General features: G+C 30.8%; 1 protein-coding gene across 1 annotated transcript; it reads right to left on the bottom strand.

Moving 5' to 3' along the window:
• Positions 1 to 15,913: 15,913 nt before the first annotated feature.
• Positions 15,914 to 16,834, bottom strand: LOC142328290 (uncharacterized). Its single transcript, XM_075371995.1, has one exon. It carries the CDS (start codon positions 16,832 to 16,834, stop codon positions 15,914 to 15,916), a length of 921 nt encoding a protein of 306 aa, XP_075228110.1.
• Positions 16,835 to 72,089: the final 55,255 nt, after the last annotated feature.

The following is a 72,089-nucleotide window of genomic DNA, read 5'->3' on the forward strand; positions in this document are numbered from 1 at the left end:
TTAATAGACATAACTGCACTTACTGGCATATTGAAAACCAATACCTTTTGTTAGAGCAACAACTCAGGCAACCATGTATGAGTATTTGGTGTGCAATATCATCTTTTGGAGTACTGGGACCGTACTTTTTTGAAGGAACAGTGATAAGAGATAAATTCTTGGACGTGCTTAAAAATTACGTGGTACTAAAACTCATGACGTGTGTTGAAAACATTCAAGAAATTGAATGATGGCACTCCATCACATTACGTCACTACAGTCCGCGATTTTATTTGAATGAAATGATTTTATTTGAACAAGATATTACGCCAATGAATATTTTCGTATGGGGTGTCGTCAAAGAGTCTGTTTATCCTAGAAACCCTCAGTCTATTGACGAACTGAAAGATTACATTTACGAAGAATTCACTGATTTGGACAGCAATAGAGAATTTTGCTGTAGAGTGTGTAACAGTGGTCCCGAAAGACTGTAAAAATGTATTAATGAAGACAGAAAACATTTTGAACATAAAATATATAACATTAGTTAATATGATTGAAATATGTAGCAACTGAAATTGAAAAAATTGAAAAATAAAACTTCTGGACTTTGCTGTGCAGGTGGCAAAGAATGTTTTGAACAACTTCAATATTTTTCTTTTTTCATTAAAAATTGATTTTTAGAACACGACGTTTATCTAAAAGTTTTATTTTATCCGGTAAGTCTTGAATAGCGATAATGCTGAGAGCAACAGTCACATACAATGATTACTAAATAAATATTTCCGATTTTTGAACTACTATACGCTTATAATTTGGAATAAGCCGCAACAGGGAATGTTTATTATAAATAAAGGTAAAAAGGTCAAGTAATATTATTATTTTTATTAAAAAAAGTTCGTGTAAGAATATTACTTTAGCGCTATTTATAACAATACCACTTTACATTTCATAAAAATCTAAGCCGTAATAATACAGTTACGTTAACGTTATAATGCAAGTATATTTGTATCAGTGATAATTGCCAATTAAGCGGTAAGAATTGTATTTTGATTACTTTTTAATATATAATATAACTAATATATGACTGTATAAGGGATATAGAAGGCATAAAGATTAAAAAAAGAGAGAGAGAGAGAGAGAGAGAGAGACAAAAAAGGATTAGATGTAAAGAATGAAGGCTGTGTAGTCAAGGGAACAACGAACTAAGCGATAGAGACGGCGGAAAATGCACGATCACAGGTGATTAGCGTCACTATGCGGTCATAACGTGTCAATAAAATAACGAATATATTATCCTTATACAGAAATGCAATCAAGATTTAGAAAAAAAGAAACTATCAGTCACGAAAAGAAAAAGCAGAAGGGGGAGATGATATGAGTAGGTATCATATTGTATAGTACAGTACCTGTGTGAATGTTTGAGTTACATGTGTTTATACGTGTGCATATATATATATAAACGATGAAGTACAGACTTCTAACACGCAACGTAAACTAGATATCTAAAGACAAGGTTCTTTGTTACCTTGTAATTACCCTTGTAACACGTGTAACATTATGTTAAATACACTAAACTATTTGTCTAATTACTATACTATGAGTTATTTGTATAATGAATATATACCCTATTTTTGTCTTATTAATATTTATGTTTAGGATTGTTTCTTGTTTTAATTTATTTTTGAAGCGAGCTTTTTTGTGGGAAAAATTAAACAAAAAATACTATTTGTACTTCCTAATGAATAACATCTATTCTTCTTTCCCGGTAGTTTTTAGCTGGCCTGTAATGTATGTGATGTATTGCGATGTGTCAAAAAATGACCCTTATCGTATGTATATTGCCTTACTATCGATATATTTGGTTCCTCATTCTAAATATACGAAAATTTTGGTTACATTTTTCTTTATGAATACAAAATAACAAGCTTGAAATAAATAATTTTGTATAAAAGTGTTTAATATTAAAGTTAGATTTTCATCTTTTTAACTTACTTCTCAAACCTAATATTGCTAAAACCAAACCACAAATTCTCAGTAGCATAAAAATGTCTTCGATAAATTCCTTTAAGTCTAGTTTAGTTACAACTGGTTTTAACTTCTTTTTGACTGTTATTCTTTTCGATTTTAAATTATTTAAATTTTTTAATGGATGAGAATTACTCGGTCTTCCATTGGTCTATATGATTGGCGACGAAAATTTGATTATTTTTTTCAGCAATCATTGCTGTAAATGTGGGCAGTGGTAGTGTAATGTAAAAACATAATATTTTTTTACTACTGGTCCCGTCACCGATTTTGGATAACTACCAGAGCAATTTCATTACTTTTGCAATAATTTTTGTGCACAAAAATCAACCATTACCCTGATCCCCTTCTGTTTCTCCACTCTTTTAAGATTCTGGCTTTACCCTACCATAAAATCAATACTTTATAAATAAAAGACACCAAGCCGAAGTTTAAATACTAATTGGTATAGCTAATTATAAATTGTTAATCAAAAATCAGCTTCAAATAGGTAACAGGCAGAAGTAGGTTTCGAAAAGAAGAGGGAGATACGGAAGAGAGTGGAGTAATTCAAAGTGCATAGCGATAGAATCATTGCAATATGGATAAAATCAGAACCTTAGCCGAAAACGATTGTTAACGTCTTTATGCCTACAAGTACCCTTGATGATGATGATGAGGTAGAGTGTGTATACGAAGAAATTGACGAAGCAATTAAACACATAAAGAGGAAGGGAAAAAGAAAATGAAGGAAAGGGAACAGGGAGGAAAACGGGAAATGAGAGAAAGAAAAGGAAATATGGTAAAAATGACTATGAGAAAAAGGAAAATAGGGAAAAGGAAAAGGTTAAATTCTGTAAAGTTCCGTAATGTTCATTTTGTTAATGTTTTATCAAACTTTCAATTGTGTTCATTTAATCTATATATACGAGTATACTCAAATCTAGCAGCAGCGAAGCATTGCCGGACCTGCTAGTGACTAATACATTTTCTCTTCGTATTGAATTTAACGTATAATAAATTTCCTTACTATTGAATCATACTCACTTCCAAAGTTTCTATTTTTACTTTTTTAATGGTTTTAAATAATACTAATTATTAGTACGTATGTTTACAATATTAAATATTAAAAAGTAAACAGAGCCAATTACCCCTACATCACTATGTAATATAACAAATTAAATTTAAATTATTTAAGTAATTTATACAAAATTACTTTTTTTGCACATCTCAATTACGTGTAAAACGGGTATGTCCTCGTTGTACATCCGGTAAAAAAGAAGTAATGAAGTTAATGGAGTATACCGTATTTTACACATTGTAAGAAATTCTATAATTATACGATTCATTCAGTATAAACATACACTGTACATTAAGCAAGTTGTGTTTAATGCAGTGTTTACATTACGTATAACTATGTAAAACTCTTAATATGATAATGCAAGTGTAAGTAAATAGTGTTGTATTATAAATTACATTTAGAAGATAATGCACTGTACCTGTTTTTGCACCTACGCCCCTTTATTTCAACCCTCATTTCTTACTTAGCCCTTCTAAATAATATACCCATTTATTCTTACCCATTTTATTAATATGTGATTTAATATGATATAAAATAAACCTTATTCAGTTTTATAAATTTTCTTATTAAAAGTATAAATTATCCTTAAATGCAAAAAATGGCTTTTTTTAATCCTTAAGTAAATGCGAGTTTTTTCTTTTATTCTTTCCAAGAAACTTTTTATTACGTCTCTAACAAAATTAATATCGGTCTCAGTGCAACACTTTTATAGATACTTTAACACAAGATTTACGAAAATCATTTCTCTCATTTAAGCCCTAAAGGGGTAAAAACGTTTGGATACACTTGAAGACTTATTAAAAATTCATATCAAAAAAATTAAATATGAAACTTAAGTGAAATTGTAGCATATAAATTAATTAAAAATTTTAAAGGGATGGTATTTTATTCTGATCTTCTACACAGAAAAGTTAATGAAATCTGAAAATTTGATATTGCAGTTTTTAATATCAATAGAATTTATTCAATTTATACAATTTTGTAATGCAAATGTATGTATAAATATTATTACAAGTAGAAAAATAATAATTTTAAGATTTAATCAACGAAAGTGAAATATATTTTTCTAACATTTTCCTAAAGAAATTAAACAAATTTCGGCATTGGTTTCTTGGAAAATTATGGAAGATGTAATCCTCTCCTGATCACCTTCTGTTTCTCACTCTTTAAGAGTCTGACGTCAACATATAATAAAATCAATACTTCATAAATAGAAATCCCCAAGCTGAATTTAAAGACCTTTTGGTGTAGCTAATCATAAGTTATTAACCAAAACAAACGACAAAGTATACGCGCGCATGTAAAAACAGAATTAATCCCTTTTTTGGGATTTCAAAGTTACTTTGTTTTGGAATCAGACCGAACAGTAGAAAGGCGATTTTTACTGCCTTGTACAAAGTAAAGGAAGTATTGTAATCGCGAAAAATTTCGGTTTTCATATTTCAACGGAAACATTCATTTTCACTATACCTGAATCCATTTTGATTTGTTTCGTCGTGACGTATGTATGTTCGTACGTATATATCTCGCGTAACTCAAAAACGATTATCAGTAGATGTTGAAATTTTGGATCTAGGGCTGTTATAACATCTAATTGCACACCTTCCTTTCGATTGCAATCGACTGAACCAAAAGTGACCAAAAATCCCCAAAATCCCCGAAAAAATGGATTTTGGACTTTTTGTTAAGTGCAGTAAAAAGCTCTCATTGAGAGATTTTCAACGATATAACTGGTCTTATTTTCATTGGTTCCAGAGTTATAGCCAAATAAAATTTCAATGAAATATTAGGACCTTACAAGGGGAAAGCACATCGGTTCGAATCAGGCTTTCTCCTTTTTTTAACTTTTTTTTTAAAATTAAATTTATTGATTTTTAATAATTATTAACCTCTTTAAAATCTCTCTCTTTTAATAATTCAAAATTTTAAAGATCTTAATAATTTTTTTAAATTTTGAAAGAATTAGTATAGAAAGAATAGTTTCGACTATTAGTAAGAAGAAGGAATTTAAAGTTATCAAAAAATATTTGACACTCTGCCTTTTGAATAGAAATGTTTAAATTCGGTGGTCGTGAATAATTTTTGTTCTAAATATTAACAGAATCAAAATTATATTAGTTAATTAATCAATATTAAAACTATTAGAAACCATACATTCACAAATCTTCTCATTTCCTCTGCATTTAGAAAATTGAAACTTGATAATTATTCATGGTGTGTTAAAAATTAAGCAATAATTACTTTAGCTAATTCCCCCTAAACGGTAAAATTGCATGCATTTGAAAGGAATTTCCGAGATTAGAGCAACTGGAAATTTGGAAATGTTTTGATACTTGTTTCTCTAAGGTCGAAGGTAATAAGCATTAGCTATGATCTGTTCACTGACCTGAGCATAAAAATAGATGCAATCTACGTTTATAAATGGAAAATATTCACTGAATTATTTATCATTAAACAAGGAAATTGTGCAGTTGTTCCGGAAAGTCACATGATCTCTCTGGAACAAAATATTCTAAAACTAATCTAGAATAAGAAAAATTAATTTAATTTAACAGGGTTGAAATTAAATAATAGATGAGAAATGCAGAGTGAAGAAACTGGAAACTAGAAAGCTGTGACAACTATAAATCAAAAGCTGGTTGAAGGAAGGATGCTGAAAGCGGAAGAACTAGGAACGATAACATTTAAATAGAATTTCCTTAAACTAAGCAATCACTACAAAGGCCTTTATTCTATTTATCCAAAAAAATCCCTTAAAAAAATTCCAACCCATCGGGTTGGTCTAGTGGTGAACTCGTCATCGCAAATCAGCTGATTTCGAAGTCGAATGTTCTAAGGTTCAAATCCTAGTAAAGGCAGTTACTTTTATACGGATTTGAATACTAGATCGTGGATGCCGATGTTCATTGGTTGTTGGGTTTCAATTAATCACATATCTCAGGAAAGGTCGACCTGAGACTGTAAAAGTCTATCTTCATTTACACTCACACATATCATCATCTTTCATCCTCTGAAGTAATACCTTATGGTAGTTTCAGAGGCTAAACAGAAAAAAAAAAGAATTCCTTAAACTAAGCAATCACTACGACTAGTTTTCTCCCATTTCTCCAAAACATGGGGACTGAAAAGCGATGAAAACAGATTTATTCTTGTAAATTCCACCTTAAGAAGAGGGAATCTCAACGAACTCTTGCCGTTAATTGTGAAGGAATCGCACTAAAACATAACTCACACTCAACCTACCTCAGTGTCACGCTTGGCAGAACACTTACCTTTAAACAACTTCAAAAATTATCGGCTAAAATTAACTCTAGAGCCAGTCTGATTCAGAAGCTGGTCAATTCGTCTTGAGGAGCTACCGCAGAAACTCTAAGAATCAGTGCACTAGCTCTCCTACATTCAACCGTAGAATATTGTGCTCCTGTCTGGACTAATAGCTGCCACATCAAGCTCGTCGACACACACCTGAACAAGGTTATGCGAACCATAATTGGAACCGCTGGAACAACTCCGCTCCAGCGGCTACCATTGATGATTAATATCGCACCCCCCAAAACCAGATGACTGGCAGCCCTCAAATCACAGATGGAAAAATATAATGCTATCCCATTTCTGCCTATTCATGCCGATATAGAGTTTCTCAAACAGTACCCGAGATTGAAGTCTAGACATCCCACCTTTAGCAGCCACCGATCTGGTCTACGACTTCAATAAAAAGGATTACTATAAATTCATATGGCAAGGTCAGAATGTCACTAAATCCAACCTTGTGACAGATCCAACTCTGAAGGTACCAGGATTTACTCTTCCCAGAAGACAGTGGTGCAACATCAACAGGATTCGCACAAATCATGGTATCTGCAATAAGAACCTGACAAATGGGGAGATGCGGTAAGCCCACGATGCAACCGAATGGCGCTGAAGACCAAACGATCACCCACCCGGCCCTAGTTTGTTCAAATGTATCTTTTAGAGGCTCGTTACGAGACATCCATATCTAATCCCCGAAGCGTCGGATAGGCTAACCCACTGTGACCTGTGTTTGTGATAAAAAGATGCAAAAAACTTAATATCGTTAATAATATTTTTGATCTAATATTGTTAAATTATTGTAAAAATTGCGATGTATGTAATTTCATTCGAATATGTATAAGTTACGCTACCAGTGATTACTAAATAAATTCATCGTTTAGTAAAAAGCTTAAGACAAAGATCTCTAGGAAGACTCTCAATACGATGAATATACCAATAAGAGTCGAAAGAATAATGGATCAAATAATCTGAAAAGCAGATCACTCACTGGATACAACATTATGGAAACCATTTCATTTCTTTTTTATCCATAGTTTGAGGTGTAAATATATTACTAAATTTTTTTTTGTTGTATGTAAATTGATATATCTGTTTCTTTGCGAGTGGTTTGTGAAATCGAATTATATTGAACGATAAAATTTTTCTTACAATTTAATTTCTCTACATCGTATTGTCCTCTATTAATAACCACCTTTATCGTTATGCTTGGTCCCCTTTAACTTGTGGTTTTATTCACATATTTTTTATTTCCTGTTCGGTGGTTGCACAATAAATCCAATTGGTGGTAAAGATACGTAAAGGTATAAAAATTATACTTCCTTTATTCAATGATCTCTCTCATTCATACATAAAATTGTACAGGTTTGGTCAATTACAAATCAGTAGTAACGTTAAGTAACAATGAAGGTTATTGAACGATAAATTATACAATTATTGGATAATAATTTAAGTACCAACAGCCAATTTCTATTCTATTAATTTACCAGAACCTTATTATTGTTAAAAAAATCATTTAAAATAAAAATTTAAGATCTTTTACGGAGGAATCAAAGCTTTAAATCATACCACTATGTGTGTAATTCAGTTTATAGTGATTAATATCCTCTTACTTTATTTGAAAGAAGACGATTTAGGTAGAGGTGTAATTTTTTATTTCCAAGCTATTGGCGAGCACTAGCTTGGAAATAGCTTCAATGACAGTAATAACAGACCAAGTAATCGATCAATTTCCTCATTTTTAAAGTTCTTCTTTAAAAATAAAAAGAGATTAATTTACTTTAAAGATGGATAATTTACTAGAGTTCCTTTTCTATTATGTTTCATTGAGATGTCAGTAGAGAGAGAGCAATTACTTAAGAACTTGGATGAATTTCGTTTTTGTTTATATTGCTAAATTTTCACGTCAATCGATGGAAGGATTTATTGAATGATCAGTAATTACTTTTAAGATCAATTTCGAGCCAAGTTTAAGGTTAAATATAGTAAATTACCTGAATTACGTACTTAATACTGAACAAGAGATGATTCATCTTCTTTTTACATTTTGTGTCCGGTTGTTAATATCGGTTATTTCTTTTATGGTATTCTTAAGAAGTATAATCTGTATTGGATTAAAAGGTTAAGTAACTTGATTTTTATGTTTTAGCTTCCGTGTTCTAAAAAGAAGAATAAAGTAAAATGAAAAGCCGTTATTTTGAAAAAAAAAAATATAATGTTTAGAAATGCATCATTTGAAGTTATACGGTCTGAACATTTATGATTCTTCATACCATTATAATAACCAATGTATAAGCATAAATTTTAATTATCCAATTTCAAGTTAATTTATTCTAAAACAGAAACGAACGCGTTAACTAAAACCAATATCGAAAATACACCGTTACTATTAACGGTGTACGAAATAGTATTTGTCTTTAAAATCGCATTTGAATTTGACTCGGTACGAAAATTTTTTTATTGTAATAAAAAAATTCCGTTATAAATTAATAGCGGAATTTTATATCGATCAGTTTATTCTGATCGATATATACATTATAGTAATACATTGTATAATACATTACATAAATCACGAAAGAAATGGTTTTGTATAATATTGTACTGATATGAATAATGAAAAAGAAAAAATTAAGAAAGACTTTAATCAACATTTGCAGTTGCCCTAACAATTCGAAAGTAATAAAGGTAAAATACTTATGAGAGTAGAGTCACAAAGTTCATAATTGTATATTAAAGAAGCAAATAAACTATTAAAGTAGTTTGTCAGCCTCCGTGGTGCGAGTGGTAGCGTCTCGGCCTTTTATCCGGAGGTCCTGAGTTCGAATCCTGGTCAGACATGGCATTTTTTATACGCTACATTTCCATATCCCACGCATAAGCTTCAAGTTTATGTCGCGAAACAATTTTAAAAGGAAAATTAAGCAAAACAAGCTTATCAAGTAAACAGCTTATCAAGCAAAACAATTTTAAAAAAATTAGATTTTCTTGAAGTCCACATTAATATTTAAAAATATTAAATTAATGAAAAGTTGTTTAATAAATTTGCGAAGGTATTAAAACAAAATTAAAAATAAATAACTATTTAAGGAGTAAATAAAAATTTTCAGGCTTTTTTTAAAATTAGTATTACTTGAAAAGCGCATGAAAATTGTTCCTATAAAAGAAAATCTTGTATTTTAAATAACTTGTGGACAATTTTTTTTTTAAATTAGGTTAATTTATTAAAATGGGAAATAGAAGCCTTATAAAGCCGTTTTTTATATGCTAAAGTACGAGTGTTATGATGTTGCACAAAAACAAATATATTTGATTTGTTAGGTGGAAGTCATTACTTTTTAGGTTAAGCGAATTTTTTTTATCAAATGTAGACTAACGATAATATTTTGTATGAAATGGTAGAATATAAAATATACTAAGAAAAATTGAAAACAAAAGATTGCAAAAATAGAAAAAAAAAGATATTTTAATGCTTTTACCTAAGTATTGTTATTTTTAAACGTTTCATTTTCTTTTAGTTTTAATCTAAAGCAATGAAAAAACTTCTTGTTGAGCTTGGTTCACCTATTTATTTGTAAACTTGGTCATTTTATATTTTCAGGAAAATTTCTGCTCTTGTAAGTTATTCCACAAAATAAGTAGCGGTATAGTAACATTAATATTTTTTAATTAAAATTTTTATTATTTAGAATATATATCAAAAAGATTTTGACACTAAAGTAGTATATTCAACATTTATAAAAACCTAATCTCCGTGGAGGAGTGGTAGCGTCTCAGCCTTTCATCCGGAAAATCCGGGTTCGAATCCCGCGTAGAATAGGATTTTTCAAACGCTACAAGATTCTGTTTGGATTAGTGACCATAGCAATCCATGCCAGTAATTAAAAAAAAAAATCTTAAAATATCTATCGTGAAATTACCTCGCAAAATATAACAAGATTTATCGAAAACGGTCGTTTTAAGTTCGATGCAGGTACCCAGTAGTAATATAGCAGGCATCCCACAAGAAATAGATTTCTTGCCAAAATCGATTTAATATATTCGACGTTAATTCTACAATTACTGGGATGATTCCCAATTTAGAAGATTAAAAGTAAGTATGGAATAAACACTTGAATTTTAACGACACTGTATAAAAAAAAAATTCCTTTCGGCACGCCGAAAGACGGAGGTAGATTCACCGGTGTTAAGTAGGGGATAAAAAAATGTCCACCTTGAAGTTAAGAAAAACTTCAAATTTATTCTATACGACAATGGTTGCATGTGAAAAAAGTTTCATGTGTTTACCATACGACAAGCCCCATCTTCTTATAGTTCTGTTACCGTAAGTGTTGGTCAGAAGAAACATTGTTTCAGACAAAAGTTTGAAGTAATGTTTAGAGGATTAATGACCACTTTAAACCGATTCGGTACTGTGCCATTAAGAGAGATATGATGTTTTTTGTCTTCAAAACCCCGTTTTTACACCTCATGAGCTAATGGTTGGTGATATCAAAACACTTTACTTAGATAAGTTTTATGCCCTTATTCAAAGAATAAAAGGAACTTCAAACGAATTCGATATTTTACTTAATAAGAAAGTTATAGCGATATTTTGTTTTTTCGAAAAAGCCCCTCCCCGTTTCCACCCCCATGGTCCGATTTGGTTATTAACGAAATAGACCGAGATTTTGGGTCGTAATATTTTATTTATCAATTTTAATGTGATTAGCGAAAAATTAATGCAGTTATCGCGTCCACAAGAAAGTGAAATATATATAAAAATATGAAATGCGAAGATTTGTCCAAATTTTCCGGAAGTCGAATCATGGTACCCATTACAATAGGTACCATGATTTAGGTAGATTTCTTATGAAATCTACCTAAAACTGATGACAAAATCCGGGGAAGGAGTGTTCATGCAATTGGGTCAGCTTGATCAATCCATCAGAAAAATTATTATCGCAGAATTTTTGCGTTTTTATTCCTTTTTTTTATTATTTTTTTTTTATTTAAGATGAATTTTTTAATAAAAAGCTAGGGACTGCGCCCCTGGCCGTTTTTGCGGCCAGTTTTGCAGCATTTTTTCATACATGTTTTAATGTAGGAAGAACCAATATCTGTTCTTATCTCGACTCAAAATTGAGAAAACGTTTCGGATGAGATCTTATTAAATGTGGCTTGATTCTCCGAATGTTTTAAGACATTGCCGGTTCCAGTAGATCAATTAGATGTCGAGTTATTGCAATTTTTTTTATTTAGCATTTTTTTAAACATTTCATAATATAGGGAAGATCTATTTAAAAGTTCCTTTTCCCCCTTAACTTCCAGTCTTGATTAATTGAAAGATCTAATAACCGTCTCAGAATGGATGCCAGATATGATAAATCGAGTTTGACGACAGATCAGTTCCAAGTGGGATGTACGATATAGCGATCCAATAGCCATCGCATCAAACAAAATTGACAGTTTTATTAAAAAGTTTATAAGTTTTCTATAAAATGACACCTCAACCGATATGTAAGGTTTTTAAGCTTCTTTACGCGTTCAAACTTGTAAAATTCCTTTTTAATCATCTTTATAAAAAAAACGTACCTGATTTAAGAAAAGAATTAGAAATTTTATTTACAAGCCTTTGAGGTTTTATTTATTTTGCTATTTATAATTTAGTTTAGTCTTTTTCTTATTTTAAAACTTATCTGTAATTTTTTTCTGTTTTCAGTTTACAATTCTTGGTAATGTAAATCATATTACTTTTTTTTTTTTTAGGTAACGGTCAGTGTGTTGTGGAAAGTGGATTACATTTATGAATATTAAACAGGTAATTGTCGTTGAATAAGTTTTTATTTTGTATTGTTTTTCTGTCATCATAAATTTACTCTTATACGTTTTCTCAATAATAACACAATTTTAGTTTTTTTTTATAGAAAACACATACTGTAAAACTAAAAAAAATCAGGACGATATTATGATCAAATCCGCAATCTACAAATTCTAGAAGAAAATGAAACCCCTTACGTGTCTAATTCACCGTGAATAGGGTTTTTAAAATGCTATCCAAAATATATTTTATATGAACAGAAATTTTTAATAGAACATTTCGCGATTACTGTTTAGGTAGTAGTTCAGAATTTTATTTTAACGTGTTCTATTGCATTTAATTTAATGCATTAGAAAGTTAAACAAAATTTTACATGAGTGGTCATACAACATTAAAGGAACACGGTTTTCATTCTTATTTACTGGTAAATTCTTATTCTTTGTAAATTATTTTCAAACCATTATTAAACCTTCATATATATTTTAAATGGAATAGGTTTGTAGTATTTTATCAATCCGGATTCGTACCTGCAAAATACGGAAATATTTATTATTGCAACATAAATTAATATGGTTATTTCTAATAAATTATTTATCAAATGGGTAATCGCTTTTACGAGGTTAAATTAATGACAATTTAAACAAAACTGGTTGTGACGTGGCAGAGAAAAATATCTTCCTAACGTGAAAAGAAAAAAAAAACAATTCTCAGAAATTTAAAAATAAGAGATATACATACTTAAGAATATACATTCTAGGTGTACTTGTATATTTTCTTTTCTTTAAGACTTTTTCAAAGCATGGAGTACCAGTCCACGCTACACCTGTTTGTAAAATCGGGTTTTTTTATACTCAGAATGGAAACCGCGCCTTAATTATCAACGATTTCATGTTAAACAGGTTAAATATCAGTCAGTCCAAAAGCCATTTAATCTAAAAAAAAATACATATATCTATAACAATCTTTTTCTTGTTCGACAACTAGTATACTTAAAATCGGTTCCTTAAGTGGAACCATAAATAAATCGTTTAATTATAAGCACATGATAAGGGGTTCTTAAGGAATTCCCATAATAAGTTATCAGTAAGCAATTATCTTCATTAATAAAGAATATATCAACCAAAATTTCGTAGTCCATAAAAACAAACATTAACAAATAAAAACCAATAAACAAATAAATAAGTTGATACCTTCTAACGTTCCCTTTCTTATCAAGCAGATTGATCTCTAAGTGGTTGATAAGATTATCTAAACGTTTTTGGTATTTAATACTGTGCTGTCTCACAACCTTACGAACAGTCGGAAGATCCTGATACTCGTGAATCTCATCAATCCGTGTAAACCATGGCGCCTTTAGAATTATTCTCGTTACCGTGTATGATATCGACATTACTATTACTTACTTTCCTCCACAACTCCACGCCGTAAGTCCAGATTGGTCGTAGACAACTTTGTAAATGAGAACTTTATGTAAAATGTGAGGTGTGAGTTTCTCAGCAGCAGCCAATGAAGTTCCCTATAATTTACTTTCGGTTGTTTTTCTTTTACATGTAATACCCACCGGGTTGGTCTAGTGGTGAACGCGTCTTTGCAAATCAGCTTATTTAGAAGTCGAGCGTTCCAACGTTCAAATCCAAGTTAAGGCAGTTACTTTTATACGGATTTGATTACTAGATTGTGGATTCCAGTGTTATTTGGTGGTTGGATTTCAATTAGACACACATCTCAGAAATGGTCGACCTGAGACTATACAAGATTGCACTTCACTTTTTTCTTTTTTTTCTCAGCTCCCCTGGACCGGACCAACTTGTTGGTATTACGCCACCCAGGGGAGTGTCTTTATACTCAAATAGGCCTTCCCGTCTACCAGCTATATACTGGCATGGCAGGTCGGCCTACCGGTAGCTCTTTTTGAGAGTAATCTTTTATTTTATATGCCCCCCTTTCAGACACCACGCCATACCTGGGGTGTCGTGACGTGGTGTCGAGGTCTTTTCTCTATATGTTGTGTTTTATTATTCTATTATTCCCTAAACTATATCCCCAGGAGTCCCCAGCGGCTCATTGGAACCGACACACCTCGGCATGCCGGCCCTCCCCTCTGAGGCTGTCCTCCCTTCACTAACCTAAATCAAAAACCCAGTCTCCTTTCGTCTATGTTTTTCTGCGATAAGATCTGTCTCTGGTGTAACACGCTATTTTCTTCCAGTTGAATTCCCGAGTAGTCATAAAAGGTACTATAGCTTCGGGAGTCATCCCGTCGATCGCCATGTCAAATCTGAGGCCGTCCCATCTTTCTCAAATGTGAAGAAAGTATGGTCTGGATCGTCTATCTCTTCGCAATACATGCAGATTGCCTCTGTTCTCCTTCCTACTTTATTTAAGTAATTATTAAATGAGCCATGCCCGGTGAAAAGTTGCGTTAAAAAGTGATCCAACTCGCCAAAACCTCTTCTTATCCGTGGTTCGATCTCCGGGATGAGTTGTCTTGTCCAGCAACCCACACCGCTATTAGTCCACCTCTTCTGCCAAGTAGTATTGACTTCATCTTTGGCCTCTTGATCTGCTCTGCCCTACGATCTTTCGTCTCTATATCTCGCGATGAGGTCTTTCGACAGTACTCCGGCGAGAACACAAAGGGCTTCATAGGACACTGTCCTATACGCGGCCACCACACCTAGTAGCCCTCTCCTATGCACCCTCGCTAACTTCTCCTTGTTATGCCTGATATCTATAGCGTGACTCCATGCGGGAACAGCATACATAAACGAGGATACTATCGTTGACACCAACAATCTGCGTTTTGATGCTCTAGGGCCATTCTGCGTTGCCATTATAATGTTAAGACTCTTTACCATTGATTCAGTCTTCCTACATATGTTACTTATATAGTCAGTGTATCTACAATTCCTCTGGAAGGTAACTCCTAAGTATTTAAAACTATGCACCTCTTCTATAACTTTACCATTGATGAAAATAGTAATAGAATCCAGTACTCTTCTTCCAGTGAAGGCGATACACCTACATTTTTCCAATGACAACTGCAGACCCCTAGAAATCATCCACTCATTAATGATCTGAGTGGCCGCGTTCTCCTTCTCTTGGACCTCAATTACCGTCCTGCCCTCAACTAGTACAGCGAGATCATCTGCATATGCCAAAACCTCAACTCCAGCAGGGAACATTCTGTGCAGGAGATCATCTATAACTAGCATCCATAACAGCGGCCCCAGGACCGATCCCTGTGGCACCCCACCTTGCATCTCAAAATGAATTCTTCCTTCCTGGGCTTCAATCAAACATCTTCTATCGGAAAGATAGTCCTCGATTTGCCTACATATATAAGGGCTCAATCCCTTTGTGGCCATTGCCCTGTTTATGTGACTCCAACTGATTGAGTCAAAGGCATTCTTTATATCAAGTGAAATCATTAATGGAATGCGTCTTGTGCGCCATGTGCCTCTTCTGACTTCATTGGCCCAGTCCGAAATCCTACAGATGGCTTTCACAGTGGACAACCCCCGCCAGAAACCATACTGGTTTGGGCTAATCCCGACTCCCTGTTCTAGTTCCCGAATAATACGGCCCGCCAGCATTTGTTCCACGAGTTTCCCCATGGTATTCAATAGGCTCAGGGGTCTGTAAGTGGCGTCCTCCTCCATGGGTGCAGCTTTAGGAAGGAGCACCACCCTGGCCTCTTTCCAACACGCGGGGAAAATTCTTCTCTCCAAACCGTAACTCTAATAATACGCAACCTCTAATACTTCCCAGGGAGTCTTCTGGACTAAACCTTTGATCACCGCTGCAGGGATTATGTTCGGTCCAGGGCTCTTCTGTAAAGCCAGACTTTTGGCCGCTAGTTGCAGTTCATCTATAGTAAATCTCCTGCTCTCACATGGTGTGGGTCTACTATCATCGGCTATCATGCTAGGGAACAATCTCACCACATGCATTTCAGCATTAGCCTTATCCAAAATAGGTAATCGTCTGCCGAACTTCTTAGTTACTATACGATAAGCTTGGCCCCATGGGTCAGTATCGAGCTCACTGCAAAGATTATTCCAGCACTCTCTTTTCCTTTTCTTAATTGCTCTGTTAAGGGCCCTTCTAGTTTCAGTATACCTTCTTGCTATATCCTGGTAATCTTCCCTACCATTTCCGAGAAGACTCTGTTTTCTTCTCCTAAGGGACTGGAGCTCTTGTCTCATATTCCCGATCTCAGTCGTCCACCAATATACATTACGTCTCCTTGCAGCATTACTTGCCACTCTATCTATCTCTTGTTTAATTATATTTGATAAAGCTTCAGGGGTTTGCTGCTGCCTATCTTTTAGTCTATCAGCTGTTCTATTGACTATTAGTTCAATTTGTTTCGCTAAAAAACTTGGTAGGGGAGGATACTCCATTCGCTCAAAATTCGCATCTCTCAGGTCTAGTATCGTTGCGCAGTGATCACTAGCTATATCGTCAAGGAGGACCATCCAGTCATATTGTTCACTTTTCCATCTATTATCCACGATGGTCAAATCCAGCACCGACTGGTGGCCTCTTGCTACATAAGTGGGTGTGCCGTCGTTTATACAATGACAGCCAGTAGTCTCAAGCAGGTCCGTCAGGATCTGTCCTCTCCTGTTCGTGTAACTACTACCAGCCATCACCATTTTACTATTAAAGTCACCCAACATAACTAATCTCTTCGGTGAATTAGTAATTAATCCCTGTAGGATATCTACGAAGCGAGTAAATTCCGCAAGCTCTTATGTTGGGTGATACATACACACCCACTATCATGACGGTCTCATTCTCCAATGCTACGCCCCTACCCCTAAACCTGAGTCTCCAGTGAATATTATGATTTATGACCATAATAGCAACATCCCCCTGAGTATCAGCGATCCAGCATGACTTGGCTGGCTCGTATCTATTCGGCTCGGCAACTGCAAGGAAATCAACTCCTCTCTCGACGACGACTCGTGCAATTAGATCATGAGCGAGGATACTCATGTTCACAATAGAAAATAATGTTCTATACATGTTGGTCTTTCTTGCATTGCCAAGCTCCAGTCCTATGTGCTCTGCTTCTGCAGTCGAGGCACTGCTTCGGTTCTCGACAGTCAGCAATCTATGACCTCGACCGCCGCAATTGAGTTCCAACCTATCTGGGCCCTTACAGTCCTGACGTCTATGTCCTGTCCCCCAGCAACGATAGCACCTGTCTTCGTCCTCGCGTATATAGGCTCGGCAACTTATCCAGCCTATCCTGAGCCTTTGCTCTACTAGTTTACACGCTGCTCTATAGGAGGTGATAACAGTGACGTTCCTGGTCTCGTCAAAGCCTCTTCTTATTGATGATATCTTAAACTCTTCGTTTGGACCAACCCTGTTTGCTATTGTTCTGATGTTTCAAACTCTACATCTCTGATGTGAACAACAGCTCTTCTGGTGGCTCTACTCTTAAGATCAACATGCAAATCCGCCGCCTTATCCCTAAGTAATGTGGTAAAGTCCTCTGCATTTTTTGCCCCCTCGATCCTTACATATAACTCTTCGTTACGGCCCTTGCGCAGTGCTATTACGTTGTTTGCCTCCTCACTTGTCACCGCACCCTTCATCGATCTAAGGAGCTCCGCATACCTCAGCCTTGCCGATTACTGTACGACTTTGATCCGCTGGTGGTGTAGCTTTCTTTATGGCTATATGATTCACTCCCACATACCTTACACTTAAATCTCCTTGAAGCGTCAATATGTATACTGGCGTTTCCTTATTCCTTAACAAATAGGACAGGATCTTCTTCATGTAATTTCCAATATTCCCTGCCGGCAAAATATACGCAGCATCTGGTACTTGAGATATAACCCTCCTGACCACTCTTAACAATGTAGCAAGGGTTTCCCTCTCAGGTACGCCAGAGCTGTAGCATATCTTATATTTACTTCTCTTTTTTTCTGTAGTGCTCTCTCCAATGACTGAAACTTCATCTTTTATAATGTCTCCTGCGACTAATTTGGGGCCTTGCTCTTGTTCTCCCATCTTCTTTAAGTCTTTTAGACTGCATGTATTTCCCTGTCAGGAGGGAGTTCTGTCACCAAATTTAGCTTACTCCTCAAGGAATCGGGCCACCTTCTGTGTAGGAGTTCAAACAGCTCCCCATCTTCTAAATCCTTTGAAAGAATATGTTTCATGCTATCTTCAGTTATCGGCAGATCCGTTTGTGTGGCTTGCGTCACCATGTTTGCCGTGGATGGCGTTTCAGCCAGCGCGTTCAGGCCTTCATAAATTGCTCTGAGCTCCTGCTCATGCGTACCTATGTATTTGCTAAGTCCAGCCCCCATATGTTGTTTTAGGGAAGCCAGCGTGTGTCCCAGTTGATAAATTAGGCTACTCAAAGTATCTGATAGTTCCTTCTCTTCTTCTGATGACCCTTTGCGTGGTCTCCTTGCATTTGGCCTCTAATTTCTTGATAGGCACCACCCTCTGTTGACTACTACTTTGAGCGGCTTTTGTCTCTAAAGGGAGCGAACCTCTGCGCCTCATACTTGCACTATCAGACTACGGGGACAATTCCGCGTCCAAAAAAAAAAAAAAAAAATATATATATATATATATATATATATATATATATATATATATATAAATGATAGCTTGATAAACTAAGCTACAGCAGTCTATCTTATCAAGAGATAACAACAACCGAAATTAATTAAATTAATTCCAATATCAAAAGTTTATCATTTGAAGAATAATAAACAATATTATCCACAGTCGATGCCAGTTACAATTGTCTATGCCATCCACTACAGATAAGCTACACCCGAATTGAAAAAAACTCAAGGTACACCACTACTAACTCACACTAACCACTGTGAATAGCAGTCAACTATGAACCTTATTGCCAATTGCAATAAGGCTACTCAGATAAAAAATGCAATAAAAAGGTCAGTCCGCAACCAAAAATCACCAAATTATATTAAAACACTTCCGAAAATTTTCCACCTTCGATTCCCAATTCCAAAAATCAGATATAAAAACCGTTGTTCCAAAAAAAAAAACAGTATAAGACAGAGCGCACAACAATACGTCCGACCCCAACACTTCACTTAGCACTTCACTTACACTCATACATGTCATCCTCTCTGAAGTAATACTTTCCTCTGAAGGAAAAAGGAAATATAATATAATTAATTTAACAGAATTTAATTTTGTTCAGGTGACTCCAAAATGTAAAGAAAAGTTGGTCCCTCCTTCCTCTTAGAAAATCTGACCAAACGTAGTAGTAATTTCTGCAGATTCTTTGGAAATATGCTAATAAAACCTCGTGTTCTAGTAAAAAAAATAATTTATCTATATAAACCCTTCAAAACACAAGTATAGCTAATTGTCTAAAACTAAAAAAATGCGTGTTTAAGGAAAATAATAGTATTATCAACAATATAGCTCTAATTTCTACACAAAACCAAGAAGGACATTTTTATTTTTGAGTAATATGATTTTTGGACCATTTGTAACAAGTTATAGCAGAAATTTATTTCTGTCTAAAATATAACAGAGATTGTAGCTTTAACATGATGCAAGAAAAAAATAATCCAGATGCCCAAAAAAAAAAAAAAAAAATGAAATCAAATAGAAAATAGTGCTTAGATTGTGGAGAGAAAACTGTTAGCCGTAATTGTGGACTTGCTATTACGCTATTCAAAATCCAACAAATTAAAGTTTTTGTTATTTTTTTTAATAAGATCTCATCGGGGGTAAGGTTTTTTTGGTACTCCAGTTTTTTTTAGATAATAACAGGATAAAAAATCAAATTATAAAGTTACAACGATTACAGATATTTTAGATAATTAATTTTAATAAATCAGTTTAGCTTAGTAGCAGAGCATATAAGTTCTAGGTTGCTTGTTCGAGTCCAGTTAAAATTTGTTAAAACTTTGAATTCAACGATTGACTTCTTCACCAATCTTCCTTGTGTAACGTTAACTTCCTTGTGTTTATGAATAATGTGAGTTGTGAGTTTCTCCGCAGCAGCCAATAAAGTTCCCTATAATTCACGTTCAGTTTTTTTTTTTAATATAATATAATTAATTTAATAGAATTTAATTTTGTTCAGGTGACTTCAAAATATAAAGAAAAGTTTAAATGTGAGCTTCCCGTCCCTTATATATCAGTGATTATCGTAAAGTAGTAATTTTATAAATAAATTCTTATTGAATTAAATTTATAAAATTATTAATTTATTATTAAAAGAAATAAACTACTTATAAACCAATAATAATTTCATAGGTTGAAATGTTTTTTCTTGTGTTAAAAATTCAAAATTTTAATTAGTATTTCTTGTCATTATTTAAGTATAAAAATAACACTGGATCTAGACTAATTTGATTTTTAAAAACATTTATTTTGAATCAAAAATTATAATTTTTAATTTTATAAACGTTATTTTAAGTATGTAAAGAAATGGTTATTAACTTTGTAGTTAATGTTATTTACTCTAAACAAAAAATAAATCAGAAAAATAAATATAATAATAATCAGATTTAAACGTTACTCTTTCAGAAAGAAGGAATTATTATTTCTCAACAACAGAAACGTTAGGTTATTATAAATAATAATAATAGCAAAAAAGAATAGGTCCATACTTTTTAATAAAATAATTGATAGTTGTCAATTAAAAAAGACAGGAAATTCCGAAATGAAATCTGTAATTATTATCGTTATAACCGTGAAAGTTTTAGTCCTGCAGAGCAAAATTTTGTAAACAATTATTAGTTATATATATTTTTTTTCGTGAATTTATGTTATTTTACAATGATTTATATTTAAAAAGCGATTGTTAACTTTAAAAATCGGGAAAATTATAATCACAATTAAATTACATTTAAAAAATTACCTCTGTAGTTAATAATTAAAGATACCTGATGCTATTGTCGATATGAAAGTAGCGAATTCCTTACATATAGCTGTCATATAGTATTAAACTTTTTTTTTATCCTCTAGGCTAAATGGGTATGTTGGGAAGAAACCTTTCTATTACCTTTCCACTCCTTCTTAATTATCACACTATACTACTTCTTTTTTTTCTTCTTTTACTTCTTCTTTGTCCAAACTTCAGTAAAAACCAATTAGTAATAGTCTCGCTAATTAACAGAGAATTGTGCGATAAACTATTGTATAATAAGTACAAAAAAGGTATTGTATGCCAATTTAGTTGTTAAGTTTGGCTCATTATATTTTTCTCTTTTTTTTTTTGTTTTCGAAACTAAAATTTTATTAGGTGTCAGTGTATTGCGTAAATAAATAATAATAACAATCAAAATACAACAGTATGAAAATAATAATTACAGATAACTTTTTTTTTAATCATTTGACAATGAACTGTGATTTAAATTTTAAATGATTAAGAAATTTAATCGTTTAAAAATTTAACTGTTATGGAATCACTTAAAATAAATTCATGTTGAACGTAAGAAATGTTTCCAATAATCCAAAAAATGTTACAATTAATAACATTGCAAGAAATTTAATGTAAAAATTTCTAAAAGAATATCAATTAAACATCCACGGTTATGAATATTAAAAATACCCATTTTTTCACACTTTTAATAGAAGTATGCATTTACATTGATCATGATTTATGTAGAATTATTATTTAGAGTAGAACTTGTTATATAATTTGTCCATCTGCTTAAGGTAACCAATCTATCTGCTTGTTACTAAGTAAATTATTGTTACTAAACGGAACGGAGAAGTTCGAGAAGCAACCAGAATACGAGAAACGAATTTAATCTTTGATAACATTCAGAAAATTTTCGGCTACTACTCGGTAGAAAAAACGTTACGAGCTCATACGACACGTGAACGTTTCTCCCGCTTTCCCCATCGCTCAATCGGATGGACGATGATCTCCGCGTCTGATCATAATCTCCATAAAACGATGATCTCCACGTCTAAGTAGGCGAAATTTTAAAAGTATTTTCATCCGCTTCAATTGAGATGGTTATCAGCTGAATATTTTACTTAGCATAACTTTCATCACATTAGAAATAGTCTACGATATAGATAGTGAATAATGTATTCCTAGGAAGGTTTGCCCTAATGATTTTTAGCTTACAAATAACAAAAATTGAAGTGATGAAGTATACACGATTTAGAAGGATATGATAATTATTTTTCTGTCCCAAATTTAATCGATTCGGTTACATATTTTTACTATGCCGAATTGGATTTTCTCCATTAAAGGATAAAATTTTAAAAACTACTATGCACATCATGAACGTGAGCTTGACAGCAAACTTTTCACGCTCGGCTCAAACTCGAGTTCAACCTTCGATAAATTATCTTTTGATTACCACCTTGAAATTGACTGTCTGAATTAGAAAGATATTCAACAATAAAACGATCATAAATGAACAAATCAACAATCAAGCGGATCTCCTTTGGAAGAATCTCAATTTACTGAAAACAGGAAATAGATAAATAAAATTAAAAGATAAGTATAACCGTTAATAACAAATAAAGAAGAAGAAGAAGGCCAGATAAGGCATGACATCAAATAAAGGGAGGGGCGTTGACTAAACGCTATTTAAAGACTAAAAGAAATTTAACGGGGGAGCCCTCGTTAGAAGCCAGACATCAAAGGAGTCCCGGCTACTGGGTTGGAACGGCTGGGAACGGCATAGCTGGGCCTGATGGTTAGAGACGATGGCACCTCCCAGGACCGTGTTTGTGTATCCTTAAATGGGGATCCAGCCCTGGAAGGTAGGGGAAAGAAAGAACATACAAATCATTGATATTAACTGATGTGAATTTTTTTTTTAGTATTATAATAAATTAATAAAGCCTAGTTTGAAATATGAATAATTAAAGCAAGAAAGCAGTAGGAGAAATAACTTGGAAATAAGATAATGTTTTAAAAATGTTACTTAAAATTTAAACATAACTGGATATTTCAGTAAATAAAAAGTTTTCAACATAAGAGAAATTAAATGAAAACTAAACAGTACTTATAAAAAATATCACAATAAAGTTATTATACTTTTTTTGGCTTTGGTTATTTATTCTTATATAGTGGAAAATAGTGATATATGGAAAAAAAATAGATTTTTTAAACTTTATCGACCCCTTCACCACCAATATGCCCCAAAATATTTTTTTTCACTACTTACATTATTGTTAAAAAGTTCAGTTAAATTCCATTTATTATAAAAAAAAATAATTTTTCTCGGTTTTTGAACCAAGAAAAATGTGTCTTAATTGATTTCTTTCAAACCAATAAAGTTTTGATTGCCGAATTATAATTTCATCAAAAAATTTTAATTGTTTATTAATAACATTTTTATTGCTAGGTTTATACGAATAAACTCAAGTTGGATTTGCTTTTTATTATTTTTCGATTTATATTTTTAAGCATATATTTATAAATGTGATACAGTCTATAGTAATAATATGTATTTCATTAGATTTAGAGTTCATTAAACGCATGGAAGCAGCGCTACAACTTTAATAACGTGTTGTTGTAATTGAAATAATTAAATTGAAAACATGAAATATGTGAGGAATTTACCAAAACGCCTCACCTGTTAAGGTTTTTATTTACTCTTTAAAAAAATGTATGGTAAGATGATTTTTTTGAGTTTTTAAAAGAGCATAATTTATCAGATATTAGTAATGTAGTATTTAAAATTCATCGTTTGCTAGAGTTGTAGATATCGTCGCTACGAAATAAATTTAATTTTAATGTATTTACAAGTATTCCCGTATTCAATCACAGTTAAATTTCTAAAAATAATAACTAAATTTTCTGTTATTAATAATAATCTGTAGTACAATTGATAAGTTTGAAAAAAAAACATAATTACCAACAAATCTGGATAAAATATGATAGTATAGATTACTGTTATGTTGGGAATTTATGAACGTGGGAACTTTTTTATTTAAGAAAGATTATTTACAAAGAATTAATAACAAATTCAGAAATTCATCTCTGAAGTCTAAATTTATAACTTATTATGATAAAGAAGGTGAATGCAAGAGAAATATCATCCTTGATTTATTGAAACTCACGCATCAATAAGTTTATCTTTTCAACATTTAAGTAATATACCACGAACAGAAAACAAACCTTTCATCAGTGTAATCTTCAATACAGTAATAAACTTCACGCTGTAAGATTTTGGCTTGTTACGGTTCAATAGCTACCTGAAGCCAATATCATTTTATAAAAATTTTCAGTACAATTTTACGTACCCTACCTATCTACTGTGCTATTATCAATTTTAACTACTTGTAAAACGTTTATAACGTTCTGTCTCTCTTTTTTTATAACCAAAATAACAACTTAAATTATTTAATAATATTTACCGTGATTTCATAAATATCCATTCGTCAGAGTTAATTATTGAGAAAGTTCCTCTTTAATCCTTCATGAATTATGTTCCATCACAATTCGATAGACAAATACGAAGAAACGTATCGGTTATTATTGATAAATTTTATGTACGAAATTTATTCAATGATAAAAAAAATTAAAATTAATTTATCCACTAAATCTAATGCCGTTATCAAATATTTTACTTTTATTTATTATTCATTTACAACTAAAAATTAAACCTCAATTAATAATCATGTACCAAATATTTATAAATAAAATAATTTATGTTTTTGAATTTTTTTTCTTTCAGGATGAGACGTTATATGTCTAAAGTAATGATAAAATATTCGTTTATTTATTTATTTTTAAGAGAAAATTATTTTATTACATCCCACATTAGACTAAAATCAATTTTAATAAATTTATATTAAATAAGAGAAAAATATTAAAAAAACACCACTGCCAAAAAAAATCATTGCTCTTTAATATAGGGTAATTAAAAAATGTGTGGGTCACAATTTTGTGTTTAGTATAATTTTCTTTTCCAATTTTTAAAATTTATTTAAGTATATATATATATATATATATATATATATATATATACCCTATGACACTCCAGGCAACGTAAGAATTCCAACGCGGGGTCATACTTCTAAACTGATTCAGCCGTTGAGCTTCTATAGGAAAACATACATATATTTATTCATGCACTCTAAATCGGTGATTCCGAAACTATTAGCCGCAGCGCCCCGGTGAGCCGCGGGCTCTTCACAAGGGCGCCGCGAAATATTATATTATATTATGTAAATTACTAACTAAACTTAAACTGAAAATTAATAAGGAGAAGACAAAGATTATGACTGTAGGAAAAACCAAGGAAGGTACAAAGATTGATTTTAAATTAGACGGTACTGTTGTAGAGAAGGTTGAAAATTTTTGTTATTTGGGAAGCACCGTCACTATCGATAATAAATGTGCTACAGAAGTAAAAAGAAGAATAGCGCTGGCAAAACTAGCTTTCTAGGATAAAAAGAATATACTAACTGATAATCATATGAGTATCCAACTAAGGAAACAGTTCGCTAAAACTTATGTCTGGAGTGTTCTAACTTATGGGTGTGAAACATGGACGCTTGGGAAAGGAGGAAGAAGACTGGAAGCAATGGAAATGTGGATTTGGAGGAAAATAATAACAAACTGGGTGGATAGGAAAAGAAATGATCAAGGGTTAGCAGAAGTGTTAGAATCCTTGCTAAATGTTATACGAAGAAGAAGAGCGAAATTGATAGGACGTGTAATACGACATGACCAGTTCTTGACGAATATGTTTGAGGGCAAGGTTTTGGGTAAAAAACCTAGAGGTAGACTGAGAGCAACCATCATCAATAATGTTAAAGAAGAAATGGGCCTTGGTTCATAAAATGACTTGAAGAGAAAAGCGGAGATGAGAGTAACGTAGCTAAATCTACAAGGGGTAGCCTCAGTGAATGATGACGATGATGATGTTAATAAAGTAAAAAAATAATGAAGATACACGAGTTGTACTTATTTTTATCTTTTACTTAGTGTAGTCATACTTTTACTTAGGTTAGGGCGTCATCGAAAAATTTTAGTTGGAAAAAGGGCGCCGCTACTCGGAAAAGTTTGGAAACCACTGCTCTAATACTTTATACTTCTTTTACGGCAGTCGTGTAAAAAAAATCATTATTGTACTAATAATTTTAATTATATGTAACATATTTGAGTGAGGGATGAGAAAAATTATAAAAAATATTAAGGATTTTAAAATAATGGAATTTTTATGAGGATTAACAAATTTTGAAAAAATTGTTTATATAAATTTTGGTTTACATTATTTAATTAAATTAATAATAAAAAACTGTTTTTTCTTTTTTATAGAAATCATAATTTTATTCAATTTAACCGTAAATGTTTTTAATAATTCTATTTATATAGAAATCTTCGTACGGAACGAATATAATTCGAAATTTTTGTTAACAGGAAAATTTATTAGTATGATGTAGGACACTGGATAAAGACCATGATTTCTCGACTATATGTTGTTAAACTTTATTATACTTACAAATTTATCTTCATAATTTATTGTAAATTATTTCTTTTTATGTATACAATTTTACTTTCCTGGCATCGTAACTCTATAAGTAGGCTGCAAGAAGGAAAGCTCGGTAATCTGTAAAAAATAGTTTTTTTTTGAGTTTCTCGACGTTTCATGACCCAGAGACCCCCCCCCCGCCAAAAAAAAGTTGATGTTCCTACATACATGCAAACATTTGTTGCCGTGTTTGATGTTTACTAACTTTTGACTGGATTAAAAACTTTGTACAGAGACTCGAATATGTGGGGCAATTTGATAGTAAAATATTAAGGTTATTAATTCCAGGTGAGTGAAGTGGATAGTTTTTGGGGTTCATTTTCTAAATTTACGGAGTACTGTTCTATTTCATTGTTATAGTTAAGTCACCAGTTGCTGGGTCTGTGACTATTTAATGTTAGTTCAAATAGATCTTATTTACTTATTGTTCAATCATCTTGCTGAACAGATTATTATCAGTTGCTATGTCATTATAATAATAATAATTATAATAATAATAATAATAATAATAATAATAATAATAATAATAATAATAATAATAATAATAATAATAATAATAATAATAATAATAATAATAATAATAATAATAATAATAATAATAATAATAATAATAATAATAATAATAATAATAATAATAATAATAATAATAATAATAATAATAATAAAATATTCTACAAATTTTGAAATATAACCGTGCTTTGTATTAAGCTCAGTACATGCGTGCATTTGGGGGTTGTGGCTGGCTTTCGTACAGTATCTTACGAGGCGTTATGTGTGCTGGCGTCAGTCCCTCCGATTGACCTACAGATATATGGGAGGAGATTGAGATCTGAGGGTATAAGCAGAACTGAGGTAGACGCCGCAATTAGATGAGATTGGAAGGTGATGTGGGCTGAGGCTACAGTTGCGGCCTGGACTAAGAGGTTGTTACATAACTTGGACATGTGTCTGGACCGCCCTTATGGATACATGAACTTTTATGTGACCCAACTTATGTCGGGTCACGGCTGTTTCGGCCATTATTTAAATAGGATAGGTAAGAGGGACACGCCACAGTGCCAATACTGTGGGGAGTTCGATGATACCGAGCACACCCTGTTTCGGTGCAGGAGGTGGATACGGTATCGGCTTATAATTGTTTAAAAAGTTTATAATTGAAAACAACCTAGAAGTGGACAGCCTCATCGAGTGGTCGTTGACCACCGAAGAAAACTGGGAACAATTTTCCAGTTTTGCCGGACATATACTGAGAATAAAGGAGGAGGAATCGGACTGAATGAGGAGGAATGGGATTGATAAAGTGCCGTAAATAGGGAAGGGCGGATAGCCTCGTCACTGAGGGCTCGCATGCTCAGGTTTGTGGGTTCCTGTGAGGTGATGGGGACTCCTGGGGAGCCTTGTCCGTGCAAGAAGTGGGGAAATTAAAAAGACCTAGACCCGGCCGGCGGGGCTGATTTCTGGGGGTCCTGTGCCCCTAGGGCTGGCTCTGCCGGTTTGAGGCGATGGCGTAAAGACCGAGACCCGGTTCCTGTCGGGGGGGTGTGGAACGGCATAGGCGGGCTGCATTCCTCTCGGCAGGGATTAGAGGCAGGCACAGTAAAGATCCGATACCGGGGTGGCCGACGTACCGTGCCGGGTGTAAAACCGGTGGGTGGGAAGGCCGCCTTAGAGTTTAAGGACACGTCCCTGGGCCGAGTATACTTAACTGGATGTCCGGCCCAGGGATGTAAGGGGGAAAAAAAGTACATGCGTGCATGCTTATCTTGTGTAACCATCTAAATTATCTTCTAGTTTACTTTTTTTGTAGTAATCTTTTGTCGGCCTCCGTGGTGCTAGTGGTAGATTTTCGGCCTTTTAACCGGAGGTCCCGGGTTCGAATCCCGGTCAGGCATGGTATTTTTCACACGCAAAATGATATTTTTCTGCAATACCTGAACGGTGGTTAAAAAATACCCTTTATTTTTGTTTAACCTACGGGTCCGTCGTTAGGTATTGCTCAGAGGATGAGATGAACCCTTACATTAATATTAACTAACCGGTACAAAAAATAAATTTAATTAGCCTAACTATTAAGTATTACATTTAACCTTGACTTTATTTAATTATAAATTATTTTATAGTATTTACCTAACAAACTTTATCCGTTATCAGAAATTTTTTAAAATCGGTTTTGAAATGCAGATTATGAAATTCAGTTTTTTCTTTGATATTTGTAAAGGATGTATGTTATATTTAACTAAATATGAGGAAATTATTCTTTAGAATTAGCTGCCTTATTTATTCTTTTTTTTTTAACTAATTAGAATATATGTAAACAGATCTTATTCGTAGTTCTGCTGAATTTATTTATTAAAAAAAATAATAACAATCGAGAGATATTTGAATATCAATTTAAACATTTAAAATGTGTTAATTATATATTTTATTGCGTTTTTTTTTTTTTTTTTTTTTTTTTTTTTAATTACAATAAATGCGTTAATTGACAATCGATGTGTATTGCTTTCTAATTGTTTGAATAAAAAATATATTTTCCTTATTGTGAATTATTTCCTAACGCTGAATTCTATTATTAAGAGTTAGGAAAAAATAAACGTTTATAAGTGGGATTATTACACATCGTCCTTGAACATGTCTTTTATTTTACTAACAATAATATTCTAAAAAGTGGGTGAACAATGCTGGAAAATTTTTATAATATACTTGGATGGATATCATTGGCCTTATTTATTGAGCGGATGAAATAATATTTTTTTTTTTTTTTTTTTTTTTTTTTAATATTTTTATACGTATCTCTTATGTTGTAGCTGAGGTATATCATTATACTGAAGTCAGATTTTAGCCTTGAAATAAAGCCTACTCTCTAAAAACTTTTAAAGAACACCCTCACCGTTTTTTTCTTTAAATGATCCATGAATAATTGTGTAAGATTTGCATTTTAATCGCTTCCTTTTGTCTTTTTTTTGTCTTATATTTCATGAAATAAAATATTATGAATATTTTCTTTAATATTAAGAAATTATATTATTTAAAAGAATTGAATAATTCATAAAAGAAAAAATAAATTAAAAAATAAATAATTTTTAAATAATTTAAAAAAATCAGATAATTTAAAATAAAAACTGATATTTTGCTAATGTGTCTAATGTTTATAAAAAAAAAAACGTATGTCATAATTCATAACAAAAAGAAAAGAAACAAAGAATAACCTCATTATTTGTTTAAATAAAACAAAGGAATTGATTATTAACCTGCTATTAAAATATGAAAGATTATAAAAATGAATTAAATTTAAATGTTTTAATTTTGTTTTTTCGTACTTGGGGGCTTGAGAACTGTTGTAAGTTTATTATTAACTAATTAAATGATTTTATTACGAAATATTTATGAAATTTAAAAGGAAGTAATAATAAAATTGATTTTTTAAGAATTATAATCTTAAAGTGGAAAAGATCGTAAAAATTATAGATTTTTATTACAAAAAATTGTTAAAAATAAATTATTAATTTAATAAAAAATTAAATATTTTTATTTACTTATTAATTAATAAATTCTTTTGTATTGTTTTAATTATTAAAAGGATTTCCAAATTTTTAGAGTTAATAATTTAAAAAAGTAAGGAAGTACTCAGTTTTGTTTAAGAAATTTCTGAATATGGAAGCGTGGAAATTGTAAATAATAATACATTTCATTTAATAATTCCCTAAATATTTAAAAAAGTAACGTTCTGTATACGAATTGTTATACGTAGTTTGAAAAAAAAAAATGTAATAATAGCAATATTTTTATGAGGTATTACTAAATAATACACGTCTATGGAAAATCTCAAATTTCTAAATTTAAAACTTTTCAAGCGTAAGGAATCCTGTTAATCAATTATGAATTTATTTATTATAGAAAGTACAAGCTAACCGGCCAATTATTGTTATTTATGAAAGATTAAATTTTTGGGTACACAAAATACCAAACCTGACCGGAAATCCGAACCCAGAATGTTCCATATGAAAGACAGAAACATTACCATTTGTCCATGAGATTGGTGAGTATACACATTTATAGATATACTCACACACACCCATCGCTTTTTTAACAGATTTAAAATGAATAACTTTATTAGTATTATTATTTATATTATTATTATAAATTTATTTTACATATTACACATAAAAACATATTGTGTGCGGCCATTATAACAGTATACTAATCATTTGGGATAATTACTAAGCAAAAATAACAATATTATAATGTAATACAAAAAATTTTACTTTAAATTTGGTAATTATTCATGACAATTTATTTTATTTTTAACAGCACTTGGCTTATTTATCAGCTATATTATTTAATACTAATAACAATTTAAAAATTTATTCCATTTTTATTACTTCCTTGTACGAAGTAAGGAAGTATTGTTTGTGATAGCGAAAAATTTCGGTTTTCAGATTTCAACGGAAATATCTATTTTGACCATCCCTGAATCCATTTTGACTAGATTCGGCGTGATGCCTATACGTACGTACTATGTAATCTCGCATAACTCAAAAACGATTAGCCGTAGGATGTTAAAATTTTGGATTTAGGATTGCTGTAACAATTAGTTATGCACCTTTCCTTTCGATTGCAATCGACTGGACCAAAAGTGTCCAAAAAACCCCAAAATCCAAACAATTTGGATTTTTTTACTTTTTCTTAACTGCAGTAATAAGTCCTCGTTGAGAGCTTTTCAACTATAGATCATAAGTGGTACTTATTTTCATTGATTCTAGAGTTATGCCAAATTAAATTTTAATTAATGAAATATTTGGATCTTACACGGGGAAAGCACATCGGTTCGAATCAGACTTCACCACCTTTTTTTAATTTTTTTTTTTAAATTTAAATATATTGAATTATTTATAATTAATTATAAACCTCTGATTTTAAAAAAGTTTTCCGATAAATAATAATTAAATAACAATAAAAATTCTGATGTGGACAACACATGACTTCCTTGTACGCGCCTATTAAATTAAAATGAAATGTACTATTAAAATAAAAAAATGTACGCCTATTATACACATATTTTTAAAATGAAGAGTACATAAAATTTTATTTTATTAATAACTTCTGATATTTTTTCATATTTTTCTTTTATTATTAGATTATCATTTATTGTATTTTTTTTGTTACAATCAGTGGTTAATTGTTTATAAATTATTAATAAATCAACATATTTAAATTAAAAAAAAAGGGATATGAAGTCTGATTCGAACCAATGTGCCTTCCCAAATATCCAACTATTTCATTAATTAAAATTTTATTTGGCTACTCTGGATCCAATGAAAATTACCACTTATTATATATCGTTGAAAAGCTCTCAATGAGGGCTTATTACGAAAGTTAAGAAAACATCCAAAATCCAAATCAGTCGATTGCAATCAATAGGGAAGGGCACAACTAGGTGTTATAACAGTGTTAATTCTAAAATTTCAACATCTTACTAATATCGTTTTGCTAATATTCGTTTTCATTTAATTATCGTCCTGCTAATCGTTTTTGAGTTATTCGAGATACGTATATACATGCATACATACGTACAGACGTCACGCCGAAACTAGTCAAATTGGATTCAGGGATGGTTAAAATTGATTTTTCCGTTAAAATCAGAAAACCAACATATTTTGTGATCACAAAACTTCCTTTACTTCGTACAAGGAAGTAAAGAATGAAAAAAATATCAGAAGTTATTAATGAAATAAAATATTATGTACTTTCATTTAAAAAATGTGTATATAAAATTTCATAGACGTATAAGGAAGTCATGTGGTGTCCGCATCAGATTGTTTTTTTAGAATTTCAAAGAGAACTACCAGTAAATTAAATAGTTTAAAAAAAGAGTTATTAAAATTATTACTTTTTTTTAGACTAAATTAAATAATTTTTTTTTCTTTTAAAATAAATTCATTTACTAATGATACCCAACATTTTTTTTTAATCTAATTAAATAATTTTGTATATCTATATATTGAAAAAATTAAATTATTATCATTATTGAACCAGTTTGTTTATATTATAATAAAATGGATTATTTTATTTAATTAAAAGATAAATAAAAAAACCTAGGTAAATTTTTAACCTTGATTTATATGGAACGAGGATATATTAATTATATTTTTTTTGTTTGTATTTTTATTTTATATTTTTTCTAAATAGAATTTCTTTCGTTACAGTAGATTCATATAGAGTATTATTATACAATCACATACACGCTCACACACTCTCATCATGCATAATAATATCAAACAATCTAATGTGATTTACATAAGATTATATTATGTAAATACCGTTAAGTCTGCTTGTATATGTATGTTTGAGTATTTGCGTGCATAAATAACCCAAATTAAGTTTTTCCTTGAAATTTTGAATTTAAAAAAATAACTTCTACAGTAAGTAGGGGAGTGATATTGTGTTATATTAAAAAAAATAATAATAAACGTAAAAATTAATGATATTAATATTTCTCACGATTGTAATCCTATTAACCTTGAACTGAACCAATGATGATGTTATAATAAAAGGTTAGTGTATAATTATATAATTATAAGTGATTATATAGTACAATATTGAAATTTTTCTATTACGCTACGTTGCGTTCTATATTTCTTTTTTACGTTCAGTGGGGGTATGATATCTAACTTCAATATATATATATATATATATATATATATATATATATATATAATATTATATTACATGTAATAAAACATGTTAATTTCGTTGCTTTTATTTTATTTTTTGTCTTTTATTTCAGCTGATTGATTCATTATAAACTTATAATTGATTTTTTTCTATTTAATTTGATTTTTTTTAATAAGGTTTTCCTTCACATATTTTTTTAATCAGAAACTTAACGAAAAAACAATAAAGATAAAGCAATAAAAATTAGCCTTAATATATTATTATCTTTTTTATTTGCGCATTATAAAAAATATTGTCGGGTTTTTCAAATGAATTGGATTGTCACTGGTAGATTTTAGAGCGAGGTTGGACTGTGTTCATAGGTGATGAATGAAGACAACGCCTTGTTGCTTGTTTAATAATGGTTTAATGAATTGTCGTCTTGGCAGTTAATGAAATGAATTGTAACATAATTTGTAACTTGACATATAAAAATAAAAAAATATAAAATTAAATAAAACATTTGTTAAATGTTGTTCATCCGAACAAAGAATGGAGCCCATTCGGACTAAGAGTATGACGTGATCAGATTCGAGCGCCGAATACTAGTACGACTTGACTCTCCGGTGAGCACTAGCACCCACTAGGTGGCAGCACCGGACGGTTCGACGTGGAACGGAACAGTCACTAACTTCAAATAATCCGACTACATTAAATTAAATCAAAAAAAATTACTGTACTTTTACAACTTGAAAACTTATATTTAGTAAAAGAGCTCATAGAATTTGTTAATAATTGTTTCTTTTTCTTGCAAAAAGAAATGCAGCCCCACTTTGTATTTACTTTGTCTTTTTTTCTTAATATTTAACCAATGTTATTACAATATCAAGGAAAACATAATATTTCTTTAAAATTTTATAACCCTCCAGCATTTTATCAGTAACTGATATTTAGTATTTGTGTAATTTCACACCTAATAATTATATTTGAAGTTAAAAAAAACTGAGATTAAAAGGTCGATTGAGTTGATCAATAGTCTATATCATCCAGTAGATTGTGACTGTTTTTTGTATAAATTTTCTCAACACAAATAAGTTAAATCAATTTTTTTTCATAGTTTTTTCAACGAAAAATAACATATAACTACATGGTCATAAATAATTAAACAATAAACACAAACTAGAATAAGAATAATAAACGAGAAATAATTATTAGAACGTTACCACTAGTTCATTTTCACTGCACTCACAACATTCTGTAGGGTAGCGTTTCTCAACCTTTCAGTATTTGCGACCCAGTATCCAATCATAATTTTCATGAAACCTCCCCTCTCATACAGTAACAACGTACAAAATAATATCTTTCAAGTATTTTAACGTTATAGCTACACTACGATCTTAATTACATACCATACACATTACCAAGAATAAGTAAATTTATCGATATTTGTCAACACCGACCGCTGCATGACAAAACCAGAATCGATGCTCTTTATTGCTCTCTTGTCTTACGTACATCATTCCGGACATTCTCGTGGCTTCGCGAGAAGTTCCGATTTGTCTCGAACATTCTGAAACGTTTGCGTGACCATCTGCACAAATGTGTATAAATGCTGCACCTCGTTCAATTCCAGCCATTCTCAGTCGAGTTGATCGTTCTATCGCTATTGAATCTATTGTGAAAGTGTACGTTGTAATTTGCGTGTTAATTTCAATTCACGGCATTAAATATTCAATATACGGTAGTAGATTTAAATAGAATCATGGATAAATTTTTAAGTGGGCGTAAGCAAGTATTAGACGATAGTAAAGCATCAACAAGTGCACAGACGAGCGTGGTTCCGAAAGTAAAATCACGAACATTTTCTTATGAATACCTAAATTTGGGTTTACCAGTACTGAAGTAAGTGAAGATGAAAGGACCCTGTGAGTCATTATTTCAAAAGTTTTGGCAGCAGACAGCGTGAAAAATAATAAATTAAATAACATTTGGAAACGCTTCATTGTGAATATGAAAACAAGGAAAGTCTTCGATTTAAAATTAATATCATATGAAATGCAAACATCATTTAAAAGATTTGAAAATCTTTTAAAATTTAAAAGGTTTGGTGATAATTTTACCAAACAATTGCATTCCATACCTTATCAAATGATACTGTTACACCTCGAATTGGTGACAGCTGAACATGTACAACATCAGCTTTTAGGAAAGTTGCATGACAAATCGTTTTTCAATTCAGTTTGATGAGGCAACAGATAGCAACAAAGATGCTCGTTTCATTGCCTATATTCGATTTTCTGATGGTATATCAGCAGTAAAAGGACTGCCTTTCTGCAAACCAATAGAACTCACAACAGCACTCGCAGTATTTACTATCTTAAATGATTTTATATACAAGGCAAACATAGATTAGAAAAATTGCGATGGAATATGCACCGATGGTGCTCGTTCAATATCTGGAAGATTCCGTAGCATACAAGCACTTGTGAAACAAAAATCTCCACAATGATCTGGACGCATTGCATGATCCACAGGGTAGCTCGTCTTCCAACGAAATGGGTCCTGGTCTGAATATTGTGCTAACGACGGCTGCAATCGTAGTAAATTATATAAAAATGAGACCCCCCCCAAAATCATGAATCTTTTCTGCACTTTGTAAAGACATGGCTGCAATACATCCTGACCGGTAAGGACAAAACATCCTCCATATGGCAGTTTCGGTCTCCAAGCCACGCCCTCCATACCTAGCCATTATGGGCTTTTCCGAAGGCCATCTTCAGAACCTCGACAAAAGGCATCTCTCAGCCTTGTTCTTGCCTCATCAGGTTGCCACCGATGCAAATACCACGTGTGATATTCCCATCAGTGTACTACTACAAAATTAACTCTTTAAAACAAAACACATTTATGACAAGTCTTTAAAAAGACTGAGTGACATGAAAGAACTGAAATTAAACATGCGCAAATACCTACCCGATAAGTTAGAAGTTGAGTTCAACACGCAATCATATGACAAAAAAAGAAATAAAAATAAACTTTAAAATTAAACTGAATAAACAAAAAACCACAAAAAAACATTTAACCTTATAACACAAGAACAGTAAAATCATAACGCAGAAAAAACCGGACAGAACCATAAATTCCCTTAGCAATCTGTTGCTCTTGCCAGTTACTCGATGAAATTTTCAACGATTACCCATTCGGCTCGGTTTTTCCAATTCTCACGGAGATTTAATTTTTTTTTTATTCAGGAAAAACATCTGCACACAGACAACCAGTAGTGCCGGTCCCTGTCTTGTCCCGTATACCCACTCATCCTTTAGCTCCAGGACTGTCCGAAACCATGTTCCACACCGTCTCCATTGGTTCCGGTTTTGCAGCATTGCCTGCATGACTTTCGGTCTAAATGCCATCCACGGTAAAAAGGATGTTTAACAATGTCCACCTGAACGCAGTATATGCATTTCGGGGAAGGTCTCTTCTAAATGGCATAGAGAAAATTCCCGAACGACCCATGTCCTGTAAGCCATTGGGTCGTCCAGTAATCTACCTCCCCATGCCTCCTCTCTACCCACGCCCGGATATCCGGAGTCAGCTTGTGAGTCCATATACCGATGTAGGATTGATCCCATCTCTCCAGGCAGTGGGTCCAAAGGTCACCTCTTGCTTTATCCTTAGTGCTACTAACAGCTAAACGTCTCTTCTGCTGTATAAGTAACGTCGGAAGAGGTAGGCCAGTCACCACTAAAACCACATCCAACGAGACTGTGCGGTAAGCAGCAGCCACCCTTATCGCCACATTTGGTTGCAGGGCAACTTCTAGCTTACAGCTTCTATCGGCACCTCTTGAGACCCAATACCCTACTTCAAACCGGGTCAGCAAACAAAACGTTTGAGGCAACCACGGAAGCTATCAACTTCCTTTTAGACGACCTAGGTCCTCCTACATTGGACATAACTCCCGCTATTACCGAAGCTATCCGAGATAATTTCATCCCAATTTCATCTGTTGCACGGTGAATTTCCTATTCTTGAATAGGCTATATGCCAAAGTATTTTTCCCTTCCTTTACATTGGCGGGACCTCTGTGCCATCCACCTCTCCCAAAAACTCGTCAATACGCCTTCGCCCTGTTATCTTAATGACGATTGTTTTATTAGCAGCCAAGGTGAAACCTCTGTTCTTCAGTCAATTGCTTACTTGGGCATTTGCCAAATTGGCTTTTTTCGCACCGTGTTTACATATCTAGCGGCAGCTACAAGGGCTAGATCGTATGCGTATCCAACAGCTTTAGAATCCACTGGAAAAACCAATCCAGGACATCTTTGGAATATTAATCCAAAGAAGCTATCCCTGCGGGACTCCGAGGCTCATAGGCCAGACAACATCCTCTCCCTCAGTAGAGGCCGTAATGGTTCTACTCTTTAGCCATTTTTGAACCATACAAGGTATGGACTTATACCTCTCCTTACCAATTCCTCAATGAGGGTCTTCCATGAAATGCTTCTAAAAGCGTTCTTAATATCCAAGAGTACACTTTTTGATATTTACCTTGTGTGCCTGGTACTACAGGCAGCATCATCCATGATGGAGAACACGTACGGCATCCACCGCCGACCTCCCTTAAACCCTCCCCCTTCTTTAAACCTGAATCCGAATTGGTTCATGTAGGAACCTCCCTTTTGTTGCAATTTCCTCTTAAGTCTGCCAGCCAACATCAGTTCGAACAATTTCCCATTGTTTTCAGGAGGCAAATAGCCGATACCCCATCGGGTCCTCTTCACGCCTTCCCACCATTCTGAGAAAGACATGCCGGGCTCTCTTCTATTCACAGAGGATTTGTTCATGTGTAAGGACATCATTAACAGACCCATCACTGTCAGGTGATGATTTCTACTATCTTTATAAGTTCGGCCGGTATACCATCCAGACTCGCTTTCATGCCTTCTTTCAAACTTCCAGAAGCAAGTTGCAGTTCCTCCATATTGAATCTGGGGATTTCGTCCGCCACCACTGTTCCTGGTCCTAGAAAACAGAGCATCCATCGTCCTGATGGTTATTTCCTTTGTTAGGAAAGATGAACACCTCCCAAACTCGGTCGCTACCTTATATCCCATTTCCCAGAGATCCTGGTTCAGGTCGTCACAAAGTTCTCTCACCGGCTCTTCTTCGATTGCAGGATGGCTGCAATCTCGTAGCTTCTACGACAATCCCTGAGTCCGCCCAGGGCAATGTCGGCCTGATCCATCAGTCCCCTACGTGTAGCCCGTTGATACCTCCTCCTAGCAGTCCTGCTATTTCACAGCTGAACCCTGCTATTTCTGACGATCACCAGCAAGCTGGCTTTTCCTACGGTCTGCAGAGGTTGCCGACGCTTAAACCGAAAATTTCAGAAATGAGGTCTGCAAGTTCCTTCGGTGTAACACCTGGCAGGGTTCTGGTCGTAGCATTCCGGGAAAGCCGGAGGGGGTAAATTGAAGTATACCTTGGTCAATTGAAGTATTTTTTTGGCAACAGAAGAACGGATTACTTTTGTTTATACATGAATGTCGTGAACTTTACGGTGTACATTACAGTGTTAAGTACTAGTATAGTAGGTATAGGTAAATGATGTTAAATTTCAAACAATTTTAATGTAGAAATGTAATCTGTCGGAAAAATTATTTTAGTTTTGTTCTACAGTTTTGCCTTTAATAGTTTTAGAAGTTTTGAAAAACGGAAATTAAACACAATATTAAACTTTACAAACGTCCCTGCCGTCTTAAATTAATGAACATTTATTGTTTTGTATTTAAATATAAACTAGATATAATTTCTATGTTGAGTTCTGTTTAGCTTTCTTATCTTCATTCTTTTAATATATGTTGACGCATTTCGGAATAACTCCCTTGTCTAAACTTATTGTACGGTACTTTTAAATTTCTGTTAATCTTTATATAACGTTTAGTCAACGCCCCTCCCCTTATTTGACGTCATACTTTTTCTGGCCTTATTATTTGACAACATTTTTGACATGCCTTTATTTGGGCGGTTTTATTTACGTTCATGTCTTTATTTGGCATGACCTCAAATAAAAGGAGGGGCGTTGACTAAACGTTACATAAAACCTAACAAAAATTTAAAAGTACCAGAACAATAAGTTTTGACAGTGGAGATATTCCTAAACGCGTCAGCGAAACAAAAGAATGAAGCTAAGAAAGGTAAACAGTACTTAACATTGCAATTGTAATGTTCTTAGCAGAAAATATAATACTAATTATTATCTTAATAACTACAAGTTTAAAATAGGTATACGTTGATAACTTGTGCATTGTCTTTTTAAAGGGTTTAAATGTTTTAATTATAGGTTATATGTTTAATGAAGCGATTCCTAATCTTTTTAATATATATATATATATATATATATATATATATATATATATTCTTTAAATAAATAATTTTTACAAAATACAAAGGTGAAATGTTTCCATTTTTGTAAGAATAATGATATCAACCTGGAAAACACTGCAAATAAAAGTTCGTATCTTTCGTTTCATTCAAAATTTATTTAAAATTAATATTATTATTTTAAATAAATTAATTAAAATTAGATTCTACTCAGTTTAAATTATTTTTCTCGATGTAAACTCTACTACGTACCTGAGTATTAATTTGTATTATTGTTTTTGTTAAGCAAAAGGTGAAATATATATATTTATTTATGTAAGGTGTATATAATAAATCATAATCACTTGATGAAAAAAAAATTTAGAAACTGTTTGAAAACAAGTTGTTAGTTTGAGAAACAAAAATAAAAAAGGTGTTAATTATTAAAGAAGGTCGGGCAAGTGTCGTTTAAGGAACAATAATCATAAGCATTTTAGTGTTGTAGTGTTGTACGTGCGCGAGTGGGATTACAGTCGAACAAGTAACTAACGTTTTTGCTTGCGTTCTTCTGGCAAATTCAAACAACCGGCGGCAGAATATGTTTGTGCCTGCTTGATCTGTAGCTTATATATACTCGAATGGTAGTTGTACTGCTAGACCAAATGAGTCGACACTTCCGAGTGACTGATAGCTCATTATGGCTCCTGACGGACCATTCTTCTTTTAAATCCAATTATTATTGTACCTTCTCGTTACCTGACAACTCTATTGTTCAAACATTGTCTATGTATTGCCGTTTCGCAGCCGCGCGAATAGAATTCTGCCGCCTCTTCACCTTAAACACACCTTACGGCCTGCAATTCATTATATAGACAATCATCCCGACGGACTTTGTCATTATATTTCAACGTTATGTTGACCGCACCAAATGACTTTCTTGTACTTTATATTAGGCATAATACTTAAATTTATTGCTCTAAAAATATTTTATAATGCGTTCATTTTTCCTCTATCGTGATAATAAAAATTCTTTATTATCATATAAAAAATTTAAGGTACATCGATGTAACTTGATTCTACTTTTTATTTAATGAAGAAAAAGATTAGATAAAAACGAACTTCATAGATATAGATAGATGGAAATCATTATTTTACCGAATTTTTGAAGAAAGGTGCGGTATTACTTTCAGTCGCATGGTAGGAATAGGGGAGTGAAGATGAATTTTCTTTACGTTTAGAGGTATGACGAGACAAACATATCATACACTTAAATAAGGGTTTCCTAACATATATATATATAAATTTTGTTTAGTAAAATTTTGTGGCTCAAAAAACTCCAAAATTACTATATCAATTTCATTGAAAATTTCTATATCCTGTAGTAGTATATTTGAAGTTGTGCATGTGAAAGTTTTATGAACATTGGTACAGTCGTCTTTCAGTTACGCTAAATTAAAGGTCTAAAAAAATTGAGCGGGGCAACTTTGATGTGTGATTCGTTATGATGCTGCAAGTAGGAAAGTTGTCGTTTTTTTATCTGCGGTATCGATTGTTAGCAAAATTCAATCAAATTAATAAATATTAATACCAAATTAAATTAACGAAATTCGGTCTTGTGCAGAGTTGCACAATTTTTTGTTTTTTTACATTATTTTTCGTTTCATTTTCATGTTTCATTTACATATTTATATTTATTTTTACATCTATTTTTTTTTTGTCTTCTGTCATTTGACCGGTCTGATGCAGCTCTCCAAGATTCCCTATCTAGTGCTAGTCATTTCATTTTGGTATACCCCCTACATCCCATTTCCCTAACAATTTGTTTTACATATTCCAAACGTTGCTTGCCTACACAATTTTTTCCTTCTACCTGACCCTCTAATATAAAAGCGACTATTCCAGGATGCCTTAATATTACTTCTATTAATGATAAGAATTTAAAATCAATATGATATCTAGTTACAGATTTTAATTTTTAAAGGTTTTGGAAACATTTTGATATTTTATTTCAAAAATTGTTTAGCTTTATTTTTTCACGTGTATAAGTATCTGCTAAATGTAAAGGAACATTTTAGTTTTTTTTCCTCGCGTGTGACCAGTTAATCAATCTCTCCTACATTAATGCATCCATATCTTATAGTTTTACTGATTCGAACTGGATGAATAAAAAATGCGGTTAAATCTCTCTTGAATGACGTTTATTTTATTCAATAATTATGATACTGATACTTCATAGTAGTAGTGTTGAAAATATCATCCCGTTCCTCCAGTTATCACATCGTGAAATGAAACTTTCTTACCTTACTCCATTTTAAGATAATTCAAGTATAATTATTCCACCTTCTAAATGCAGCTCTGCTGGCCCTCTAAAAAATTATTAATAAATTTAAAAGTTCTTTGAATTGTTTAATAGTCCTACATAAAAAATGCGGTTAAATCTCTCTTGAATGGCGTTTATTTTATTCAATAATTATGATACTGATACTTCATAGTAGTAGTGTTGAAAATATCATCCCGTTCCTCCAGTTATCACATCGTGAAATGAAACTTTCTTACCTTACTCCATTTTAAGATAATTCAAGTATAATTATTCCACCTTCTAAATGCAGCTCTGCTGGCCCTCTAAAAAATTATTAATAAATTTAAAAGTTCTTTGAATTGTTTAATAGTCCTACATACCCGCTTATTGTTTCGTAAATCGCTTTCTATTTTAGAAAATTTTCAAGTGAAGTCAAAAATAGTACATAATGACCAATACCCGAGGAAAATTTTTAATTTGAGGTATGTGGGGTGTGATATCTCGTAAAAAAACGATAAAGATATAAAAATGAAGATTTAATAGCTTCCATATTGCACCTAAAATTATCAAACTAAGTTTGAAAAATTATATTATGAAAGAGACTTAACTGAAATTCTGGTGGAACATCATATGTGAGTAAATCTAAAACAAGGGTTCTTAGAAACAAAAAGATGAAGTAGGGTACAAGCTGCCGAGATGAAATTTTATTTATTTTAATATTTTAATATTGTTATTCAATGAAACAAAATTATCAGTAATGAATTTGATACATTTAAATAACCATTGATAATTTAATAAATTTGATAAAAATTACTATAAATACAAAAAGTTTCTCCTGAAGGGACAGAAGTTATAATTAAAAATTATAAAAACATCACCTGGGAGTGAAAACGAAATATGGAAAAATTATAAGAGTTGATCAATGTAAATAGCCTAGATAATGGTTAATACCAACAGAAAAACCTAAAGGAAAGAAACTGTAGAAACAGTTTGCAAAAAATCTGCCAAAGTACATACATCTCAACTCCCGTAGGGAAGACACCCACCTTATGACGATTCCGGTCGCCACCCCTCCCGTTTCTAGCCCTGATGGGCATTAACGGGTCGTCGTACAGATCATCAGCTGATTACACCTCACAGTAATAAACCAGGCTCGGTTGGGATACCATCGATGTAAATGCCTCGGTAGACATTTACATCGGTGATTTTTTTAACTCGGCTTTTGCCTTCGCTACAGGCCTCATACGGACATCTTGAATGTCCTACACCAAAGTACATACGCTTAGATCTTAGCTAAGAGACCGAGAAACGATAAATCCGAAGTACATACAATAAGAAAGCTCTATCCATCAGTGCCAAGATAAGATATTATGAAACTGTGGTTAAACCAAAACTGTGTAATTATATACTATAGAATGTTCGCCACAAAGAAGGAAGTTGTGAATGTGGAGTCGATTGAAAAGAAAGAAAAGAAAATTATCAGGAAGATTCTAGGACCGATTAAAGTAAATGGAGAATACATAATATAGTTCAATAAATGGAACAGTAAAGATCTACAATAGATAATTTAAATTAAAAACAATATTCAAGAAGAGAAGGTTAATGTTCTATAATTACATTAAAATAATGAATAAAGATTGAACATTGACCAACTATAAAAAAATATCTATAGAAATTAAAAAAAGCTGTTTCATATACATAAAAAAAGCATACCTTTTATAATAAGGCCTTTTCACTTTGCTACTAAGCCTACAGATGTGTAATGAGAATTAACTGGTCAGAATAAGAAAATATGAAAAAAAGAAGGAAAATGTGTGAATAAATTAAATAACAATTTTTTTATCAATCTGTTTTCTCTGCATTTGGCCTACCTTCACGTGACTGGAATCGACAATGATTTCTATTTTCGTAATGTATTTACTTCCTGCCTGATGGGAATCAAGACTAAATGAAATAGGTGCTGACCGGAATTTCCTCTATTCTACAGAAAAAAGAATAATAATAATAATAAAGTAAATAAAAACAAAAAACTATGAGAAATTATCTTTAATGGTACGTTGAACCGTAATAATGAATTTCGAATTTTCTGTATTCATGATTTGCCTAGATTTTTTTTTTTTTTATTATACCTACCATTTTTATAGCCATAAATTGTATTTTTTTCAGACGGAATAATCTTTCTGATTTTTACGTTAGTTGTATGGTTAATATTCATAATGTTTCTTTTGTGGAAACAAGTATAATAATTGGTCTTGTTTTGCAAACATTGGAGAAAAAACTTATTCCATCCTTTTTTTGGTTTTGTTTCTCAGACAATAATAACTTATACGGTTGTTTGCCTGCAACAAAAAAAAGAAAAAAGGAAGCTACAGTCACCAATAAAATATTAAATGCGTATTTGGTTTTAAAATTGCCTCCAAATTATGTTTTTTAATTTTTTTTATGTTGGCAATGACTTGATGAAATTCAAATTAAATACGAATTGAAAAAAATATTTTTAAGTCTTTGTGTTTATTTAATAAGTTGATTTTATTTTTTTGTTTACGTAATCTTCTTCAGTTCGTCTTTAAAGCTCTTTATTTTACACGCTTTAAAATCCACCATTTTTTGACATTCTTTCATAGAGGCGCATTTCAAAAATTTATGTTCTTCCCTGTTCTATTTTTACTGAAAATTCTAGTTACTATTAATATAAATTTTAAATTTCCATTAATTATTTGTATTAAGAGATCTTTACATGATTCGTATCGTCGTTCTATGTACGTTTAATTTATTTATTTCGCTGATTTGATCAAATTTTCAATTCCTACCTGTTTTGTGCAAATCTGTTGATTATTCAACAAATTTACATAGTTCAAATTATGATTTCTGCGGTGTTTTTTCTCATGTTAATATATTTCATCTGTCTAGTTATACCACTAAATAGAATTTAAATCGTCATATTCCTTTAAACGTTGTTTAGTTTGCTAAAATAAAGTAATTTTTAAAATTAATCATGAAGAAATTGTAAATCTACACTAGCCTATATATAGGGTTTTTGTTTGTTAAGGATAAACAAAAATACTACTCGATCAACAGTAACCAAATTTTTACCCATCCTTCTTGGCATAACTGTGAAGGTTTTTAGATATATTTAATCTCAAAAACTGTCGGAAAAAAAAAAAATGTAGTAGTGCAGATTTATCGGTTAAGCACAAATTTTAATGAATTGAATTAATGAACTATGAACTGTGTGTGAGTCTCTATCACTGTGTGAACCGGGTTTGAACTGAATGATTCGAATCAATAGAATGAATAACATTACAAAAATAATAGAATTAAATTTACTTTAAATAAAATAAAATAATATTAAATAAATTTAAAAAATGTCTGTTCAACAGTAATGTGCTTCTCGTGGCGACTGCGTGTGAGATTACAGTGGTGAGGTATGCGAGCACGTCGTGAAAAGCTAGACCGATCATCACCATACACCGGTTTCAAACAGCGTGCTCCTGGGCCGCTGTTTTGGACAATGGGGCGCCGATATAATATTATCTCTGCGAACAACGTCCGATTTTCAAAATTGAAACGGGGTACTTGTTAGTAGTTGAAGGCTAACTTTTGCATTCATCAGGCAAAATAGATCTAACAAATCACAGTTAATCGGAAATTTTATCTAAAAATAAAAAATTATTAATGAAAAAGTTTAACTAATAAATAATCCGTTACGGTGCTGCACTTCTCATTCGGGCCGCTAGGTGGTGAGCCCGTAAAAACTCATGCTCTTTTCTTACAGCAAGCTACTCCCAAGAAATTTTTCATGCTGAAATATCTTCAATAGAGGTCTTTTTTTCTTCCCCTCCCCTAAGCCAGATCAGCAGTTAAGCATAACACAGCCCAGGGGAGTGTCCATATTCTCAAACAGGACATCCTGCCTACCGGCTATATCCAGTATGACATGTCGGCCCGCCGTTTGGATCTTTCCTCCTTGCTTGTCTCTAACTTCCAGAGTAGAGTAACCAGGCCCGTATGTCGTATGGAGTATGTCGTTCCTGGGACCCACCCTAGGTTTTTTATCTTAACACTTCTTTCTGTAACCGAATTAAAAACCTTAATATTTTAATAAATATCCGATGAACTACTGAACCGATTTTTCTCAAACTTGGTCAGATTACATCTGAATATGGGATATTAATGGCATTAAATTTTCACCTAAAAGGTTAAGGGGATAAGTTTGTAGAGCAAGGTCACCCTAAATATCTCGAGATTTCTGCTAACTAAGGCCTTATTTTTCTTAAGCATACGTATTTGTTAAAAATTAAAAAATAATAATATTTGCAAAAAAAAACTTTTGTAAAATCGCATCCTTACCCCAAAAAATGATCTAAATACACTAGTTCCTAAGTGGGTACACTGCGTCAATAGTACTCACTTTCACCACGAGGAGTGCAGGTGTAACGCTGACGTACAGCAGCTGTAGTCGTCTGTGATCACAGGTTAGCGGTAGAATTAAATAAATGAATAATATTTAAAGTGTAAAAAAATCATATAAAGTGGCCGCTAGTACAGCCGCACCCGCTCGAAATTAAATAAACAAAAAATATTGTATTTAAATAAAATGATAAATATTTATAATTAAGTTGTTTGTTTGTTTGTGTGTGTGTGTGTGTGTGTGTGTGTGCACGCACAAAAACACACACACACACACATACAGAGAGAAAGAGAGAGAGGCGCGCGCACGTGTAAGCCGTGCATAAGAAAAAAGCCGTATGACAGGAAAGTCCTACAACTGTGTTGTCATCTTTAAAAAAAAAAAAAAATGAAAATTTTGCCGTATAAAATTTTTTTCAAATGATTCATAGAATCAAACGTAACGATTTTAGAGGAAAACTATTCAGAGGTTTTTTTTTCGTTTAAACTTATACGCATAGATTTATCGGAAAGTATTAGCAACACTGTTGCCAATACGTTTCTACATTTAATTACTTATTAAAAATTATATTTTATTAACTTCTTTTTTTATTAGATTATATTTATTTACTTAATTTTATTATCCCGTTTTATGTTTATTATTATCCAACTCCCGTCATCTTCTTTTAACTATTAAATACTTTATAGAATAAAATAAATATTATCGGAGATTTTGAAGGTTAACTGGGGAACGCAGATATTGCTTCATGACTTATTTACGTTTAAAGTATATGTATATAGCTGGAAGCTGAAATTAAATTAATTCCATACACTTTTATTTAAGTATTTATAACCTAGATACATGATAAAATTATAAATTAGTAAAAGGATAACGTTAAAAACCACAATAATTTAATAAACATAAAATACCTATTAGTAAACTTAATAAATCTCTTATTATAAATAAAACATTAATTTGAAAAGTAGATGCAGGTATTGTCATTAATCTTTAATACTAAAAATGTGTTAATTGTTTATAATATTTAAAACTTAACGTTTACAAACCTGTACAGTAAGTAAAATAATTCACGTAAGATAAAGTAGAGAAAAATAAAAATGTTTTTTCTGTACTTATTTTAATTTAAAAATTATATTAGCTAATTACCTTTGAATGTTTTTATTAGTTTTATAACGATATTATACTTTTAAAGAGACTATTAAATAAAGGAGTTAAAAATTATTTAAATGATTTTGTTAGAGATAAAATTTGGAATGCTTTTATTTTTAAAACAAAAAACAATTTTATAATTATCTCTCGATAATGGCAGATTGATATTTTATGCGAATAATTTTATTTAAATAATTGTTGACGCCTAGCTAGGTATTATATTAACGTCAAATTATTCATTGATTAAATATTTTTTTACCGATTGATTCGTTAGTTTATTAATTTGCTTTTTACTTAGGGAAATTAATTAACAATGTTGTCAGTGAAAATTGTTTAACAAAATTCATCAATTTTTTTTTAAAGAAATTTTTGGCTCTTTAAGTATTGTAAAACTTTGATTTAAATTAAAAAACTCTTTGAATGAATTTACTGATAGCTGAATTAAGGTCCCTTTGTTCAGCCAGTCTTCAAGGAAAATGTTCTATATTCTGTTTACGCAATCTTTATTATACATCAACTGAAGGTAGTTTATCAAAAGTAATTGTAAGGGCTTTCCGGTTGTAAACTTCGTCATTTTAAATTTAGTGGTTTACTGTGAAGTTGTTAGTGTGACAGAGTTGCCGTAAAATATTTCTGTTTGATCGTTTACTTTTTTGGAGTGCACCAGGTTAACGCACAGTTACCTCGTGTCATATTTGATGATGTTTCAATATCCACTCTGAATAAACTGCCACGTAACAGTGCATTATATACTAATTGATTTTGTACATCATTCGACAATGAGGCGTTAGTTTAAATTACCATATATAGCTGGATTTTTGGGGTGATTATGTAGCAGAAATTATCGGAGTTTTGATTTTTTTAGTTGTTTTTAATTTTTCGATTATGCTTTTACACGTCCTCATTTATTATTTAAAGTCTATTTAAATCATATGTTACGTGTTTGTTGTAATCTATATTTTCAATCTATTTTTACCATCACATGACTAACATTTCTGTTCTAGTTTATTTTTTGACTAATGATGTTTTACACTCATTTCGCTTACAAAAATACTTTCGTTTATAGGGTTGTTTTATAACAAATACCTGTGTTACTTTATTCTATAATGCATGTATTAGTACAAAGTCATATATATATATAGTTAAAGCTCTGGTAGGGGTCAAAACGACAACTACAGTTTAAAAAAATCACCCATTACTAATCTCTAAGGTTAATAGATTACGAGAAACCCTCGTAAAAAAAAGTAAGTTTAAATTTAAGTTAAACATAATCTACGCTCGCTTCGTTCCCTAACCTCGTCTAATTGACGTTAAATTGACAAATTATATATGTTATTCTCCAACATTGGAGGCGATTAATAAAACTCAACGTATTCAGCGTGCACTGATAGTGAAAGTTAAATAAAAATATTTAAAAAAAAATAGTTGAACAAATGGCAAGTATCTGACCATTTATTTATATCTATGTTGTTATGTCCATACAGTTAAAATATTTTATACATCCTGATAGCCCTTTTAATTTGTAAAATGCTGAAAATTTGATAAAAGTTTTTTGTAAATACGGTGAATTTTACTAATAGTCTCCAATGTTGTAGAATAACATATATAAATTGTATATTTTACGTCAATTACACGACTTAGCGAGCGAAGCGAGCGGAAGTTATGTTTGGCTTAAATTTAAACTTCCTTTTTTACGAGGGTTTCTCATAATCTATTTACCTTAGAGATTGGTATTGGGTGATTTTTTTCAATTTGTATTTATCATTTCGACGCTCACCAGAGCTTATCTGTGTTTATCGACAAATACATTCGAAGGTCCGAATAAGCAGTTATTTCGGTCTTTCACCGACGTATTTGATACTGTTATTTACCACAGATTATAAATATTTGTCAGCTATCGGGTTTTCACGGTAACGTATGTATTTATAATGTATAGATAGTTAAATTGTTTATTTTTATATAGATATATTTTTTTAATTCTCTCTTTTGTGTACTATATTTTTAAATTTTCTTTTTATTGAAATCAAAGCAATAAACCAATCATAGTTTCTATTTTATTTTTATAGGTATTGGTTATTTGATCCAGTCTTAGTGGTTACATTATTCAGCATTTAATAGTGAGTATAATCATTCCGATTATTATGTTTTTTTATAAAACCGGGTATCCTATAAACCTAATTACACTTTTAAATAAAAGTGGACTTCTTGTTCTTTTTAGAATTTGATCTATAAATGTGCAGGATTATGTTTTAGGTTGCATGAACTGTATTTTTGTTTTTTTATTTTAATATTGTTAAATTAAATTTCTCATTAGTTTAGTTCGCTTAGCTACATTTCCATCAATATTTATTTATTTATATTTATACCAAATTCGTTAATTAAGAACGTAATATTTCGTTTTCTTTTTCTTTGCCGTATGGTAGACTTAAGTTATTGACCTGAGTTACGAAATAAAAATCCTTTTTCCCTTATTTGACGTTTGTATACATTTTTAAATACTATTACTACTGCATAGTAAAAAAATTACTCGTTTTTATTTTTACTTTTGTTGATGTCAACAACTTTGTAAATTCTATAAGAAACTACCAAAAATTTAGTTTCCTCACATAGAATATGACTTATTTATTTAGTTTTATTTTAAGATTTATTCGTTTAAATACAAAATAAGTTTAAAAAATTATATATACCCAGTAATAGGAGTAAAAGTCTATTAAAATTTCTGTTTTTTTTTTTCTGTGCTCTATATATCAATAACAAAAACTTCTTGGGGGTTTGAAACGAAACCTATTTTCAACTAAAATTCGTTTGAATGTTAATGAATTTTCTTGGCATAATTATTGTTAAATAAAATATTTTATATTATTATTATTATTATTTTATGTATGTAATGTTACTTGTATACCAATAAATCATAAGTGGACAAAATACAATGAAAACTTTATTAGCTGTAATTTTTATTAAATGAAAAATGTTATCAATGAAATCCCCCTAAGATGTTTAAAAAAAAAAAAAAATTTCACAGGTGAGATTTTTTTTAGATTTCAAATTTTAATTAATTCTTTCGTTGAAAAATTTAAGTACAGTTTAAAGTGAATTAGTTTCCAGTGAGGTATGTGAGGTATGTAATTTCATAACAGCTCAAATCGAATATGAAATTTATCGGTTCGAACTTATAACATTTGAAATCACACACATACGTACACAGGACATATTTTATGACACTAAAATTAGTCATTTAAATTATTGACAATCTAGTTTTCCAAAATTTTCGTTGTGCTTAATTTTAAATTATTTTCTTATTTAGATTTAAAATATATTTATCTAAAAAAATAGGTAGAATCAAAAAATGATAGACAATTTTGTTTTAATAAAATTATTAACTTTATTAAAACCAACATAATTAATTAATTATTTAGTAATTTCCACTTACCAACAATTTTTATTATTATGTCCGAGCGCTTTCGGATGTTAATCCATCATCAGGAACAATTCATCATAAAAAGGTAAATATAATGTGGATGTTGTAAGTTATGTCAGTAATTGTCATTCTCAATTGTTATCAAGATAATTGTTGTATTTATAATTTTTGTTTTTAAAATTCAAAATTCATTTAATATATTAATTTGTGAAGGAAATAATTATAATCCATAACACATAAATGTTCCTGATGATGAATTAACATTCGAAAGCGCTTGGACGTAATAATAAAAATAGTTGGCAAGTGGAAATTATTATATGATTAATTTTTATCAATACCAACGGGCCATGATTAATAATAAAATCAACATAACTAAATCGCTGTGTTGGAAAAAAGAATATTCGTACTATAAAACAGTTTTATATAAATCAAGTTTAAAATTTCAATTTAGATTGGAAAATTTTTCAGTCCAGTAAAATTCCGTTAACTCAGTTAACTCAATAACATAATTGTAATAACATTTTGAAACGTATAATATTACTATAAAATATAAATACGTTAATATAATTATACAAAAAGTCCATTTCAGTGATAGAATATATCTTAACAAAAAGATTTCAAGAAAATACAAAAAAAATTGGTCCCACATTCTTTTTTTCATAGGGAAACATGAACACAATTTTTTATTTCCTAGTTTACTGTTAAAATAAATAGCTTGAATTTTACGTCATAAAAATATTAAGGGTTCATTGTGTAATTAATTTACTTCACTACCTGGTAAATACTGGTTTACACCCAAACGTACAATTACACCAACCTTTTTTAACTGTATCATTTTTTATAAGTAATGGCAGATGATTTTTTATTGCTGGAAAAATAGCAAACCTGATCAGGGTTCGAATACAGATCCTTCCAGATGAAAGGACAGAGATGCACGCAATCTATACGCTATGGAGGTCGACGTAATGTTTATATTTTAGTGATTTCATGATTGTTTTGAACATTACGTAACACCCCCAATAGTGAATTTAATTTCCTTTGAAACATGAAAGGTAAACATATTAGCAAACATAAGACGAAAATAGTATAAAAACATAGTAAGAATTCATCTTTGTTATTTTATGTGTTTAAATTAGTCTATATATTTTACACCTATGTCTTCGTCTTCTTCTAGCAATACGTTGATGTATCTTTCAAGTAAACTGTTTAAAAATACTTTCCCGTATTTACTAGAGCCAATAAAGACAAAAAAAGAAAACTATTTCAAAACTATTTCTCCCTAAACGATTAGTTTTATTATTTACCTTCTTTTTTGTATCAGAGCAAACATTGTTTTTTTTTCTTTCTCTTTCTGTATTAAAGTAAATGTACTAATTTAGAAATATAAGTTAATAAAACAGAATTAATTACGATTTAGTACATTCTTATGATGCACATATGTATAGAGTAAAGAAATAGTTTATTTATTGATTTTTATTCATTTTATTCCTATAAATTGGTATGTAAATTATTTATAAACCCATCAAAGAAGATTTGTAATTAAGGTTCGAAACCATTATTGAGATGGATAATGTGGTAATAATCTGATAGTTTTAACAAAAATATTTTATCTATAAATAATCTAATAATATAAATCCACACGCACGCGCTAACACACACCCAAATTATTAGCGTATAGATAATGACAATGTCTACCATATTTAAATTATGATATCAGAACCTTTACGTAATATAAATTACTTGAAGAAAATTGATGAAATCATTATATTCTATAACAAGGAAAAGGGAATTAATACTTTTTATTATTAGTAATAATAAATTTAATTTATTGGTGAGAATTTGTTGAGTCTTCTCAACAAGGTAGGATTTAACGGAAGATAATTAAAAGATATAATTTTTTTTGCATTACTAAAATTGTTACTTTACCTCCGGCACCGCCGATAGGTTTGCTGCTTTATTGCTTCAGAGGATGATGAATGACAATTTTTGTAGAGTGTGAAAAAGTCATACCTCACCGGGATTCGAACCTGGCACTTCGGTATGAAAGACTGAAACGCTACCACTCGCGCCGGCTCATTATTATACATATAACAAATTAAAATTTACATAATTTCTTTTTCTTTTATTATATAAAATTTTTGCGTAAATTAAATCACTTAGATGTTCTTATAATTATTTTTTTTTCTTTTTATTTAAAATCATGTAATGACTAATTAAATAATTTGATCCTAATTTGTATTCCTTTCTGTTTTGCATTACTTTTTGATCTTCTCTATATTTATTACATCTTACATTCTCAATCATCTATTTCATATATTCCAATAATTGTCCTTTCTTTAAAGCCTTCTATCATCAAATCAACTAACGTTGAATGTATTAATATATATAACTCATCAACCTCGTTTATCTACACGTATTTATACATTTCTATAACAAATTCCTTTCCTCTCCTGTTACTTCTTAAGATCTCTTCATTTTGAATTTTGTTAACCGATCTAATTTTTAACTTCCTTGTGTAATATATAATCTAAATAGCTGTTATTTTTTTTTCAAGCTGTTTTTCAAATGTCTTAAGTTTTATTTTCAATAAGTGCCATTCCACACAAATATTTTCAAGTGTTTTTTTTTTAAATTCTTAATTCTATGCTTGATGCTGCCAATTTTTTACATTAAATTTTTTTTGTGCTAATGCTAGGCTGTTTTAGATATTTTTATGAATTCATCCATTCTTTTTATTTTTATTTTATGTCACATTTTCGTTTCTTCTATAAATAATTGCCCTTGTTTTACTCTAAAGTTGAATTTCTTTATTAGAAATAAATTCATTCCTTTTATATTTCTTTTAACTTATCATTTAAAAGAACAAGATCATTGGTGTATTTTAACATTTTAATTTTTTGATAATTACTATACGATCAAACTTTTCCTTCTATTCTTGCGTAGCTTTATTTTTATATACAGATTGAAGAACAACAGAAAAAAATTATTCCCTTATTTCACTCTTTCTAAATCGGAGTTCACCTTTCTTTACTTTAACTGTTCTTTGGCTTTTTTACATGTAGAATAATAACGGTTTTTTTTTACAGCATGGTACTGAAAAAAAATGGAATTGAAACTCAAACGTATATGTTTCCTGACTTATACAAATGTTTGACAGGATAAAAGACTTTTTTTTCTTTGTTTAACCTCCGGTTTCGCAGCTAAGCAATTTTTTCCTCAGAGGATGAGATGAATGCTTTGCAGCGTATGTGGCCGGCTAGGATTAAAAGACTGGAAAACTTTAATAAATAAAGGTTTTTTTTTTACATTTATTAAAAATTATAAAGTTTTTACACTCTTACTGCTGTGAAGGTGGTCAATGGAGAAAGATTTTTTAATGCTAATTTAGGAGTTCGACATGGATGTTCTGTGTAATATATGTTATTTAGTTTATATTTTGGGGAACTGATTTATCAGTGGAAACAACAAATATCTCTGGGAATTGTGTTTGAGGATATTTATATTAATATATTGGTGTACTGATGATTTCATTATTTTATTTCATAAGAAAAGTGATCTGGAATTTAGTCTATTTAGATTCAGCACGGTAGCTAAAGATGTTAATATAAAATTGCCATTATAAAATCAAAGGTGATAGCTTTTAAAGCATGGAAACTGTTAAATCAAAAATTTTATTAGAAAATGAAGGTCTTGAACAAGTCAGCTTTTTTAAAGTTAGATTTACCTTTTGATGAAGACGACATTAAAATTAAAACTAATCTTCTTAGGTCGGTGCGTGGAACTATAAGGCAAAAATTAACCAACTAAATTTATATGACTGCTATGTTTAATACATTTTACGATTTTGAAATCTGAGTTTTAAAATCAAAGATCTGAGCTGTATAAAGGCTTCTGAGATGTCTTTTTTTATGGATTTTCAAGATTCTGTCCCGTCGTAGATTTAGAAACGAAGATGTTTGAAAAGATTTAAAGTTAGCTTCTATTCATAACGAGAATTTTACCTACGGAGAAAAGTAGCTAGAATATTTGTTGAGAATGTAGGACGGAGGAATATCTAAATAAGCCTTAAACTACGCACCGGTGGGAGAAGATCAAGAAGACGTCCATGGAATCGATGAAATTGAGAAACAGGTCTATGACTTAAACCGGAGAGAAGATTATGATGATGAAAATCACTGATAAATAAATTTCTTCTATCAAAATTTTAAAATTATTTCTCTAAATTTATAAATTCAGATAATAGCTTTCATTTAAGATTAAAGTGAGAAACGGAATGGTTCTCTTCTATAAACATGCGTTTTATAAAGGTAAATATTATTTCGTTCGTTTATTAAAATAATTAATATATGTGTAAATCATTATTAACATAATTAAATTTATTAAAAATTGTAAGAATATTGTCCTTAATTAAATTATATTTTAATTCCAGTTTTTTTATTAGTCTATATCATAAAAATTAAAAAAAGGATGTACTTCAGAAAAAAAAATGTTTCAGACACTTTTTATTTTTGTTTCGAGAAGGAAAAGAAAAAATATCTCTATAAATTTTTGATGAGTAAAAATGTTTTAATAGTCATTAATATACTACTATAACCTGCAATACGTCTATTTAGATGTTGAAGATATTTTTAGATATTGAAGAACCACTGGTAAATAGATTCTAGATTTTTTTTAAGGAAAATGTGCAGTCATCCTCAGAATTCTACAGATTATAGAAACATCTGACATCTGAACCGTTCAGTTTACTCACACCCCCACTATTAATTATAAATTAACTTGCTTTATTTTATTTTTCTGTTCAGCCTCGGAAATCATCTTAAGATGATCCTCATCTTATGGATGAGGATGATGGAACGGAACCGATCGCAAGGATAGCGGGAGTTTATAATCTCCCTACAAATCGCAGAACCTGGACGAATATTCCTTGCTGCTGTGTCTTTCGTTTATTGGGCTGGTCATTATTTATTTATTTGCGGTTATAGTTTTTTGTGATTTATTTGCGTTTCGGTCTTTTAGACCGGTGAGAAATAATTGACCGGGCCTAATTGTGGAAGACTAGGCGCATATGAGCTTCGTTCTCCCTTTGTGATTCCTCTTCAGTCCGTCCCCTGAGGTCATTTGGTGCTAGCGCCTTTCGGCCTAACAGAAATATGCCTTTCGGGGGCTCTAATGTTTGGAGGAAGCAATGCGCTCCCCTTTCCGTACGAAGCCGCATGTGTTGGCTAGGGACATAAATGTAAGAATTAGGTAAAGAGGATGATGGGTGATTGGTGAGGTGAAGTTAGTAGTCTTCCTTCACTTGGGCTATCTTCGCCGCTGTGTCTCTGCTGGATTCCGTCGGGCCGAATTCCAGTTCGTATTGGTGGGCCGATTTTCATTCTCCTTTCTTCTTTGCTTCTATAGCCTGCCTTTCTGTAAACCGGCGGGAAATAATTTACAAACCGTAAACCTATGAGGATGATATATATGAATGTAAATGAAGTAGTTTTTTACAGTTTCAACAGTTGTAGTTTTTACAGTTTCAGTTGTCAGTTTTATCTCATCATTCCTGAGATGAGATGTGTGGTAAAATGAAACCCAACCAACAAAGAACCCCAGTATCCACGATTTATTATTCAAATCCGTGTAAAAGGAAATGCCTTTACAATTCCTAAAGTTTTTATTTTATTAAAAATTAACCAGTTTTTGTTTATAGTAAGAAATGGTAAGTGATGATTGAAATATATTGAAAAAATCAATTAAAAAAAAAATTTAATTGAAAACTAAAACTAGTTTGCTTTTAAGTTATTAAACAATCGTCATCAGCAATTAGGAAGTAGTATGTAGGCATATTAGAAAAAACTAAATAAATGAAAGAAGAATGAATAGTAATAAAATAATATCAATTCAGAAAAAAAAACAATTGAAAAAATTTACTATTAATAAAAAAAAAATTTTTTAGAAGAAGAAATAGAACATACAAAAATCTGCTGTTTTTTTTGCTTTTACGACCTCATAGGATCATTTTAGTTCAATTTCTGGGCCAGTATATTTTGTAATCGGTTCTTCTTATTTCTTAATCGTGTGAGTTGTTTTATTCTTCCTTCTTTCCTTTTTGCCTACATCTTTTTGAGGCGTTCTGATCTTCAGCGCCTGTCCTCGTCTGAATACACCATGCTGGATTTCTTTTTGACTTTAGGTTAAAATGTTATCATATTAGTTTTAATTAGTTTGTCGTATTTTTCAGATTTTGTGATCAGATCTTCTTTGGAGATTATCAACTCTTCCACATCTTTTCGGAATTCCTTTATATGTTCCTGTATCTGCTGTATTATATGTTATAAAAAAAAAACAAATTGGTCATCTAGTTGTAGATCTTATATAACGGTTTTTTGAACAGTTAAATATTTAAAAATATTTATAATTAAAAAAACAAAAAAGACATACAAAACAATCTCCGGGTTACCTCAGTTATTCTTAGGTAATATTAGTAAACCATTTAAGAAAAAAAGAAAAGAACGTAAAAAAACATTGAAAACTATAAATGAACAAGTACAGAAAGCGTACAAAATAATTGTGTTTTCATTGATGTTCTAGTAATGGAACTAGTATGTTATATGTATTTTACTATATAAACTGGGTAATAAGCAATTTTCTTATTCATCAATAATTATTATAAATTTAGGTCAAAGGGTTGAAACTCCGGAAAGGTTTGTTAATTTAGACTAGTATTATATATTCTACAGAAAGAACGATTCTTAAATTAGGCAATATTCCAAATTTTAGAGAGAGAGTGGGTCTAAATCCTCAAGATAATTCTCTCCTTTCTCCCGAGAATCACGGAGACCAGTGAAATAGGATATACGTTTCTTCCTCAAAAGACTTTATTGGTTATCGCAAGCTTCGTGGATGCATATACGAACGGAAGATTGGATCAAGAATTAAATCACCGATACGTTCACAATTGAAGGTTTTAATTGCAACAATTTTCACTACCAGCTTTTTTTTATTTTACAAAAATAGTTTTATAATATAACAAATATATATAATTATTGTGAAACGTGATTAACTTAGGTCTTTTCAAACAACTAATTTAAATACAAATTAAGATTTAAAAAGGCAATTTAGAGCTAGTTCGCGAAAATGTTTAAATTAGATTAAAGAAAAAGACGAAAATTGTAGAACATTAGTGTAATATTGCACGATAGTGTATAAGAAGTATATATATATATATATATATTAAGAAAAAACTGTGATGAACTAAGAAAGAAGAGAGGTAGAGAAGGAAAAAAGAATAAAAAGTTAACGGAAAGAGAGAGAGTGATAAAGAGTAAATTTGTTTCTTTCATTAAGTTTCAGATATTTCTCGACCGGATATTATAAAGATTGTGTACGTCATTAAGTAGACGAACGCCTAATCCTTCACAGCAGCAACAGCGGTAGTAGCATCCTAGCTGGAAGAACCACTAATATGCTTTTGATGTAGTATACAACTGTAAACAATGCTCTAGGATTCTGGGGGGATTAATTCGATGCAATTTAGTATAATATTTATGTTGTCGGTTATATAAGCAATAGACCAAAGAACGACCGTAATGACGACTTTACGGAGCAACTTTTGTTACGACGCGGCGACAATCCGTTGCAATTTTCTTGGAATGTGCCATCAAATATAATTCACCATCTAAACACCTTAAATTTCTTATATCCTAATTTTTCTTTTTAAACTCATTTCATTAATAATATTTTTATTTGATCTATTTTCTCAACAAATATATATTTTAATAGTTTTTTTATTAATATATATATATATATATTTATATTAATAAAAATAATAACCACAAAATATATTGGGTCATAAACCTGCTTGATGACTATTGACTAATGATCGGTAGTCAGTCAGAACAATGTGAAGTGTATTAATTATGTAGTGTAGACTAAATTTGTATCCGTCTGATGCAATAATAATTAGTTGGTAATTTTTTACTGTTAAGAAGGAAAGAAATTTGTTACTATCCCATTATTTTAGTGAGATTATACGTTTTCAAAGTGCTGTCTAGCTTTTTTTTACGGTTGCTGATGAGATTATAACACTGCAAAGTTTAAATATGCCTTCGGGTTGATTACCATAAGTTCATACCCTATATATTTAAATAAGAATTTTTTAATTAAATAATTATTTTCTGTCATGTATATTATTAAAACTAACCGATCAAGCGAGTGAAGCCAGCCGCACCGTCAAGACAGAAATGAATCCCCGGTTCAGATCGGCTCAGGTGAACACCGCAGCCAACCCAGGAATTCCCTAGGGCTGATCCCGCGGTCTACTACAGAGCCGCAGAGTTCGCATCGCTTGCAATTTGTGTATCTTTTATTAGTTATTACGTTATTAAATAATGGGAAAATCGATGTTACCGCCGACAGTAAAATACGTGGAGTCATACGTTTTTTTAACCATCAAAACGTTAAGGCTAAATTCATAAGCAGCTGGTTGCTGTGTACGGTGATAATGTAATGAGTGAAAGAAACGTCCGAAAATAGCGGGAACGGTTTAGAAATAACAGAATTAATGTGAGCGATGAAGAACGTTCGGAGAGGCCCTCGATAATCAACGAGGACTTGTTGAGAAGGGATAAACTTATCTAAAACTTATCTAAATAAAAAGGGCCTAAAACTTATCTAAGTAAAGTTTTTTGATATCACCAATCATTGGCTCAGAGGGTGGAAAAAATGGGGTTTCGAACACAAAAGAAATCATAATTCCCTTAATAGAGTCATTATCAAATCGGTTTTAAGTGATCGTTAGTCCTCTAAACATTACCTAAAACTTTAGTCTGAAAAAATTTTTTAATATGATTAACCATTACGGCAAGGAATGACAAAAACCAAAAATGAAAAAAAAAAATAGTAAAAACAAAATATCGCTATAACTTTCTTATTAAGTAAAATATCGAATTCGTTTAAAGTTTCTGTTATTCTTTGGATAAGGGACAAGGGATGGAAAAAGGGATTTCAAGGACAAAAGAAACATCATAGCTCCCTTAACAGGCATAGGAGACGTAAGGAAGTCTTAATAAATTTACCAATAGCTTGTAGTCTAATGAGAAAACATAGTGTCCGTAAAACATGAAAAGTAATGTTTGATACAGTTCGTACAATACCAGTTCGCCTACCCTTAATTTGCCCCGGTGAAATCTACCTCCGCCTTTCGGCGTGCCGAAAGGAATTTTTTTAATTTAACCTATTTTATTTAATCAGAATAATCTTTGTTTACTTACCTTAAAAACCCTTTAGGAACTTCGCATCAATTTTAGATTTCTAGCTATTTCTGTTAGTAAGGGCTTTTTTATTCGGTTAAATTACAGATAGCATTATCTGATAGTTAGGACGTATCAGAAATTTTTAGTCAATTAGTTCATAATTGATTTATATAAGATTTCTTATTGTACCTAATTAATTAGGAATGAATGTTTTTTAGGACTAAAAAATTAATTTCTAGTAATTAAAATAGATAACTTATATTTTAAATTCGTTAAATAATATGGTGATTGAATAATTGGTTCTCCTTTCACCGTAAAATGATATTCTGATTGTCTATATAATTATAGAGATAATTTATTTATAATATTTATTATCGTCATAAATTCTGTTTAATTTTTAGAGGGAAAATATATTATCAACGAATTAATAAGCCATGCTAAACCTCTCGATTGCTTATTTATTGAATAGCTATAAATTTAGGTGTTAAATACACCGTGAATTTCATCGAGTAAAAAAATGATACTTCAATTTACTCATTATGTTTTCAATCATTATATAATTTAAAAATACAAGCAATTTAAAATAACTTTGATGAATGTAAACTACTTCTCATCTAAAAAGAAATAACATTTTTATTTATTTGTTATCGTAATTTATAAGGCATTGCATTTAATAATTATGTAATATTACAAATAACTGTAAAAGTAATTGTTAAAAAATAAACCACATTATGAAGTATCTTATAATACCTCTAGCATAGTACAAAATTATAAAATGATAATTTCAATTTAGAGCCGTATTTATTTATTATAAAAAAAAGTAATAACAATAAATAGAAGTACTAATAAATATAGTAGAAAGAAAAATATATCTTTTTGTAATGCAAATTAAAATTCAAAGTAAGTATAATTTCTCATACCTTTATTATCTGCTATTTAAACTCTAAGAAGTACTATACAGGAATATTGTACAAAACCTTCAGCATTTTATGAAGAATAAAAATATGAATAGCTAATAAAATTAAGTTGATAACAAAATTTAAATCGAAGATATGTAACCTTTATTTTGTTTTGATTATTTATTATTAAAATTTTTGTGTAGATTATTATTTTAAGAAAATATTTTAACCTTGTGTTGGGGAAATGTGTAGCGTATGGAAAGATTCCATACAACTTTGCTACAGCAGTCGGCGGATTAGTAAATTTAATCACTAATAATAAATAAATATATATATATATATATATATATATATATATATATATATATATATATATATTATATCCTTTTTTGTTAATTATGCTCGTTTTTCAGTGGTATTTATTTCAGTGCTCGTTTATTTCAGTGGCTTATCTATTTAATTAATTGAAAGATTATGTTAAAATATATGTAGTGTAGGAATTATGAAGGATATATAAAATTATGTATTAAATTCATATTTATCCTATATAATCTCTTACATAATTCTGTTTTTACTTCCTTGTACGAAGTAAAGGAAGTATTGTGATCGCGAAAAATTTCGGTTTTCAGATTTCAAGGAAATATCCATTTTAACTAGTTCGGTGTGTAATTATGTATGTACTTACTCAAAAACGATTAGCTGTAGATTGTTGAAATTTTGGATTTAGGGTTGTTGTAATATGTAGTTTGCACTTTCCATTTTAAATTGCAATCGACAGAGCCATAAGTGTCGATAAAAGCCCAAAATCAAAAAAATAGAAATAGGATTTTGGGCTTTTTCTTAACTTCAGTAATAAGTCCTCATTGACAGCTTTTCAAAGATATATCATAAGTGATACTTATTTTCATTGGTTCCAGAGTTACACCCAAATAAAATTTTAATTAATGAAATATTTGGAACTTACAAGGGGAAGGCACATCTAGACCGATCGAAATGACTCATATAGAAGGGAAAAAATTGCTACCTGGACTTTTTATAAGTGGAAATGGTAAAGGGGCTTATAATAAACATAAAAACATAAATTCGTGAGCGGTGATGGTTAAGGTTTGATTTGGGGGGTTGAAAAGGGATGAAAATGGTATTATTGGGATTTCCGGTGAAAGTTGACGTAAAAAAAATTTGTGGTTATTTAAGACACGGAAAGATATACTTTCACCAAGTTTCGTCAGAATTAAATTATTTTTCCGGAAATTAAAAATAAGAAACGAAAGAAAAAAAGGTTTTTTGCATTTTCCTCGGAAATTTTGTAGTTATGTTAAAAAGTGAGCTCTACAAAAGTTGTAGATATTTCCATGATCTACAACTTTTGTATTGGAAAATTTTTATTTTCTACCCCCAACCGCCCCCCAAAAAATCGCTTCTCCACCACCACCACCGCTTACGCAGATATTTTTTTTACGTTTATTATATGCTCCTTTACAATTTCCACTTATAAAAGTCTAGGTAACATTTTTTTTTCTCAAGTGTAATTGGGTGGACTAATCGGTTTGAATCAGACTTTATATCCTTTTTTTTAATTTTTTTTTATTGTAAATATATTGATTTATTAATAATTATAAAAAAAGTTTTATGATAAACAGTAATTCAATAATAATCACAAAAAAATGAAAAAATATCAGACGTTATTAATGAAATAAAATTTTATGACTTTTCATTTTAAAAAAAATATGTACTTTAATAGGCGTACAAGGTAGTCCACATCATTTTTTTTTATTTCAGCTGAAGTTGGTAATAAAATATTAAATTCCGTTTTATAATATTATTAATACACACATATGCTTCTCTAATGAATTGAAATAACGTAAATTACAATTAATATTATAAAATATTAGAAATTATAATGCAATTTCTTTTATGACAGAAGAAAATACACCTTCTGTCATAAATTTGTAGCTTAATATTATTTATCCACATTCCTTCTCTTTTTTATGCCACCCATTAAAAACACCTGAGAAACAGAGTTACTTTCTTTGACAGTTATGATATTCATTTCACGACCAGTCCCTGTGCAGAATAAAAAATTATTACAGCAGCATTTCGATGGGGTTTGAATATAATTATGCATCAATATATTCTTTTTATCAAAAAAAGTTGACGAGAAACCACTTCATACTTCAATTTCCTTAATAAGCCAAGTATAGGATACGTGATATTCTAGATAACGGGTATGATATTTTTCGAAGTGATTTATGACTTACTAGCCGGTCAGGCCGTCTTCCCTCGCTTTTCCCGTCTAGCGAGGAGGTGAAGCCCGTTGAAGTCCCACAATGTTCATTATCTTCACACTTGTAAAAATAATATCAATAAATAACAATTAAAGCTTGTTCAGTTTATAAAAATTATCAGTGTATTATAATTTTTTGAGACAAAAACAGTTTGGTCAGCACAGGACTCGAAACATTGAGTGATCTGAAATATGCGGGTTTCAAAAGAGTCGGCATACATCTCACAAAATAATTGTTATAGTTTGTTACCCGTTCTTCATACAGGGAAAAAAGGTATTTCTCCACGGTTCTAAGTGTTACCCCACAAAATCACGCAGAGGTGACCATACTTCGTTGCTCATTTTATTATATTTTTTTTATTTCATTTTATGTTTTCAACCTTTTTGTGGAACATTTTGTGAACAACATAATCTAAAATATCGACTGATTTACAATATTTAAAACTTTTCTCTCTGGAATATATATATTCCGTATATATATACACCGAGTATATTCTGTATATAGTGAGTATATACATGAGTATATTCTGTATATATATAAACAGTGATTGTTCCCATAGGAGACTCTGGAGCTAGCCACATACAGTTGCACATGCGAGAAGCTTTGACTCACCAAGTGGAAATCAACCTCTTTGAAGCGTCTGTTCTTGTGACGTATTTATTGTCATCGAAAAAGCAACTTAAAATGTAAACTGAAGGTGCTTGGCAAGTCTAACGGAACACACACCGTACATACTACCAACTTTTAGGTTATTTATTTCGATATCCGAAAGAAATATCAAAAAGAAAAAGATACTTTTTTTGTTGAAAATTTATTTGTAAATACTGCTAGTGGGCCCCGAATTTGATTTGATCAATGGTCATAGTAAATTTAAAAAATCGGTAAGTAACATAATTCTAGTCATTAAAATCGCAACCAACTTGAAACGGTAAAATATCTCGCAACAACAATAGTCCTATGTTCTTTCCAGATGTGAATATTAAGCTTAAGCAAAATTTCAGGTCAATGAGATGAGTATTTTTTGCGTAAATGAGTTAAAGACGCCGCTAGATTTTTAAATATATTTCAGATCAGATGTCAGGTAGCCTACTTCTATGGTAATAGAATCGATTATGATAACTGGCATATAATGTTTTTAATTAATGCAGTAACTTTCAGTATATATTTTACTTTATTACTCTATAACGTGAGATAAAATAGATTAACAGAGTAAAAAAAAAATTATTACTGCTAAATATACCAAGAAATGTATTTATAATATTCTTGTAAATAATATTAATTAATCCCCCAGGCAAGTTTTAATTAATTACTACGTAACATTCATACTTACATACACACACGCGTGCTCTAAGAGAATTGACTACATAAACGCGATGTAAAACAATATTTTGGTTATAAATAGATATTTAATTAAAACTAATTCCTCTAGATTAGATCTAAACGTTAACTTTTTCATATCATGTACTTTATTAAATATATTTTCATAATTTTTCTACATATTTAACAGGAATTCATTAAAATAAATAATCTTACTCGTTATTTTATTTTATTTCAATATAAATAAGTTTGTATCCTTAAGAAAATCCCGTTTTAGTTTTATTAATACACTTTATAATATAATATTAATTAATAAAACAACTTTAATTACTACAATAACTGTTATTGGCTTATATTTTAAAATTATATTAATTATTAAATTATAACAATTTATTTTAAAATAAGCTGTAAAATTAAATTACACCGGATCTGAGTACAGTAAGTTACGTTTCACTAATATTAATTTAATTAAATTGTTTATTACACAAAACACCTACTGATTTAATGTAAAGTAGTAAATTATAAATTAGTATATAAATAAATTACAAGTTATAAAAATAACTTGGATCTAATGCGTTCATAAATTATAATATAGACTAATTTTCCAGATTGATTTAAAATAATGTTGAACTAAATAGTCTTAATAATAGTTCTGTAAATGGTAGAACTCTCGTTAGTCTCTACAAGTACTGTTGTGTATTTGATTACGATAAAAGCAATAATTTGTTATAACTTTCAAATATTTAATTTAACAACAAAGAGTATTATTATTACTATTTGTTTATGTAATTATTAAACTTATAGAATTATTAAATATTAATTAATAATTTTTGGATTAGATGACTAAAAGGTTTGCTGAAAATATAAAAATCTAAAAGAAGATGAATTATAACTGACAAGAATAATTTTTTCCTGTTAGGAGGATAGCCAGAATAAGAAAAAAATTAATGAAAAAATATGTTTGAATAAAATGGAATTTTCAAAGATTTCTATAGATACAGCATTCTCTAATATAATAATCCAAAATATGTAAATATATCATTGCCGAGATAATATCCACCTTGGTGTAGTACCTTGATTAGGGTAATTACTGTATGTATTTACCGCTGGTTCAAATAATAAACAAATATAGACATTTATCACTTCATAATCAGACATGATCATTTAATATTTGAATGAATAATACAAGATTATGTATAAGTGTATATAAATGCTTTTAATGATTCAGTAAATGATACATTGTTAAAGAATATGTATTTTATTTTGTAACTTTGAACCGTTGAATCCATGAGTCTTCATGGATGCTGGAAGAAGGCTGGAATAAACCTGACTGAATGTAGTGCGGAGGTCGGCTTATGTAGTGTGTTGTCAATTGTCAGGAGCCGAGTGCATCCTTGTGCACTCCGAGAGTTCCTGATGTATGATCGGTTCAATGAGTGAACTGTACGGAGCGGAGTGCAGCCGACGGAGCCGAGTGTGAGCCTTTAAATTTTAAAGTCCTACTTAAATAGATTTTTAATAAGATGTACTGAATCTGAACAATCATTTTTAATCAACCGTTAGACACAATTAACTCTCTTTTAAGCATTTAAAATCAAAAACAGTTCTTCGAAGTTTTGTGTGTATATAGGTGACATGTATAAATTGTTTTTAATATTCATGAAATGTAACATTGTTTTAGTAAAAAAAAAATTAAATACAGTATATTTTAAAATTCTAAAAAATAAAATCAATCATGATAGTGGGTAATTTTATAATTACCCACTATCATGATTGATTGACCTTTGAAAATCAAAGGTGAGTCCGTAACTCTTTATAGACTCACCTTTGATTTTGATGAAATATATGTTACTTAGGAATTAAGTTATTCGTTACAATTGAAATTATTCGTCGGAAACGCCACTGACCCAAGTTATGTCCCCTCATAAGTTTGACGGTATCCACACTCAAAATTTCTTTACTGCATTATACACATGTAGCAGCATAGTTATGTACTGACAAAATAACTTGAATACATTTAGATTTAATTGAGAATAAGGTTAGATTTGCATAAAATTAAGCTGAGCAGAAGTGTTGAATTGTGACTTCATCAGTTATATGACGGTAGGTTTTTGTCAAATTTATTTATTAACAAGATTACTTATAAACCGAACTATCCTATCATAACTTTAAACTTGACGTAAACCTAACTAAAATCAATTTCACATAACTATGGTATTTACTCCATAAATAATGTATATTTCACCTTTACCTAAACCTATACCTTTTTTTTCTGTTTAGCCTCCGGAACCAGTGTAAAGTATTGCTTTAGAGGATGAATAATGTCGTGTGGTGTGGTGTGGTGTGGTTCCGCTCGGTCAGGATATTGAGAAGCTACCCACCGGGTAGATCTAGTGGTGAAGGCGTCTTTCCAAATCAGCTGATTTGGAAGTCGAGAGTTCCAGCGATCAAGTCCTAGTAAAGTTAGTTATTTTTACACGGATTTGAATACTAGATCGTGAATATCGGTGTTTGTTTCAATTAAACAAGACCGGTATAGCGGGCCTGAGTAACGGATTCTTACCAATTATTATGAAAGCAATAATTGGGAGAATCCAGAAAGGGACAAAAATGAGAACCCTTTTTGTAAAGAATAGGTCCGTCTTACAATTGTCTTTTGTTATACTTAGATCAGGCTTGGAATTCATGAAACAAAGCCTCGGTCGACTCTTCACACGCTTCGACTTGGATCCGATTCTATAGTTAAAGAAGCTAACAGTATAAATAGCCCAGGTAAGACCAGCTAAAAATTAGTTCGGCAGAGTTTTGTGAACCAGTTTGCTAGGCGTTACGGCGTCGGTCCCGCAAGGGCAGTTCAGCGAAGAGAGGCTGCGAGTTGTGCGAATTCGGCAGACGTACGACGACGTTCCAGCGTGGAGAGTCACAGGTATGAGTCTGCCAGACATCAGTCCAGAGAGAAGATAGTCCAGTTCGATACGATTAAGGTGATTCCACGAGTAACCAAGAAAGTACTATCGGTGAGTTACATTAAACTGTAAGTGTACATCTGAAAGAAATAATGCAATAGACTTCATTAGTAAACTGTTAAGTCAAACAAGTAAAGGGATTTGCAAGTGAATTTTATAAGATTGTTTGTTAATGTAAGACTAGTAGTTAAAAAGGGTTAAAACTAGCGTTTCTTTTGTTAATGGATCTGAATATTAGTCCTGGAATAAATTCGGAACGATTATTTATTTTAATCTGTCTCGTGTGTAATCTGTATTTACTTATTACATTTATCACTATTTGGTGTGTAATTTGTTGATTGTTATTATTTGTTGATTACGGCATGTATTTTTCTGTTGTTTTTATGTAATACTTACTGCTTTGATTATGTTATGTTTACTACTACTATTATCCTGACTATTATTGTGGTTGTAATAACTATATTAATATCTGTTTTATTATTATTATTATTGTATTTATCACCATTGTTATTATTATTATTATTATTATTAATTTGCCTAATTGTAATTTGAATAGTTTATAACAATAAATTATAATTATTTAAACATCATAAATTGTCAACAGCCTCTCAATATCCTTTCTTTTTCCTGTTTAACCTCCGGTAACTATCCTTCAGATAATACTTCAGAGGATGAATGGAGGATGATATGTATGAGTGTAAATGAAGTGTAGTCTTGTACAGTCTCAGTTCGACCATTCCTGAGATGTGTGGTTAATTGAAACCTTACCACCAAAGAACACCGGTATTCATGATCTAGTATTCAAATCCGCATAAAAATAACTGATTTTACCAGGACTTAAACGCTGAAACATTCGACTACCAAATCAACTGATTTGGGAAGACGCGTTCACCACTAGACCAACCCGGTAGGTTGTATTTCCGACCTATGGATTTCGCTTTTTTACAATGATTAATTATATTTTTGTTTCTTAGGTACTTTTACAACTTCTTACTGTTTTCTTTATTTATTGTGAGCCATATTGTATATATTTTTTTTTGTTTCTGTTAAGTTTTTTCACAGAGTTATATAATGTCTTATATTGTCTTTGTTGTGTTTATGTTTTTCAAACTATAACAATCTATTTGGGTTGTTCACTTTAAAAAAAATAAAAACTTGTAATTACTTGACAGTCATCATTAATATTTTATATTTTTAAACAAATCTACATATTAAATTTAAAACAAACATTTACCCGTATATAGCAGTATTGTAGATATATATATATATATATATATATATATATATATATATATATATATAATTTTTTTAACTTGAAATATAACAATGTAACATTAACACAATATGCCGAATATGGAAACTGACCGTATTTATTCTTTTATTAGTCAAGAGAGGAAAGAAATTTTATTATAAAAAAATTCTTAAAAAAAAATTCATGTCAGTCATTCAGTAGACAAGAAATCATAATTTTTAAAAGAACTTGGTTAGAGTAAATTAATATATATATATATATATATATATATATATATATATATATATGACATGAAAAAACAAATGAGAAATGTTTCTAAAAGGAATCTCACTTCTTTTGATTCATATCTCTTTACCCACTTCCCACCGATTAAAACCGTGTTACTCATAACATATATGACGATAAAACAAAAATGAAATATTGTAAGAAGACTTGTTTATATACAATTATTTCTTCGTTTTACCCTCGCTATAGTTTCCTGTTTTGTATCTGCGTATTTCACATATCAAAAATAATTTGCAATGATTCTGTAGGAGAGCGTGTAGAAAAAAAAAAAATGAAATGGAAGAAAGGAATATACAAAAACACTTATAACTAATAAGGTAACGGATATGCAGTAAGAGGATTTAATGAATAAATCTAATTCTCGTGAATAATTTGCCTACCTAAAAGTGGAAATTTAGGGGGTTTGAAGTGAAATCTGTTGAATGGAGGTTATTGTATAAATTAACATTTTAAATGTATTCAATAGTTTTGATTCGCCCACACTTAGAAAGCGACATAATGCGCAATGGGCTATTACATGGATATTTAAACTTATAGAATAGAGTATTGGTTGCTGAACCTAAATCACGTACATTCCAACCATTGTTTCTCATCCTCTTAGCTCTTTTTACTTTTTTAACAACCACGAGATAAAGCGCCAATTATACTTAATAATGTTTCTATTAACATAAAACAAGTTGATATATTTGTATTATTATCTTTTTTTTATGGATAATGAAACCTTTGTATATTTAAGCCAATAGTAAATTTTGTTTACTCAAAACGTTATAAAAACTGATCTAAATTTTGGATGTTAACGGAAATTTGTTTGCAAGAATTAAAAGTTGGTATTTTTCAACAATAATTTTCTCTTAAAAAGAAGTTAATATATGCTGAATATTTTATCTTCGTTACTTTCTAGAAATTTTCATGCGGTAATTGAAAACATTTATTTTTTTATTATTTTTTCGCAGTACATTAATATCTTTACTTGACAGAGGTGTTGCGTTGATTTATTGTTTTACTTTATCTGTCCAATCTTTTCTTATAACTGTAACGCATCTAAGGAATCCGGCGTGCAAGAAACACTAATCAGATTTGCTTTCTCTGAGTTTTTAATTTTTACTATACACCCAGTCTAAGTCGTGAACAGAGTAAAGGTAAGATGATTATTAGAGCTGTGTAGCCTCTAAATTTTGATGGGCTTAGGGTGTCGGACAGTATGTTCGGCTCATTGAAGAGGGCAACGCAAAGTCACTTCATTCCTTACTTTTCCCCGAGTAAACTTGAAAAATTACCTAAGCCAAATAAATATATTTCACTTTTATTGAAAGCATTTCGCTGTAATTTTACCTTTAAATTGTTCTTTAATAGTCCTCTCGGTTTACGTGTACAATTGTTTTATATTTCAGATATTTATACAGCATATTTTTTTCTTATCTGAGATTTGGCTGAACCACTGTACTTCCGCTATATCTTTACCAATGAGTTTGAAGCTTACTGAAAAAAAATGTTCTAAAACTGTGCTTTGATAATTGGTGTTTGTCTACACTATTGGTTTTCCATTTGTCAGTTATATATAATGTGTGTGTGTGTGTGTGTGTGTGTGTGTCTTAAATAAAGGTAAACATTATTAGGATATGGATGAACAGGTATTAGAAAAAAAATCCTTAAAAATAAAATATATTTATTGCCACAGAAAGAAAAACGTACTGTAACGATCGCATATTCTGATTTAAAATACCATTGCATATATTTTAAATTAAATGATTAAAATTAAATAGACTACAAGAAAATTTTTTAGAAACGGCGTTATAAACTCTTAATTGGTGGAAATTTTCTAATGGACAGCTGATTTAATAAATAAATTTTGATTTTTCATGAAACTATTTTTTAATCTTCTGGACTGTGGTTTGGTTGCATTTTTAATTTCCTGACGTCGTAGCTCTAGAGCTATGCTGCAAGAAGGAAAGTTGGTAATCGTCAAAAAATGAGCTATGGCTTTTTTTTTACATTTCTCGACGTTTCATGACTAAGATACCCCAAAAAATAAAATTGGTAATATTCGTGCGTACGTCTGTTACACGTTTGAAGCTTAATATTAATCTTTAATAATAAATAAAAGTTAAATTAAATTAAATAAATTTTATAATAAACCGATTTTTATGCAGTTTGACACAGACTGATGTACGCATACGGGACAAAACATTTGGGGTCAATATCTCCTAGGGGTGGTAAAAATAGATTCTTTGGCGTTAATTTTCTCGAAATTTTTCAACGTAAACCTACTTTGTATTAAAGCTAAACTTAATATATATGCGTGCATGCTTATAATAAGATTTTTAAAAAATTTCCCCAAAATTCTTCCCCTTCTTCAAAAATAAAAAAACCATCTTTTGTTTATTGAATAGTTTGTAAATGATTTTTTTTTTGTCTTTCTAAGCAAAACTATTAAGTTTTACAAGTGAAATTTTAAAATATCGATTTTTGGAATTTTTTAATGGGTTATTACAACATTTTTTTGGGGAGGATTCTATGAGATGGGAATCATACAAAAATTAAGATACAGATTTTTTGATTTAGAAATTTTTTTGGTTTATTAAACATATAATGATCATTTTACAATAAAACTTCAAATATTTAAAAAGTTGTAATACTTTCCTGGTATTGTTTATTATTCATATATAGTGGAAAAATAATGATACGTGAAAGTAAATCAATAAAGGTTTTTAAAATTTTAAAAATATTATATTTTTAAACTTTCATGGGCTCTCCTACCCCTAATATGCCCCGAAGTATTTTAATTTTTGGTCACTTGCACTACTGTTATGTCTAGGAAGCCGTAAAAAATTTGGTTAAAAAATATCCATAAATTAAAAAAAACATTGTCGGTTTTTGGGGAGGGGGATTTTAGGAGAAAGTT

This window comes from Lycorma delicatula, chromosome 7, assembly GCF_047948215.1.
Source record: "Lycorma delicatula isolate Av1 chromosome 7, ASM4794821v1, whole genome shotgun sequence".
Classification (NCBI taxonomy): domain Eukaryota; kingdom Metazoa; phylum Arthropoda; class Insecta; order Hemiptera; family Fulgoridae; genus Lycorma; species Lycorma delicatula.

Coding starts and splice junctions, on each gene's coding strand:
- LOC142328290 (XM_075371995.1), bottom strand. CDS start 16,834: ATGGTGATGGCTGGTAGTAGTTACACGAACAGGAGAGGACAGATCCTG.